Raw genomic sequence first — 72,089 nt, forward strand, 5'->3', positions numbered from 1 at the left:
TACCACCGCTTAGGGACCTGCAGTGTTTCTGCTGCCTGCCAATTTTTATTAATCCATTTTTATTAATCCATTTCACTATGGAGAAGCCCTCTTCCCTTTGTCAGTCCCTTCTGTGTTAGCTACTGAGGAAGTGCAAGAATACCACAGGGCTGTCCCTGGTTTGCATATGCCTTGCAGCTAAGGCGATCTACTACTACAGATGTATGTGCAGGCAAAATACCCCTACACAAAAAAAATTTTAAATTTTTTTTAAAAATAAATTTTTAAAAAAAGAACAGTCTCCTTTTTATAAGTCAGGAGACATGTTTAAAGAAGGAGCTTAAAATTCTGCTTCCTGGGTGAGACCCTGTCAGGGGAGAGAGCAGAAGCTCGCTCAGTGGGATCTTTAAGCAGAGAAAGGGCCTAAGAGGACACTCCTAGGGATTTCAGGGATTCTGAGCGGTGTGAAGCACACACAGACGCCCAAGCATCTCTCTTCCTGTAACTCAGAAGGAAGGTGAAGGTGATATGCCTCCCATGGGACCACCTCCAGGGATGTCACACTGAGAGTTGAGAATGGGATGAGAGGTTACCTTCCTGGCGGGCTAATAGGTTATGTTGTTCCTGTTTCACAGAGAGTGGAAGCAAATGCCAGTCTCCCAGGACAGACATGAAGTGCAGCCTGTGAGTCACAGCGACAGCAGAAGCCTACATATCAGCGTGCCTTGTGCTGCCAACATCCCACAGGGAAACACAAAGAGTATTGGTTGATGACTGCAGTCCCCTAGCCAAGCCAACATTTTTATAAGGGACAGAAAACATGCCTCCCTCTTTACTCCACAGGGAGACAATCCCTATTTTGCAAGCCTGCTTCGTTGCAAACTACCTTCCGGCATTAGTCCAGAACAGATGGCCCTTGGCACCTAGCTCAGAAAACATGCAGAAATGCCAGAGTCCCGTGGAGAATTATTTCTCCTGACAGAGTGAAATGAGATGTCAGCCGAGTGAGGCAGGGACGGTCACTCAGATTAGGGGTCACAATCTAATACAGGACACATATTAATTCCTTCATGCAGTCATTTACGGGAATCCACAGATTTGCTAAAAGCAGGCAGAGGGACCTGGTTTAAGTCCTTGAAGCAATCACTGCCTATGCCCTGATGCGATTGAGGTCAGAGGCCTCTCTGCACAAGGGTAAGCCGGATGAGATATGCCACTTGGGTAGAACGTGTATCCCCATAAATGCCTTGGAGAGAGTTGTGATCTCCCTGAACCTGAGTGTCATCTGGATGAGGGGGAAGGAAACAATAGCACTGCTGCACAGGAGAAGATGTATCTGGCAGGAATTCATCCCCAAACTGCATAGTTAGTACCACTGCCTCAAGTGTCGCTGGCTACTTGGAGACAGAATGTCTCACATGGGAGGCAAGTCAGATTCCCTCTAAACAGGAAGTCTAATGCCACTGCTGGACAGCTCTGCTAGTGCTTCAGTAGGAATTCAGATCATGGAACGACATAAGATACGTGATAGGAGAACATGACCACTGTATGACAGACTGTAGTGTGTAAAATGTGACCCAACACCTACATGTTCAGTTTTCGCTTCACTATCTAGCCTTCCACAGTGACAGGATGTCTTTATATAATCATTAGGTCTTAGAATGGTATTTTGGGGTGCAGTGAAAGGGCTTGGCAGTAAAGGCACTTGACACCCAACCTGACCATCTAAATTCCAGTCTTAGAATCAACATAGCAGAAATAAAGAGCCAGCTCCCATGGGTTGCCCTCTAACTCCTACACACACTGGCGTGCACATGTACACCAACATTTGAAAACCAGGGTCTTCTGAGATATTGAACACTATCACAGGTTCTCAATTTTTTTTCCTTATGAGCTGCTGAAGTCCAGGAAAGGAATGCAAATGACTAACATTCATTCCCTGGGTTTCTGTTCCTTTTACAGAGTAACCTGCTGAGAGGCAGTAAGGGAGCTGAGCCTCCTGGACATGGGATACATTCAATGCCTGAGAGGATGGGCAGCTGAGCAGGAGCTCTGATGATCATGCTGATGAGTCTTTGGGTTATTTTTGCCTGGCTGTTGCTATGGTTACTAAGGAAGAGCAAGTCAGCTATAAAATCATAGATGCTTCCCTGTAAAGACTTTCTGAAACTTTCTATTCATGATCATAGATACCCAGTTTACCTACAGAACTTTTTCCAGCTGTCTATCTCTCTTGGGATTAGGATTTTATGATTCCTCCTTCAGATTTCTGAGAACATATCACCTATAAAAAACAAAATTGTTTTTATGATTCCAGGAACCTAGTGTACTCAAACATCTTTAAAAATATATTACTACACAGACAAGGGCATAAAAAGAAAGGAGGAAAATGTGACACATTCCAGAACATGACGTTCTACTTAGATTCCATACTGGACAAATGTGTAACATTTTAAATAAAGCATGGGTGGTACTCACCCTTCTGGACCAGAAAGAATATTAGGTGAAATCTGGAAACAAAGATGTGTCTTTCCCCACATACATGATTCTGCCTGTGCTGTGCCCACTGGAAAATCTGTGTTGATCCAGTGATCCCACAAATTGCAACTTTTTCTTTATATCACTAAGTGATGAGGATAGTTAATCATATTTATATATTCAAAGTGTTTATTAATAAAGGAAGAGAAAAGGCTCAAGGTAGCATATATTAAATGTCTGATGTTTTATTTTTAGCTAAAGAGATAAAGATAGGAGTTTTAAGCTCCTACACTAAGGCTACCCACCCAGAGCAGTGAGTGCCTGCCTACTGGGCAGGCCTCAAGGTCCCCCGCGAGGGAGCCTGGACACCTTCAGCTTGTGCTCCAGGGTCTCCTGTGCTCTACTGGACCCCGCCCTGCCTGCCGCATTCTTCCTTTTGTCCCCAGCTCATTGGACTAGCAGGTGTCCCTGTTTTGGTGCTGAGGAGTTCCATCTGGACTGGTGAGTGTGTGCTATCCAGGGGCGGATTGTCCCTGAAGAGAGCACAACCCTCCCTCCCCCAGCTTCTTCTGCAGGGCTGTCTTTCTTACACATGACCCCCCCCCCAAGCCTGCATTGTCTGCAAGGTCCTTTGCTCAGGAACAGTTTTCTGCTCCTACACTAAGGCTACCCACCCAGAGTGGTGAGTGCCTGCCTATCGGGCAGGCCTCAAGGACCCGGAAAGGGAGCACGCGCACCTCCAGCTTGACCAGCAGGGTCTCCTGTGTTCTACTCATCCCCGCCCTGCCCCCCAAGTTCCCCCTTTTGTCCGCGGGTCATTGGACTACCAGGCATCCATGTTTCAGTGCTGAGGAGTTCCATTTGGACAGGATGGTTTCTGCTTCTACACTGAAGAGATACACCCAGAGAGTCAGTCACAGCAAAGACTGGACCAAGACACCAGGCCTCTCCTGGCTCCATTTGAAGGAAGAGATGGGAAGGCACCAATGAAAGAATTCCTCCAACAACCTGAAAGGCAACATGACACCACCAGAAACCAGGGATCCTGAAATAAGAATTGTACACCCTACTCCAGAAGAATTAGAAGAAATCGACTCAAAAGTGAATTATATGAAAATAATAGAGGACCTTAAACAGGAGGTGAAAAACTGCCATAAACAATTAGACATTACAAACAAAAAGGTAGAGGAAATGAATAAATCGCTCAAAGATACCCAAGAAAACCAAGAGAAACAAGACAAAGCAATCAAACAGGTAAGGGAAGCGGTTCAAGACTTGAAGAATGAAATGGAAGTAATGAAGAAAACACAAACCGAGGGAAAGATGGAGATGGAAAATCTGGGTAAATGAACAAGGACTACAGAGACAAGTACTACCAACAGATTACAAGAGATAGAAGAAAGAATGTCAGACACTGAAGATACCATAGAGAAAATAAACACACTAATCAAAAAAAAACAGCAAAACCAACAAATTCCCATCACAAAACATTCAGGAAATCTGGGACACAATAAAAAGACCAAACCTAAGAATAATTGGGATAGAAGAAGGAGAAGAAGTACAGCTCAATGGTCCAGAAAATATATTTAATAAAATTATAGAAGAAAACTTTCCCAACCTAAAGAAAGATATTCCTTTGAAGGTTCAGGAAGCATACAGAACACCGAATAGACTGGACCAAAAAAAAAAATCTCCTCGCCATATAATAATCAAAACACAAAACATACAGAATAAAGAAAGAATATTAAGAGCTGCAAAGGAAAAAGGTCAAGTTACTTATAAAGGTAAACCTATCAGACTTACACCTGACTTCTCTATGGAAACCATGAAAGCCAGAAGGTCCTGGATAGATATACTGCAAAAACTAAGAGACCATGGATGCAAGTCCAGACTACTATACCCAGCCAAGCTTTCATTCACTATAAATGGAGAAAACAAAATTTTCCAGGATAAAAATAAATTTAAACAATACATAGCCACAAATCCAGCCTTACAGAAAGTAATAGAAGGAAAATCACTAACCAAGGAGTCCAACAATGAACACAATAACTCAGACATCTAGAGACCCTTCACCAGCACAACTCAAAGAAGGGAAACATACAAACTCGTCTACTAAAAAAAGTGACCGGAGTTAACAACCACTGGTCATTAATATCACTTAATGTCAATGGACTCAACTCACCTATAAAAAGCCACAGGCTAAGAGATTAGATACGAAAACAGGATCCAACATTCTGCTGTTTACAAGAAACACACCTCAACCACAAAGACAGGCACTTACTCAGATATAAAAAGGCACAGGCTAAGAGATTGGATACAAAAACAGGATCCAACATTCTGCTGTTTACAAGAAACACACCTCAACCACAAAGACAGGCACCTACTCAGAGTAAAGGGATGGGAAAAGGCTTATCAAGCAAATGGACCTAAGAAACAAGCAGGTGTGGCCATACTAATTTCTAACAAACTGGACTTCAAACTTAAATCAATCAGAAGAGATGGAGAGGGACATTTTATACTCATAACAGGAACAATTCATCAGATGAAGTCTCAATCCTAAATATCTATGCCCCTAATATAAAAGCACACAAGTATGTAAAAGAAACATTACTAAAACTCAAGGCAGCCATCAAACCACACACACTAATAGTAAAAGACTTGAACACTCCTCTCTCACCAATGGACAGGTCAATCAGACAGAAACATAACAGAGAAATAAGAGAATTAATGGAGGTAATGAATCAAATGGACTTAACAGACATCTATAGAGCATTCCACCCAAATAGGAAAGAATATACCTTCTTGTCTGCAGCTCATGGAACCTTCTCAAAAATTGACCACATACTCGGTAACAAAGCAAACTTCCACAGTTACAAAAAAATATTAGTAACCACCTGTGCCTTATCAGATCACCATGGATTAAAGTTAGAATTCAGGGAAGGCAGCTGGAACACTGGGCAGCGGAAGGCGGCCGGAACACTGGGCGGCGGAAGGCGGCCAGGGGATGCCCAGCGCAGCCGGCGGGGACCTACTGGGACTGGCTGGGACCGGCTGGGACTGGCTGGGACCAGCTGGGACCGGCTGGGACCGGAGCGGCAGCAGAGGACACAGGCTGCTGGCGGCGGGAACCGTCCCAGCAGCAGAAGCAGGCTGCAGGGACCATGCGCAACACTGAGAACAGATCGCCCCACTACAATTAAACTAAAGAGGTAGGCCTTCGGTTGGGGAGGTCCCTGGCAAAGGAGGAGCCAGGTCCTATTCCTGAAGACCCTTCTGAGGGGTGAGAGGGATCTTAGCCCCCGGCAGGAACCAGGAAACAGAGCAAGGGCATTTTGTAAGAGGAGCCCATGGCCAGCAGGGAAACCTGAACCAGTTTTAACAGACCCCTTAGATAGCATCGATAGGAGGAGATGGGCAGGCGCCAAGGAAAGAATTCACCCAATAATCTGAAAAACAACATGAAAACACCAGAACCCAATGATTTTACAACAGAAGGTCTCCAACACCCTAACACAGAAGAAGTGGAAAAAATTGACTTTATGAAATCAGTAGAGTCCCTTAAACAACATGTGAAAAATGCCCTTATAGAAATGGATGAGAAGTATAACCAAAAATTTAAAGAAATGAGTAAATATGTACATAATACCCTGGGAAACCAAGAAAGAACAATCAAACAGATAATGGAAACAGTTCAAGAATTGAAAACTGAAATGGAAGCAAGGAAGAAAACACAAAGTGAGGACCAGCTGGATATGGAAAATCTAGGTCAACAAGCAGAGCCTACAGAAACAAGCATAATCAATAGAATACAAGAAATAGAAGAAAGAATCTCAGATTTTGAGAACACCATAGAGAAAATAAATGCTCTGATCAAAGAAAACTGCAAAGCCAACAAATTCTCATCACAAAACATTCAGAAATTATGGGACACAATAAAAAGACCAAAACTAAGAATAATAGGAATAGAAGAAGGAGAAGAGTCACAGCTCAAAGGCCCAGAAAATATTTTCAACAAAATTATGGAAGAAAACTTTCCCAACATAAAGAAAGATATTCCTTTGAATATTCAAGAAGCATACAGAACACCAAACAGACTGGATCAAAGGAAAACATCCCCTCGCCATATAATAATCAAAACACAAAATATACAGGTTAAAGAAAGAATACTAAGAGCTGCAAAGTAAAAAGGCCAAGTAACTTATAAAGGTAAACCAATCAGACTTACACCTGATTTCTCTATGGAAACAATGAAAGCCAGAAGGTCCTAGATAGAAGTACTGCAGAAGCTAAGAGACCATGGATGCAAGCCCAGACTACTATACCCAGCCAAGCTTTCGTTCACTATAAATGGAGAAATCAAGACATTCCAGGATAAGAACAAATTTAAACAATACGTAGCCATGAATCCAGCCCTACAGAAAGTAATAGAAGGAAAACTGCAACCCAAGGAATCCAGCATTGCCAACACTGCCTACAATAACTAAGGCATCTAGCGACCCTTCACTAGCACAACTCAAAGAAGGGAGACACACAAATTCTACTTCCAAAAAAAAAAAAGAATTTCCGGCATAAACAACCACTGGTCATTAATATCACTTAATATTAATGGTCTCAATTCACCTATAAAAAGGCACAGACTAAGAGATTGGATACGAAAACAGGATCCAACATTCTGCTGTTTGCAAGGAACACACCTCAACCACAAAGACAGGCATCTACTCAGAGTAAAGGGCTGGGAAAAGGTCTTTCAAGCAAATGGTCCTAAGAAAAAAGCAGGTGTGGCCATATTAATTTCTAACAAAACTGACTTCAAACTAAAATCAATCAGAAGAGATCGAGATGGACACTTTATACTCATAACAGGAACAATTTGTCAGGATGACGTCTCAATCCTGAATATTTACACCCCTAATATAAAAGCACCCACGTATGTAAAAGAAATGTTACTAAAACTCAAGGCAGACATCAAACCACACACACTAGTAGTAGGAGACTTCAATACACCTCTCTCAGCAATGGACAGGTCAATCAGACAGAAACCTAATAGAGAAGTAAGAGAACTACTGGAGGTAATGAAGCAAATGGACTTAACAGACATCTATAGAACATTCCACCCAAATAGGAAAGAATATACCTTCTTCTCTGCAGCCCATGGAACCTTCTCGAAAATTGACCACATACTCAGAAACAAAGGAAACCTCCACAGATACAAAAAAATATCAGTGTCCACCTGTGTCTTATCAGATCACCACGGATTAAAGTTAGAACTCAACAACAATCCTACCTCCAGAAAGCCGACAAACTCATGGAAACTGAACAGTCAACTACTGAACCACACCTGGGTCAAGGAAGAAATCAAGAAAGAAATTAAAGTCTTCCTTGAATTTAATGAAAATAAAGGGACAACATTCTCAAACCTATGGGACACTATGAAAGCAGTGCTAAGAGGAAAGTTCATAGCACTAAGTGCCCACTTAAAGAAAACAGAGAAAGCATACATCGGAGACTTAACAGCACACCTGAAAGCTTTAGAAAAAAAAAGAAGCAGACACACCCAGGAGGAGTAGAAGACTGGAAATAATCAAACTGAGGGCTGAAATCAACAAAATAGAAACACAGAAAACAGTCCAAAGAATCAATGAAACAAAAAGTTGGTTCTTGGAGAAAATCAACAAGATTGACAAACCCCTATCCAAACTAATTAAATGACAGAGAGAGAACACGCAAATAAATAAGATCAGAAATGAAAAGGGGGACATAACCACAGACACAGAGGAAATTCAGAGACTCATTAGATCTTACTACAAAAGCCTGTATGCCACAAAACTAGAAAATGCAAAAGAAATGGACATTTTTTTAGATAAGTGCCACATACCAAAGCTAAACCAAAACCAGGTGAATGATCTAAATAGACCTGTTAGTTGCAAAGAACTAGAAACCGTTATCAAAAATCTACCTTCCAAAAAAAGCCCAGGACCAGATGGTTTCAATACAGAATTCTACCAGAACTTCCAAGAAGAGCTAATACCTATCCTCCTTAATGTATTTCACAATATAGAAACAGAAGAGTCATTGCCAAATTCCTTTTATGAAGCTACAGTTACCCTGATACCAAAACCACACAAAGACCCAACCAAGAAAGAAAATTACAGGCCTATCTCACTCATGAATATCGATGCAAAAATTCTCAATAAAATACTGGCAAACCGAATCCAAGAACACATTAGAAAAATTATCCATTACGATCAAGTAGGCTTCATCCCAGAGATGCAGGGCTGGTTCAACATACGCAAATATATCAATGTAATCCACCATATAAATAAACTGAAAGGAAAAACCATATGATCATTTCATTAGATGCTGAAAAAGCATTTGACAAAATTCAACACCCCTTTATGATAAAAGTCTTGGAGAGATTAGGGATACAAGGGTCATACCTAAATATAATAAAAGCTATTTACAGCAAGCCGTCAGCTAACATTAAATTAAATGGAGAAAAACTCAAAGCCATCCCACTAAAATCAGGAACACGACAAGGATGTCCACTCTCTCCATACCTCTTCAATATAGTGCTTGAAGTTCTAGCAATAGCAATAAGACAACATAAAGGGCTCAAGGGGATTCGTATCGCAAAAGAAGAAGTTAAGCTCTCGTTATTTGCAGATGATATGATAGTATACATAAGCAACCGCAAAAACTCTACCAAAGAGCTCCTACAGCTGATAAACACCTTTAGTAATGTGGCAGGATACAAGATCAACTCCAAAAAAATCAGTGGCCTTCCTATACACTAAGGATAAGGAAACAGAGAGGGAAATTAGAGAAGCATCACCTTTCACGATAGCCACAAATAGCATAAAATATCTTGGGGTAACTCTGACCAAGGATGTGAAAGATCTATTTGAGAAGAACTTTAAGTCTTTGAAGAAAGAAATTGAAGAGGACACCAGAAAATGGAAAGATCTTCCTTGCTCCTGGATTGGGAGGATCAACATAGTAAAAATGGCAATTCTACCAAAAGCAATCTATAGATTCAATGCAATCCCCATCAAAATCCCATCAAAATTCTTCACAGATCTGGAGAAGACAATAATCAACTTTATATGGAAAAACAAAAACCCAGGATAGCCAAAACAATCTTATACAACAAAGGAGTGTCTGGAGGCATTATCATCCCTGACTTCAAACTCTACTACAGAGCTACAGTATTGAAAACAGCTTGGTATTGGCATAAAAACAGAGAAGTCGACCAATGGAATTGAATAGAAGACCCTGACATTAACCCACAAACCTATGAACACCTGATTTTCGATAAAGGAGCTAAAAGTATACAATGGAAAAAAGAGAGCATCTTCAACAAATTGTGCTGGCAAAACTGGATGTCAACCTGTAGAAGAATGAAAATAGATCCATATCTATCACCATGCACAAAACTCAAGTCCAAATGGATTAAAGACCTCGATATCAGTCCGAACACACTGAACCTGATAGAAGAGAAAGTGGGAAGTACTCTACAACACATGGGCACAGGAGACCACTTCTTACGTATAACCCCAGCAGCACAGACATTAAGGACCTCATTGAATAAATGGGACCTCCTGAGACTGAGAAGCTTCTGTAAAGCAAAGGACACTGTCGCTAAGACACAAAGGCAACCTACTGACTGGGAGAAGATCTTCACCAACCCCGCAACTGACAAAGGTCTGATCTCCAAAATATATAAAGATCTCAAGAAACTAGACCGTAAAAGGCTAATCAACCCAATTATAAAATGGGGCATTGAGCTGAACAGAGAATTCTCAACAGAAGAACTTCAAATGGCCAAAAGACCCTTAAGGTCATGCTCAATTTCCTTAGCGATCAGGGAAATGCAAATCAAGATAACTTTAAGATACCATCTTACACCTGTCAGAATGGTTAAAATAAAACACACCAATGATAGCCTTTGTTGGAGAGGTTGTGGAGAAAGGGGTACACTCATCCATTGCTGGTGGGAATGCAAACTTGTGCAACCACTTTGGAAAGCATTATGGCAGTTTCTCAGGAAATTCGGGATCAACTTACCCCTGGACCCAGCAATAACACTCTTGGGAATACACCCAAGAGAGGCCTTATCATACAACAAAAGTATATGCTCTACGATGTTCATAGCAGCATTGTTTGTGATAGCCAGAACCTGGAAACAACCTAGATGCCCTTCAACGGAAGAATGGATGAAGAAAGTATGGAATATATACATATTAGAGTATTACTCAGCAATAAAAAACAAGGACTTCTTGAATTTTGCATGCAAATGGATGGAAATAGAAAACACTATCCTGAGTGAGGTAAGCCAGACCCAAAAAGAGGAACATGGGATGTACTCACTCATATTTGGTTTCTAGCCATAAACCAAGGACATTGAGCCTATAATTAGTGATCCTAGAGAAGCTAAATAAGAAGATGAACCCAAAGAAAAGCATATAAGCATCCTCCTGAATATTAACCTCCCTCAGGCAATGAAAGGAGACAGAGACCCACATTGGAGCACAGGACTGAAATCTCAAGGTCCAAATCAGGAGCAGAAGGAGAGAGAGCATGAGCAAGGAACTCAGGACCGCGAGGGGTGCACCCACACACAGAGACAATGGGGATGTTCTATCGGGAACTCACCAAGGCCAGATGGACTGGGTCTGAAAAAGCCTGGGATAAAACCGGACTTGCTGAACATAGCGGACAATGAGGACTACTGAGAACTCAAGAACAATCGCAGTGGGTTTTTGATCCTACTGCACATACTGGCTTTGTGGGAGCCTAGGCAGTTTGGATGCTCACCTTACTAGACCTGGATGGAGGTGGAGGTCCTTGGACTTCCCACAGGGCAGGGAACCCTGATTGCTTTTCGGGCTGGGGAGGGAGGGGGACTTGATTGGGGGAGGGGGAGGGAAATGGGAGGAGGTGGCGGGGAGGAGGCAGAAATCTTTACTAAATAAATAAATTAAAAAAAATAAAGTTAGAATTCAACAACAATGCTACCCCCAGAAAGCCTATAAATTCATGGAAACTGAACAGTCAACTACTGATACATACCTGGAACATCTGGAAACGAACATCTGGACCAAACATCTGGAAATAAACATGTGGAGCACACACATCTGGATTGCACATCTGGAAATGAACATCTGGATTGCACATCTGGAAATGAACATCTGGATCGACATCTGGAAACGACCGTCTGGATTGCACATCTGGAAATGAGCATCTGGATCAAAATCTGGAAATGAACATCTGGATCAAACATCTGGAAATGAACACCTGGATCGAACATCTGGATTGAACATCTGGAAATGAACATCTTGATCGCACATCTGGAAATGAACATCTGGATTGAACATCTGGAAATGAACATCTGGATTGCATATCTGGATCGAACATCTGGAAATGAACATCTAGATTGAACATCTGGAAATGAACATCTGGATCGAACATCTGGATTGAATATCTGGATTGAACATCTGGATTGAACACCAGGATCGCACATCTGGAAATGAACATCTGGATCAAACATCTGGAAAGGAACATCTGGATTGAACATCTGGAAAAGAACATCTGGATTGAACATCTGGAAATGAACATCTGGATCAAACATTTGGAAATGAACACCTGGATCAAACATCTGGAAATGAACATCTGGGTTGCACATCCAGAAAGGAACATCTGGATTGCACATGTGGATCGCACATCTGGAAATGAACATCTGGATTGAACATCTGGAAATGAACATCTGGATCGAACATCTGGAAATGAACATCTGGATCGCACATCTGGAAATGAACATCTGGATTGAACATCTGGAAATGCACATCTGGATTGAAAATCTGGAAATGCACATCTGGATTGAACATCTGGATCGCACATCTGGAAATGAACATCTGGATTGAACATCTGGATTGAATATCTGGATTGAACATCTGGATTGAACATCTGGATCGCACATCTGGAAATGAACATCTGGATTGAACATCTGGAAATGAACATCTGGATTGAACATCTGGATTGAACATCTTGAAATGAACATCTTGATCGCACATCTGGAAATGAACATCTGGATTGAACATCTGGAAATGAACATCTGGATTGCATATCTGGATCGAACATCTGGAAATGAACATCTGGATTGAACATCTGGATTGAACATCTGGAAATGAACATCTGGATTGCACATCTGGAAATGAACATCTGGATCGAACATCTGGATTGAACATCTGGATTGAACATCTGGATTGAACATCTGGAAATGAACATCTGGATTGAACATCTGGATTGAACATCCGGAAACGAACATCTGGATTGAACATCTGGATCGCACATCTGGAAATGAACATCTGGATTGCACATCTGGATTGAACATCTGGAAATGAACATATGGATTGAACATCTGGATCGCACATCTGGAAATGAACATCTGGATTGCACATCTGGATCGAACAACTGGAAATGAACATCTGGATTGCACATCTGGAAATGAACATCTGGATTGAACATCTGGATTGAATATCTGGATTGAACATCTGGATTGAACACCAGGATCGCACATCTGGAAATGAACATCTGGATCAAACATCTGGAAAGGAACATCTGGATTGAACATCTGGAAAAGAACATCTGGATTGAACATCTGGAAATGAACATCTGGATCAAACATTTGGAAATGAACACCTGGATCAAACATCTGGAAATGAACATCTGGGTTGCACATCCAGAAAGGAACATCTGGATTGCACATCTGGAAAAGAACATCTGGATCAAACATCTGGAGATGAACATCTGGATCAAACATCTGGAGATGAACATCTGGATCACACATCTGGAAACATCGATGATCTTTAATTTTCAGATGTGCGTTTCAGTTGGAATCAGAAGTTTGAGTATGAGAAAGCATAGCGGAGACTTCTCTAATGGTACAATTTCCAGTCTCTTCTCTAAGTAGACAGAGAACGACTTCACCATCCACTGTAATGGCAATCCCAGGGACCAGTCGTGTCCACTGTGACTAGAGTTACTGATACACGAGGAGAAGGCAATAATGACTCTGTCTCACAAACCTAAATCCTCAGAACAGGTGTGGATTGAAGGCTGGAGGCTCCCTGAAAGATTATTTGTATGATTCTTGCATGGTCAGTCAGAGTTTGTGAAAAGTCTGTTGGTTTTAGATTATTCCCCCATGATATGAAAACCAAGTAACCCAAGAGTCTAATAAAATATAGTTCATATTAATTCTCTCAAAAAAAAGAGATAAAGATAGGTAGGTTCTACTTCTTATATAAAAAAGATATTTGAAACTTCAAAAGATCTTATATTTTTTAACTGAAAAAATTTTCCATTGACTAATTTTGTTGATAGTCTCATGCATGTATGTAATATGTTCTGGTGTGTTCTGATTACTCTGCCCCTAATCTCTCTTACCTCCTTGCCATCCCTATCAACCCTCTCAGCCCTGTTCAATCTACCGGTCCCTTTCCCAGATTGATGACTTGGGGTTTTATCTTGTGACCCATTTAGTTTAACCAAGGCCATGATTATGAGCATTGGATTGAAAATATCCATGGGAGCCTGGAGGGGTCACCAGTAGGTGCACAACTGAAGGCGGTGACACCTTCTTTCCATGAATCTATCAGTAGCCAATAGTTCCAAGTGACATGTGGGACCCCTGAGCCCTCATCCCTCCACAGCTCACTGCTGACAGGTCAGCTAATTCTTCACTATGACATTAACATGTGTCAGTATATCCTAAGTGATATGCATATTAATTCATTTAATACTTGAAACAAGGAAGAGATTCTAGAAAATAAAAAACATTTCATCTCCTATATACCAGAGTATCAGTTTAAAAAGTTCGAGGTGAGCAATACAAGGTTCTCAAGTAATATGCTATGTTTCACAAATGAGAAAACTAAGGCAAATGAAGTTGAACTAACAAGATGTTTCAATCAGTGTAACAGCCGACGCTATGTAAAACTGATTGCAAAAACTGCACAGGTTCAGATAATAAATTTTTATTTCTTATGCAAAATAAGTTCAAGACAGGTGTTTGGGTTGGTGGGCAGCTCTGTCCCAAGAGTGTCACAGAAAGCCAGACTCATCCCAGCTGGTAGTTCTAGCAGTTTTAGACATATAAATTCAAAGCTGAAGTGCTCATTAATTTTATGATACTGCTGTAACAAACTGCCATTGAAGCCACATGAATATATTATCCACAGATCTGTAGCTCAGACTCATCATTCTGGTCAGTGATCAGGGTGAGGCAGGTCTGTGTTTTGTGGTGCAGGCTCTGGGGAGGAGTCTGTTTCTTCTCCTCGTGCATATTGTGAAGTCCTCCTGCTATCTTAGGTTCATGGCCATCCTACAACTTAAGTTTAGCACTTCAGGATAGCTTCCCTCATGCTGTCATCTCTCTGGTTCTTTCTTGTTGGGAATCAGTCTCGACTAAAATACCACTTGCCTTGGTAGGGGCGTGGGGATTAGAAATACGAGTAAAGAGTACAAAGACATGAAAATAATAAAACAGAAAACATAGAATAGTACTGGGAGGGAGTTTCAGTGAATATTGAAATTGCCCACATTTAATTTCCAATTGCTTAAAATACTCCAACCCTAAGAGGTAGAAGTAAGATTTAAAAAGCTGCATTAACATGATACAAGGTAATGAATAGACCAGTTGAAAGTCAGGGGCTACCTCCATAGTTAAATATTCTGTTGTTAGGACACCCTAAACCAAAACTTTCTGTAGGCAAACCATTTCCTGGGTGGAATCCAATGTTATCTCCTTAAGGTAACTGGAACCTTAGTTGGATCCTTAGACTTTTGTTTGAGGTAGAAACTAATCTACTTTTCTATTCCTGAAATGCAAGGTCTGGATATTAGCCACACCTGTTGACACCTCTCTCTTGAGAGAACCGAACTCTCTGATCTGAACCTAGGTGGGACCTCGATTTGAGGTGGAAACACAATAACCTTGAAGGAATAGAGGTAGGTTCCAACTCTCTGACCTTTGGTCAAGGTGGAAATAGGCTCACATTTTTGGGCCTCCACACTTTCCTTTGGCTCTGTCTTCCACACGGAAGGACTGTGGTGACACTGCCCCACCAAGGTGGTTCAGAACACTCTCCCTAGCTCAGTATATTTTATCTACGTATGACATAATATACCCAAGATTCTGAGGATTAAGATACAAATCCTGTTTAAGGGCTCAGACCCACCTACTATAACTGATAGGTGGAGAATGGGCGATGAGAGTCGGCTATATTTGGCTTTTTTGAGTCAGTTCTGCCTGGCGTGCTCATCTCTCCTCTTCAGATCCTACTAGTAGAACTAGGTTATACAGCCACATTAGAACAGTCTGCCTGGACCCAGGAAGGGGAAATAGGTCAGAGCAAGAATAATTTGGGCTCTGGAGTTCCACTTCCCACTTTGAGCACTTTACGCTTCCTCACCTGCATGCTCTTAGCTTTTCTTCCTTTGGAAAGCCTGGTTATCTCCTCAGGTGTACATAATTTCTACCCAGCAATTATAGCGCTTTCATGTGCTTTCTAAGCCAGGAGAGCATGAATGCTTGCGTGCTCGTCTTCCAAGTCACCCACGACATCTGTCTGCCCTACTAGAAGCATCTTTGCCAGCTCCTGACCCTCATTCTAACACAGGCCATTTCCTCTCTTTCCAAACCCCAAGGAACTCCTCTGTACTCTATCCCAAATGCAGAACAATGTCTTCCTGGAGTTTCCTTCCCATTGCTCTACCACAATGCCTAGCGATTCTGCCTTTGCTCTAAATTTACTTCTTATAACTAACTCTCTGAAAAACATGACATGTAAGTGAATAGGTATGCTTAGGTAGCTTTTCATCCCTCGTGGCGGTTATGAACTATAAAGTGAATACAGGGAGGGAGTCCTACAGCCTCTCTAGATATAATATTTTAACATATCATTACACAGCTTTCCAAGAGAGAGGTAAAATGAACACCTGCCTCCAACTAAGAAGGCACTGATGGCCCAGAAGAATGATTTACGCGAGATCATTTTGGTGAACCTGTCAGGTTATTTATGGATTGATGGACTACAGAACAACTGAATGTTCCCAAAGTCGCCAACTGTCCAACTGTGGGTCTTGTTTTTACATGCCTCTATATGTATAATTAATTGTTGGGGGCTACAGACCCCCGGCCCCTTGACTTTCTTTGCCTGCCTCAGACCCTTTTGCCTGCTGCAGTGAACAGAGTAAACAACTTGTTTTCCTGTGCCTGCAGCTGCTCTGAGCACGAGACCCTCATGAGTTCCTGATGGCAGCGGAGTGGTGGGTTTTACAGCTGAAAATCCCAAGAGCTGGGGCATGGCTATCAGTTAAAGATCCCTATATAAGCTTCCCTGGAGCACAAGAAAGTTGGCATTCTTATTTCAAGGATGACCTGAGTCTCTGTCTGTTTGTGTATGTGTTTCAATCTCCAGCCCCTTGCCCGGAGCACAAACCGTCCTGTAGTGCAGGCACTACAACTAATGTAAACCTGGACTTGGAGTACTACCTAATGTCAAGGTCACAACAGACTCATATAATATACAACATAAACAAAACCAGTGGTGGAGTTATATATTCACACATATTGCACACTTGTCCTTATTGGGTTGTGCTGATTTTGCAAAAACAAAACAAAAAAAAAACAAAAAACTATCCAACCATGAGAAGAATGGTTTGTTGTGCTTCAGTTTGGGACATAAAATAGGTAAGTAGCAGCTCTCTGTAGTCTACAGTTGTTCTGGGTGGAAATCAGGACTCGTCTCACGGAAATAGCTGATACACAGCTCTGTGTCTGTGTTTAAAGACACTTTGTTTAATAGGTAGTGTTGCTTCATTAGCAATGAACTCATTCCCTGCAGGAAGTCAGACGAGAGGACGGCCCTGTGTGACACGGTGCTCTTGTTTGCCTTCTGCTGCTAAGAGAAGCATCATGACCAAGAACAATTGGGAGAGAAAAGAGTTTTGTTTAGTTCATCACGGAGAGAAGCCACAGCAGAAATGCAAAACTGGGACCTGGAGGGAGGAACTGAAGCCATGGCCATGAAGGAGCACTGCTTACTGCCTTGTTATCATGGCCTGCTCAGCTTGCTTTCTTATGTAGCCCAGGACCACCTACCCAGATAGGTCGTGGTGGTCTGGCATCTCCCATGGAAATTATTTAATAAAGAAAATGCCCATGGGACAATCTGATGAAGGCATTTTCTCCTCTGAGAGTCCCTCTTCCTAGATATGTGTAGATTTGCATGAAGTAGAGAAAGACCAACTGGCACGCACAAGCAGGTAGGATAAAGCTCAGGAGCATGAAGAATCAACTCTCCTCCAGAGGAGGAATAAAGAAGACCTTTGGGACTTTGCAACAGCTACGACAGGACAGCTACAGAGTGCTGAGGCAGAGCAGGCCATCCCCCAAACAGTCCCAAATACTGGGCTCCAGGTGCAGAAAAAGTTAAGCCAGATGACTGTGATGAAGAGAGCAATAGGGACACACTCAGGACAAGCCCACAACTCCCAGGGATAATAATAATAACAATGCAATATTCCATTCAGATGGCAATAAAAGAAAAGAAGTAAATAAGTAAGAAGGAACACAATCTCCAAGAACTTTGAAATCTAATAAAGAAACTAAACTTAAGAATCCATGAGAAAGAAAAAAGAGCTGAGACAAAAAACTTAAGGTATAGAAAATATTTGATGAGATTTTTGCAGAAAATCTCCCAAATCTATGTGAAGAAATGGATATCCAATATAAGATGCAGCAAGAAACACATACAGTGGTGTCCAAAAAGAATAATTTCCATGACACATTGTAGTAAATATGTCAAACATACAAAACAAAGAAATAATGTTAAAAGCTGTAAGGGAAAAGCCCCAACTCACATGGGAAAGTAAACACAGTCTGCCATCAGTCCTAAAAGCCAGGAGAGTGTGGAACAGTGTATTCCAAACCCTGAAAGTGAGTAATTGTCATCCGAGACTGATGTGTCCAGAAAAGCTGCCTTTTAAAACTGATGGAGAAGGAAGGACATTTCAACACAACTTCAAACTGTGGCAGTTCGTGACCACCAAGGCAGCACTGCAGAACACTCTACATGGAGGGTGAAGAAAGAGTCTGGATGAGAGCCCAGAACAGAATACATGACAGAGAAGAATTAACAAAGAGAGTTAGAAAAGAATCCAGCATGGCTGGCATTCACAAACTCCTAATACTGATAGGAGAGAGAGGAAAGAACCAAAGCATCAGGCTCTAAGGATGACGCAATGGGGACAAGCCGCATTCTACTGCATCCCCACGAGTCAGGGAGAAAAGTTTTGATCTGTGGCTTGGTTGTCCAATGCAGAGTAGTCAGCCTTGAAATCATTCACACATAAACAACAAAAAATGGACCCAGCAGGTTCTGTTTGTATATATTTGTATCTGTGTATATATACTTGTGCATATTCATATATGTGTAATAAATATCATGCAAGTAAAAGAGGCTATGAAGTTGAGTGTGTGAGGCATGGGAGAGTTTCAAGGAAGGGCAACTGGGAGTTGCTAGGGGGAGGAAAGAGAGAGGAGAAAGAGATGTAATTCTATTTAAATTAAAACATTGTTTAAAAGGAAGTGATGAACATGGAAAAGCAAGGGAAATATCAGTTAACAACAGGCTATAAGTAGAAACAGAAATGTTGAGGGTGAGGTTAATAAAGACAATAACCTACAGTGTATCCATAAACAAAACAAAAAAGAAAAATTTCCAGGCACTAAAGAGAAGGCATGGTCATTAGTAACAATTTGGCTTCTCCCCATGATAGACACTTTGAAGCCAAATAAACCCTTCCCTCACCACATTTATCCTGGTGTTTATCACCACAGGAAGCAAATTAGAAGAAAGAATTAGGATGGCTGTAGAGGTGAAAATAAAATAATAAAATGCTGGGGATCCCTGAGTAGCTACAGGGGCAGAAACGCTTCAGACTCAGGCTGCAAGCAGGAAGGAAGATCTGCCTGCCTCAGCAGATGGGGGGCATGGCTTGTCTCTTAAAGGGACAAGACATCATTACATTGGAAATCCCCTCACTTTTTTATTGTGGTTTTTTGTTCATTTGTTTTATTTGGAGGATGGTTGTTTTGTTTTTCATCTTTTCAGTGTTGATTAATTTTTTAGAAATACCCAAAAACTATTTGGAACCAGCTCCTGTGAATAAAGTGGTGACCAAAATGGTTAAGTACTTTTTCTTTTATCAAACATAAATTGTTTAATATATAAAATCAATCCAAGCTTTGTGCCATTCACAAACTGCTTCTGAAAGGTAATTTCTAAGTAAGTAGTTCTTCAATGTTCTGAGGACTGACTGCTTTGATAGTAAATAGGGAACATTCACTCAGAGAGATGTTCAGCTTGCATGCTTGAACTTTGGTACACATGCCATATTTTCATATGCATCAGTTTTATTTACATAGAGAGAAGTGTCTATAGGTCACATGGGTTAGGTCTTTTGTGCTTGCTCCTTACATCTTTCTTCCCCAACCCTTATTTTCTGTTCCCTTTTTACTCCTAACTTGCACCTGTCTGCATCGTTATTTTATTTCTATATACATCCTAAACTTGTCTACTTGGATAAGCTTCAATCAGCCACCTTCTCTTATTTGTTCATTTGATCTTCCATAACTACCAGTTTCATTATTCTTAAATAAGTTTCGGTGTTAGGTAGTACCAAAGTCCAAGAGGTACCAGAGCTAGGTGCACTGTCTACCACTGACATAGCCCAGCTCTCTTATTTTCTTATTCTATTCTTCACAGACAAAGCAAAACCTTCTCATCTGTTTGTTGTTGGGCTCTTTTTGTTTACTCCTTTATTGTTTATTTACCCTGGAATATATAAAAATGTGGTGATTTCTCAGAAAATTAGGAAACAACCTTTCTCAAGACCCAGTAATACCACTTTGGGATATATATCCAAAGGATGCTCAATTGTGCCACAAGGACATGTGCTCAGCTATGTTCATAGCAGCATTGTTTGTCATAGACAGAACCTGGAAACAACCTAAATGCCCCTCAATTGAAGAATGGATGAGGAAAATGTGTTACATTTACACAATGGAGTACTACACAGTATAAAAAAATATGACATCTTGAATTTTACAGGCAAATGGATGGAGCTAGAAAACATCATATTGAGTGAGGTAACTCAGACCCAGAAAGACAATTATCACATGTACTCACTCCTAAGTGGTTTTTAAACATAAAGCAAAGAAAACCAGCCTACAAATCACAATCCCAGAGAACCTAGACAACAGTCTCTCTAGCCTGTTATAAATAGAAAGTTTATATTTCTTTCTGACCCACTTATTCTTTCTCATTATAGTTCTGCATACAGTCATTAATAACTGTATTCATAACCATGCTACAGATTCAATATTATGCTGCACTGAAATTTCTACTGCCCCCCCTCCAAATTATTCCATTACTTTGTAATTTGTCTTTAGTCAAGTTTTTAGGACAAGGGCAGAAAGAAACCAAATTCTTTGCCAAAATATCATCGGAATGGCATCTAGTCAAGTTGATAATTCTGTTTCTCTCAAAACCTCCTGAGCTGGGACTCTGCTGTCTACACGGCTCTCAACACTACTGTCATCAAAGCTCCTACTAGAATGGCACATTAAGCTCTGCTTATAGCATTCTAGTGCTGTTCTAGCCAAAGCTCCAAAGTTCTTCACATTACCCCTCAAACAACATGGTCAGGTACTAAGTTCTGTATTGGTTACTTTTCTAATGGTGGTAAAAAAAAATCATGACCACAACTCATTAAAAAAAGCTTTTATTGGAGCTCATGGTTCTCGATGTTTATGGCAGGGAAGCAGGCAAAGAAACAAGAAGGGAAGGTGAAAGCTCACATCCTGAAGCAGATGCACAAAGCAGAGAAAGTGAGCGAGAAGTGCCAGAGGCTTTTTAGTCTCAAGTGACGTACCCTGCCCCACCCCCAGTGACATACTTCCTCTAACAAGGACATACCTCCTCCTAAACACTCCCAAACAGTGACTTGAACCAGAGATCAGGTGTTTAAAGTCGTAAGACTGTTGAGAACATTCTCATTCAAACCTTCACACCTTATCTGGGCAGCAAACAGTGTATCTCTTTTATTCTCAAGTAGAGCAATGAAAAATCAGGCTTTATACACACACCACAGCCCTTCTCTCGGGCTTGAAGATCTGATGGGTAAGGAAAGGAATCCTTAACAAGCTTTCTATAACTTAAGGATCAAAAACTTCACAAAATAATACATTCATTATCAATACACTGATTATGACATGGAAAAAGAGACGCTAGAATACACATTTAAAATCTCCAGCAAGACCTATTGTAGCAGCCATAAGGTTAGAATTTGTTTTTTCCTTCATTGTCCTTTCATTAAGATGGCAACTTAGGATTTAATGTCCTCCTCTAACTGATCCCCCTGCACATAACAGTCTGTATCATTTAGATAAGTGAATTTTGCCTATAATGAGTATTTCAATTGTTTGACTTTTCCTTTGATCTGAAGATTTTCAAAAAAGATCCATGTTTAGTAATAACACCTACATGTATTAAGCTAAAAATGCAAGAGAGCCTGATACCCCTTGTTTTGTATGTTTGCTCTGACAGTCATGCCTGTTTGGTTAAACTCTCCTACACTGCAGTTCTTTGAGCCTGGAAGCACTGCTCACTCCCCACTTGCTGAACTTTGACTGTGAAAGAATTGCTCACTTCGTGCCTGCTGAACTTCAGAGAACAAGTTTAAGTGTTGGATAAATTCCTTCCATCCACCTTTCCTAACCTTTCCATTTGTCCAGGAAATTCTTTTTCAAAAACAATCAATGTCTTCACTGTAGGTATCTCAGGCATTGACCTGAAACAGCAAATGATTGGTCGATAGAAATCAAAGCTGTAAAAGCCATTTAGTTGGTTTGTCTTTGAGAATAGCCTTAAAATCCTTGAAAAAAATATTTTTATTAAAACTTCCAAATAACTATTAGAATATATGTGGAGGCCCAAAAATGTGAGCCTATTTTTACCTTGTCTGATGGTCAGAGAGTTTGGAGGTTGCTCAATATTTAACAACAATCAGGGCTACACATCCTGACTTGATATGGTTACTTGGTTCTTTTGACATTAAGATGGCACAAACAGGTAGATCCACTTCATCTTAACAGAAGATGATCAGTATATACAAGCGTATTCTGCTCCTTCTTTCGAAATAGGAGGTTTGACCTTTGGAGTGGCTGCCTTCAGGATACTTGGTCTAGGGTGGGTTCACTGCCTAAACAACAGAATACTAATTTGTGGGTTGATGGTTTAGTGACTCAAAGTACTGAAACAACTGCTTGAGTTGCCTTTTATATCATGTTAAAAAAGTCTTTTGTTGCCTTCTTCCCCCTTTTGTATTGGTGTATAAAAGTGTGTGAAAAATTAAATGCAGGATATTTCAGTATTCGCTGGAATTCCCTTCTGATACTATCCTATGTTTTCTGTTTTATTATTTTATTCACATCTTCATATTCTTTACTTATTTTTCTGAATCCCTCGCCCCTTTCCAGACAAGCGGTATTTTTTTTTTTTGAGACTGGCTCCTGACAAGTACATCTTGAAAAATGAACACTTATTTATGGTGTAGCATTTATGTTACCCCTAATAAGAATGCGACTTTGATCATGCATGGTTAGTCAAACTCTAATCTTATTGGTATACTTGTTGGTAATTTTCTTCATATTATACTTTCTTGATGTTTACTGTGCCTTCAGCAAAATACTGGTTGGAAGATGTTTACAAAAGCCTATCAAACACTCAACCTACAAAGGAACATGGCAATGGAGTTCTAGTGAGCCTGAGTATGTAGTAAGAATTAGACTGTCTAATATACGGCTGGCTCAAGCCTGGTCACAAAAGAACACGCTTTCATATGTTTCCTATTCAAACCATCTGACCTCAGATGACTTTTCTGTCTTCTTTTTACATGATCTCCATCACTTACCATCATTGATGGTTAGATAGGATAGAGTTTTCTTCTTGGCCTGGAGACATAGCTGATAAAACACTCACCAACGATGTGAGAGGCCTTGGGTTCAACCTCAAAGATGGGGAGAAAAAAAAAAGGTTTTCTTCTTGATAGCTGCTTTTCTATACTCTGTATTGGCCTGAACGTTTTATGGTTTCATGTATTTAAAAAACAAATGAAGCTTTTATTCTTTAATTCTTGCCACTTAAATAAACCAAATGAAGCTTCTTTGTCATCCTTTCTAACTATGAAACACAAAGGAGCAATTGTGATGACTGTACTTCAACTCCAGAATGCTGTCGCTGCAACAATTTCTAATGGCAACTCGTGTTTTTTTTCTTCTTTTCATGCTGTCTCATAGTTCTAAGCAGATAGAATAGCTCACTGTTGTTCATTTTACTGACACGTAGCCTGCAGAAATTTCCACTGAACAAGCAAAGAAAATGTGAACATTTGGTGTACTGACTCATTCCTGAGTTTTCTCTTGTATCCATATAACTTTTAAAGGCATCTGTAGGGCTCTACGGATATGAGTCCCCAGCTTCATCCCCAGCCCTGGTGTAGAACATCTGTGGTAGCCTTCCTTGCTCCCTAGTCCCATCCCCTGTGGATCCCACAGATCTTTTAATCTCCTTACCCCCACTTGTTGCTTTTTCCCAGTCCCCAACTGCAACAAGCACACCCAGCTAATCCAAGGGCCACTTCTTCCAGGGGAGCAAATAGGCTGACAGTAGATGCACACCTGTCCTCCTGCTCCTCCAGATCCATCTCCCAGTCTCGCCCCCAGCTCTGTAGCAGACTGCCTGCTGCAGTCCCCCTTTCCTCTCTGACCCCAGCATCCCCACCAGATCACAAAGGCCTCCTACTCCAGTCTTCCTTCCCCCAGCTCATCCAACATTAGCAGCCACTCTCTGGGAATATACCTGCCCACCTGCCAAGCAGGACAGAGAAACAGGAGTATGTGTTTTGACCAAGTCAATTGGAGTGGGTAAAAAAATAGATAGGTAAACTTACAAGGAAGGATAATTCAGAAACTTGTAGCCATATATTCAGAAAGTTATAGCCAATGATTCAGAAATTTAGAGAAAAGGAAACAGACACATGACATGAAGTGAAGGGCATGAGTGTGGTCATTACATGTAGTCAGAAACCCAGTTTCTGGGAGGTAGTCATCAATATTTGAATTGAGTGTCAAGAAGGCACTCAAAGATTTGGGAGTAGGATTCCAAGAAACAGACAACACAGACAAAAGTCTGTGATGAACATGAAAAAGGAGGAGAGATGTGGGACACCTGCTGGTGTAGCTGAACAGAATGAAACTCATAAATTCAAGTAGTTGGAAAAGACAGTGGTATTCGTGGGATGGTCATGGATTCTTCTCAAGCATCTCCCCAAGTCTTTTAGACTCCTCCCTATGGAGATCTAAGGAACCCTGAGTAAATTAAGTCCTAGATCAGTGTATGTCATTGACATGGACACAACCATATCTAGGAATGGCAAGCCTTCCTCTGGTCCATGTGTAGATGTTGACCCTGTGAGTCTAAGCTGTCTACTATAGCTTTCTCCCTCCACCTCTAATCCCAGATGTTTACAGCCAGAAGACTTTGCCTCTACAGAGACTATTCCTACTGTGAGTAACTAAACTTGCCTCCTTCATTCAACTGTATTCCATAAACCTTACATCCTTGTTAGGCTGTGTGCAATAATCCCATCTCCCTACCCAACTATATATAACAAACACACTGAGTTTTCTGGGTTCTGTGGCTTGTCCGTCAGAGAGTTCTGCTCATTCCCAGTGATTTTTGTCTGTGTGTTATGTGTTTATCTTCTCTTCATTCCACTGATGCCCAGTCAGGTCATTCCCTGAAGTGCTAATAGATAAAGCCTCTCCCATCTTGGGTACTTCTCCTTTATGGGCATGCTTTTTCCTTTTAAACATTTTTTAACCTATATCCTGGTACTGTTTAACTATTCTAATTTTTCTTTTGATATCCTAGACTTTGCAAATTAAATTTAATGACACTGTATAGCCCCAACATATTCAATAGACATCTTTGATGTATTCAACTATAATCTCAAATACATAACATAGTCATGCAGTAGTGTAATAAATTATAACATTTTTTTTTAAAAATCCCACAGACAGAAGAACACTTAAACACTTTTTAAAATTCATATAGTCAAAGTTACTTTGGTAAACTCTTTTCACTATTTAGTCAGATAGTTAAATCCTCAAGAATTTGGTAGAAAGTTACATGACTTTATTCTCCCTGGTGGTGCTTCTGCCTTAAATCTCTAGCTACCCGTGTGTGACACCAAATCTCCTTCCTTTCAGCGGTTCAAAGAAGCACCTGGTACAAACCATCTCTAGTTGTGGGGTCCAGGGATTATATTTTTGTTGATCCTCAGCTTTGTAGTTTGCATTTAAATATGCTGTCCCTACAAAGTACTTTGTCTATTGTGAGTGAGTCTTGAAGGGTTATGAGTTAGGGTGACGTAGTAAAAGGCTTGTTTGTTTGTTTGTTTTTTAATTTTGATTCTGTACACCTGTGTAAAATTAACCAGGCTAGCTAAGGATAAAACAATTATGTTTTTATTTATTATAAGGGAAAAACTCACAAAACAGGAAACAAGAAAATCCAAGCACAGCAATGTGCCACGGGAAAAGGTGCAGAGAGACTGAGCACTTGGAGGTACACACATTTTACCTTGGGTCCAAGCGAAGTCATGCTTTAACTAAGACCCACCTCTTAAAGATGATTGGTTAACAAGGTTCCCCATCACATCTGCCATACTCTCCCTTCACAACTGGCTCTGTTATAGAGCTAACAGGTACTTAAGCTAAAGGAAAGATCTTTGCATGACTCCTAAATGGAGCAGGGAAAGGCGCCCCCTATTGGAGGGCTAAAGCCACATGGATGATGATGATGAGCAGAGCAAAGGAAGAAGGTGATTAGTGAAAAGGGCTTAAACATGAAGTCACTTGCAACTCGAGGAAACTACACTCTATCAGACGATGGAGGGTGACAGAAAGGGAATACAGAAATCATGAAAATTAGCTTTGCACATGGAAAATAAGACTTTATTGGTAAGTCAAATACTTTATTTCAAGATCAAAGCTGAAATTTACGACTGGTCTACTGATCTGAATAGGCATTTTTCAGAAGACATATAAAGAGACAATGGCTATGTGAAAAAGTCCTGAAAACCATGAAATATCTGAGAAACAGAGATAACAAATGCTAGTATGGGTGTGACAAAAGGAAGTGTGTGTGTCTGTGTGTGTGTGTGTGTGTGTGTGTTATGGTGCTGTGTGTGCATGTGTGGCTGTGTGTTTATTTGTGGTGTGTGGATATGTGTGTGTGGTGTATGTGATGTACATGTGTTATGCATTTGTTTTTATATGTGCATTCACCTATGTGTGCTCACGTGGAGAACAGGGGTTCAAATCAGGACTTATTTTCTATCACTCTCCACATGATTTCTTTCTTTTTTTTTATTTACAGGGTCTCTCACTGCACCTGAAGCTCGCATTTCTTTTAGAATGGCTAGCCAGTGAGCCCCTGGATCTGCCTGTTTCCCACACCAACACTGAAGTTACAGACATATGCCACCACCCCTGCCTTCTCCATTGGTGTGTCCGATCCAAATTCAGGTCCTCATGCTTAGGCAACAAGTACTTTACCCACTGAGCCATTTCCTTAGCCCCAGAGAAGGGAAAGTCTTACATATTGTTAATGACAGTGTAAGTTATTACAGCCATTACAGAAAACTGTATGCAGGTTTTTCAAAAGTCTAAACAGAACAGTTATATGAGCGGGCAACCCCACTCTGGGCATGTATATCCAAAAGAAGTAAAGTCACTGGGCAGAAAAAAAAACACCACCTGTGTCTTTATGATTCATAATAGTCAGGATATGGACTCAACCTTATGTCAATATAAATATCAACAAGATGATAAAGAAAATAGGGTACATGTTCACATACTATTCAACCATCGAAATGCATAAAACTCTAACATTTGGGGTAACATGAGTAGACTTAGAGGTCATATGTGGCCAGGCATCCAAAGACAAACACTGCATGATTACATAATCTCATTCATGTGTGTGGGATCTAAAAGAGCTGATCTTGCAGAACTCTCTAATAGAGTACTGGTTAACAGAGACTAGGGAGAGACGGGGAGAGGCAAATTGCCCCAATGTGTGCAGTGGAAAGAAATCAGCCATAGTGTTCTAAGGCTCCGTAGAGCAAGCATTCTGTACCACATGATGATAGTTCCAAAGAGTTTAGGATGTTCTCACGTAAAAAAAATAAAATCAATGTTTAAGATGTCATACAGGCTAATTGCTATGAGATGAACATTGAGCTACATATGTATGTGGACCAAAACATTGCTTTGTACATCATAAATAAGCATAAAGATGATCGTGTCCATCAAAAAAGTAAAATCAAGCATGATAGCACATGTCTGTAATGTCAGAACTTGGGAGGCTGAGGGAGAAGGATTACCATGAATTCAAGGCCAGCCTGAACTACAGAGAAAGACCTTTTTCAAAATAAGAGAGAAAGAAAAAAAGAAAGAAAAAGAAAAAGGAAGTAAGTAAAATATCCAATAGCAAGTCACCAAAATGAGGGATACTATATACCCTCTATAACTAGAAAAATATACACAAAAATAGAGAGAGGCGGGAATGTCTGTGGTATAGACCTTGGTCCAGGAAGGGTTGGAGGAACTCGGGGATATTGGAGGACAACTAGATGGAGGAGGTGGGCAGGACAGAGAGACATGGGATGACCTTTGTTGTCAGGGTCAGGCAGCTGGCTGGGAACCTTTCTGAATAAAAGCCTTTAAGATTTCAGAGGCTTTTCTGTTCAAAGGCAGAACACAGAGAGAGGTTCAGTGCTTCCCGGGCTTCTGAAATGACAGCGTCTGGATCCATGACTGAGACCTATGTCAAGAACTACTTCATAATGGCTTGGAATTTGAAGTGCCAATAATAAGATGAAACATTTTTTTCATATCTGACAAGCGTATGTCAGAACAATAGTCCTGAGGGGAAGCTGGCGAGAGTTGACGGCTAATCTCTCACAGGCTCGTTACAGCCATGCAAGTTTTTCCATAGCATTCCCTCGCCATGTGCCGTACCTGTTTCACGGTAGTGGCACTTAGATGATTACATCGACTTGCCTCTTCCCTGCAAGAAGGTGTTGTGTCTGCCATCTGCATTCCCTATAGATGCACAGGCAGCAAATGCCTGTAGTGTTGTTGGGGATGATGGATTATTTCCGAGGGTGTTTACATTACAGAGAAGTTTAAGGGCTGCTCTAGAAAACGAAGAAAATGGATTCCCATTGTCTGGTTTTGATATTTTAAGCAGTTCACAAAGTGAAATGGTCAGGAAGTGTCAGACTTTCAAAACTATTTTCTTGACTATTTCTAAATTACCTTTGATGAGGCCCAAGACAATTTCCCATAAAATACTCCATAACCCTCAAGCATATTTCATTGTGCTTTAAGAATTTGGTTCACTTAATAGCTATAACACAAAAGACTCGTGGTGGGCATTATTTGAAAGAAAGAATGATATCACAGAAAGGAAGATTCAGGACCTGTGTGTCAGAGGTTCAACTGTGACATCCTCAAAATAAAGACTTCCATCTAAAATATCACTCATCGTTGGTGAGGGATGAAGAAATACATTATTGTAACTGGTGAAATGATAATAAACTATTTCATCCATGGAGTTACTGGGGAAAATGAAGAAGTAATGTATCTGTCAATAGAACAATTCCTAACACAATTAGGGGTGTGGGGTTCTCTGCAGACTCCCCAGGGTGATGGTTCCTGCAATGATTTTAGGAGGAAATTCTCCTGACAGATCCCCCTTTCTTTTATAAAGACAGGCAGCTATTAAGTGGAGGGCACCAGGTCAGAGTCAACCATGGTGTCAGATCTAAAGGAGAAGGGACTGGGACAAGGAGAGACCCTCCTCTCGAATGGTGACAGAGCCTACCCCACACCCAAATTGGCTGTTAACGGAGAGCTATCTGTTAGTGGAACCCACCCCACATTCCAAACTATCTAGAGAACTAGGTGTGTCAACTCGTGACTTCCTGGCCTACAGTGACCTGACCGAGGGTAACCTCCTGGCTACGTGACCAACTCGGACCATGTGACCAACGTGAACCACACGGCAAGAGCCCAGGCCCCTGTGCCCATCCCCCAACTCTTTACCCTATATAAGCTGTACCCCATCTCTAATAAACGGAGGCTCTGACAAACAAACAAAAAAAAAAGAAGTAATGTATCTGAATGAGTTTGAAAGCTGAGAAAATTATGACATTTTAGATGATAAATTTATATAAAGGGTGTGATTTATATATACCTGATTATGGCGGCCAAGAGTACTTAAGACAATCCTTCAGCTGTCTCTGAGCTAATCCTGGTTCCTGGAATACTTACTAGCTTAAATGGAAGATGTGAGTTATTGGTTACAAAGAAATTGCTTTAGCCAAATAAAATACATCCTAGGCTAAAAGTTTCTGTCTCCTGTCTTTTTTTTTTAATTACATTTATTTGTATGTGTATGCCCAGGTACCTGTGTCATGGCATACACGAAGAAGTCAGAGGACAGCTTTGTCCGAGCTGGTCTCCTTTCATTATGTAAGGCTGTGGGTGAAACTTGGACGGCCAGCCTCGATCATCAGTCTGGCAGCAAACACCTTTACTGAACACTGAGACGTCTCACTGGCCCCAGGGCTCTTTCCTATAATACAGCTGGCTTGACTCCCAAAGGCTAATTGCAACCACTGGGAGGGAGGAGAAAAGATGGGATCCCTACATTCGCATGGGTCAGAACTGGGACAAAGGAGGAGGAGATATGAAATCTGAACACTTTCCACAGAGCTATGAGATCACCCAGCAACAGTAACGATGAGGACAATATTCTAAGCTTTCGCAAGAAACACTAATCTGGCTTTGAGCCCCTACATCTCACTCTGGCCTCTGAGCCTTTGATCCCCATTTTCATTCATCTGGTACTGATGAAGTGTTTCCAACTCCCTGGAAACTGAACAGCCCCAGATGCTTCTCTCTGACTGTCCCGGAGTCACAGCAGAATCGCCAGCCTGCCTCTCTGTGTGGTTTCCAGCCCGCAGGTTTCCTCTAGCTTGGTGATAGACATCTCCAAACCAAGGATTAACTCAGCTTGTTTTTGTTTCCAATTCGAGATTTGATCCTCTAATTTTAACACTTCAAAATTGTCTCGGGAAGCTCAATTAGCATTCCTGTCTTAAAGCTCTGCGATGAAGGACACGGCCCATTATGCCCAACAGGTGCTCCGTGATGGCAGGGCAGAGATTGCTGTCCTACTTGAAATAGAAAGACAAAAGACGCTAAACACCAGGCTGTGTGCATGACGCCTTCTCCATCTGGAAAAGTTTATTTAAAAGGAAGAACTCAGTCACAACTGCATGTCAGTGGAGGATCATCTAGCTGAAAACTTTCTTCATAAAAGAAAACTGTAAAACTGTTCATGGGAGATAAAAGAGTTACTGAAATCATTTGCATAAAGAACACTCTACCTTCCTCCTTTATATTTCAACAGCCTCTAGGCAAAAGCTGTTGCCTCCTTAAATCTATAATGCAGGCTACACAGCCTACCCACAATGATTTAAGGCAGCAATCACGTATCTGTAGACTCTCCCTCACACACACAAGTATATACACTTGTGCGTGTGTGCACATGCACACACACATATATGTGAACAGTAGACCCACAAATATTTACATTAAAACATTTTAAATGGCAGAAGTGTGGTTAAGAGTTCACAAACTACCTCAATGTGCAGTGCTTACTAAATACATTGGCTTTCTCTCCTCTCCTTCCAGAGAGTTGACTTTAAAACATAAGATACCCACTGGAATTAACATTTCTGTTGAGCAGCTCACAATCTTTTGTAAGAGAGTACCAAGCATTTTATGGATTCACATTTGATAAGTCAGATGGCACTGTCTTCCAATAACCAGAATCCAAAAACCTGCATCGCAGCATGAAAGGAACACCAGCTACCCCAGCACTCAAACCCCAGGGTCTACAAATCCACTGTGCCTCAGTTTACCTTACTATCTGTGAACTGAAATGATTGATCACTATACCTAAGATCATACAAATATGTGCAAAATACTGAGTATCAGTAGGTCATCTCTTGTTCTGGAATTACAAAAATAAATACTTAAATATTCAATCTTAAAGCAAGTCTCAAGAGGTCCTTTTATTGTTAGGTTATGAGACTTCCATGGTTGTGAGTGAGAACGGGAACTGAGATACAGAACAAATATGCTCAGTGCTCCAGCCAGTGGGCAGACCAGCGCGTGATGAAGCATCCTTGGGAAGACTGCCACATGGTTGCTTCCAGACCCCGCACTGGCACAGTGAGTGTGTTTCGTTGTCAGTTTAGCACAGGCAGGTCACAGGCTAATTTCAACACATATCCATGTGTTTGCACTTAGCATCTGACGACCAGCCTTCTTACACACACACACACACACACACACACACACACACACACAGTACCCCCTTGAGTAGATTGCTGGAAGGGAAAATTATGTTGATGATATATTCTGTAAAAAAAGAAAAGATAGAATAAAAATTAGCTGCTCCTGAATTTTTGGCGAGGTCTTTGCATTCTGGCACACATTTGAGTGTGAATTTCACCATTTGGTCTATTATGGATTGGCCAATTGGCCAATGAGGATGGCACGGCAATCTGCTTGGCCTTCCGAAGGTTTTGGCTCAGGGCTTCCCATGGGGCTTACAAAAGAGTGGAAAATCCAGAGGGAAACAGGTGGAAGCAGGTCCAGAAAAGCTCGAAGATAAGATCAATAGCCGAGGAAGTGAGCCAAAAATATCAGGATGAAACAAAGCTAAAATAAGGTTCAGAAGAAATGTGGAAGGAGTGCACAGGCTTTAAAATAAAAACACAAGTCAGCCATCTAAGATGAGGGACCAAGGGCCTTTGCCTCACACCTCAATGGGCAAAACAATGGCAGAGCAAAAGCTCGAGATCATTAATTTCTTTTATATGTATGTGTGTGACCCTACATATATTTTAGGCACCACATGAGATCCAGTGCCTTCAATGGACAGAAGAAAGAATCGGATCCACCAGAACTGGAGTTACAGGTGGTTGTGAACACTGTGTTGGTGCTGAGAACAGAGCCACTGGTCTTCCCCAAGAACAGCAAATGCTTTTAACTACCGAGCCACCTCTCCAGGGACCTGATTCATAACCATGTCAAAAAGAAACATAATTTCTACTCCCATCACGTCTCCATGCACAGCGGTCATATAAATACTCAAACAGCAATACAAAGATAAATGTAGTTCTGTGTGCAATGAAAAAATGGTCCAGTGGTGGAGACACTCTATATGTACATGATGGTGTTAGCATGGAGGAAGGGAGTTGAGAGCAGCGGAAATGGAGGACTTCCGGAGACCTGAGGGGTCAGAGAGGTCATCGCAGATATGAGAGCACATCCAGAGAAGCTAATGCAATAGCAGGCAGTGCTTTCACGTGGAAGAGAGCGCACAGGCAACAAGTATTGCAGAAGAAAAGAACATCGTGTGAAAGTGTGATATCCTGAAATATAGGTGAGTTTGGAGCATCCAAGTAGGGGTGCTCTACCTCCGGCCAGGACATTCCAAAGGAGAGATGGAAGCAGAGCAAAAAGGATGCATCATAGGGGGATTGCGTGGCCAGTCCAGGGATTCAGTTATTACCCTAAAGGGGATTCAGAGGCATCCATGGCTTTAAGATTGTGTGCTACCTTTAGAAAACACTTGGCAGATAATATAATGTTTTAAACAACACAATGTTGCAAGTGGAGCTGAAAAAGTATTCCTATCACCTGTGCAAAAGAAGGGAAGAAAGATGAGAGCAGATGCATCCCTGTCTGAGACTAAGTCACCTCTGTTTAGGGATTTTTCAATCCAAGGAATGTTGATCCTGTTGGTGACAACATAGGGTTTTTTATCTTTGTTTTATTCTGTTATATTTTATTTAGTTTTTCTGTTTTCGGTTTTTGTTGGCTAATCTTGGCTGATTGTCAGTTTAACACAGCTGGGAAGAGAAACTTTCAGCTGAAGAATTGACTCTCCCAGACTGGCCTGTGGGCATGTCTATGGGGCGTTATTGCTAACTGAAGGAGGAGGGCCCATCTGACTGTGTTGCCATCCTTGGACAAATAGGCCCCGGCTGTCCATGTAGCTGAACGTGAGCCTGGAAGCAAGGCTGTAGGCAATGCTCCTTTGTGGTTTCTGCTTCAAGGTCTGGCTTTGAATTCCTGCCTTGGCTTCCCTGAGTGATGGACTGTAACCTGTAACATGAAATAAACCCTTTCCTCTTCATTTTGCATTTATTCATGGTGTATATGACAGCAACAGAAAAGCAAACAAGAATGACCATAAATATATATAACATAGACATACACAAAGGAAGTAAAAGACTCTTTATGCTCTCCTCAGTGTATTTTTAGTACTTCCAAGTTTTGTTCATTTAATTAGTTGGGTTTTTACTATAATGAATTCTATAGCATAAAGTATACTCATGAGAACATATATTATATAACTTCTGCTTCTTGTTACCTAGCTGGAAAATAATATTTGCTATATATTTTGATTTCTCCTACAAGATTGTCTTTCAAGGTGGGTGGAGTAGTATAAGTTTCATCAACATGTGGGGATGGTACCTGTTCCCCATGTCTTAAATAACACTGTCAACTTAAATTCACAAAGACATGTTCCTCCTCCCTTGTGAGGCCAGCCACACAGATATATGTTGAATGATTGTTGGTTTTACCTAAAAATTTCAATATATGTAAATATGAGTTAGTTATGGCTCCCAGCTGGGAATGTGGTTAGTCTAGAGAGACAACATGAAAAACAAAATATCTTAAATGCAATCTGAGACTAGAAAGGTCATGGGCATAGGGGAAAACCTGATACTATTATACCACTAAAGGAACATAGCAATAAAATGACTCCGAATGACATACTGCTTCATCCACAGGTCAATGCGCCACTCAATCCACATCAGAAAGGTTCTTCTTGCAGTAAATGGAAACTAACCCAGAGACCCACCTCTGAATCATGAAAGAGTGAAAGCACCCAGTCCAAACGGGATGTTTTCATCAAAGCCTAGCTCAAAGCTCAGGGACGTGTGCAGAAAAAAAGGCAGGGAGATTGAAAGACCAAGAGCTGGTAGATGACTCCGGGGAGACGACGTCTTCCAGACACAGCAGGGCTGATGTTCATATTAACTCACAGACTGTGACAGCAGGCATAGGGTCGCCCCCCCTCCACTAAAGCCAGAAAGGGCCCCAGCACTGAGAAGGGGAAGTGGACATGGGTATACACCCCTAAGCAAGAAGCTATTTGCAACTGAGACCTCCTGGAAAGGGAAAATCAATTTTCTTCAATGCAATGCCAACTGTGTGCATCAACCACACTCCACGGTGGTCTCCATTCCCGAAAGTAATTGGCCAACACAAAACAAATTCATGTTTTCTTTTTTGTAGGTTTTTGTTTGTTTGGGCTTTTGTTGTTGTTTGATTGATTTTGTTTGTTTGATTGATTTTCATTCTGGGGTTTGCTTGAGAGAGAGAGGAAAATAGAACATGACTTGGGAAAGGAGGTGGGGAGGATCTTGGAGGTGTTGTAAGAAGGGAAAATGTATGACCAAAACATATCATTTGAAAAAATTGAATTAAAAAAAGATTCAACTACTATGAAAAATACATCTTCAGTACAAAATACAGTGTAGTGAATGATCTAGTCCTGTAGAAGCCAAATTCATGAAAGGAGAAACACTTCCTTCTCAATGAGGCTCTCAGGGGATGCCTTGTGGGAGAGCAGGTCTTTTATCTCCGTCTTTTGTGCCAGCCAAGGTGGGAACTATGTGTCCGGAACTCATCCAGACACAGAGAACATCGTGAACCACAAGTGCCGGGCAGGTGAGCTTCAGCAGCCGTGGACAGCTGTTAGGTGTTTCCTGGGACCGGGAAGCAATAAAATCTGACCTGCAGCTTCATGTTGCCAAGGAAACACTGAAAAGTCAACCCGCATGTCTGACTTCCTGTCTGTGCACTGAGAACTCAGTCAGAGAGGGGTCTTGCCCTGAAATGCATCTCTTGTTCCTCTTTATTACCTAAAATCTACAGACACTTTGGAGGTGGCATAGCTCTTGCAAGAGTCAAAGAAGAGCCCTTGTCTCTCTATTACCATGATTTCTAGGTTGAAATAGTAGATAAGATAGTCTAGTGCAGGTAAATAAGGAAGAGTTGGGACTTTATTCTCTCAATAAGCACATTCTAAGTATATTCAACCTATCTCTCGCTATATTGAATGCATTCTATGTAGATATTGATCCCAGTGTGAGAGTCAACTGATATGCTCAGTGTCATAGCAACTACAGACCTGTGTTTCCTTTGTCTAGGTCTTTCTTATTTCCTTTGAATTTTTGTTGGGTTTAAAAGGAGTGTGTGGAGAGATGGCTCAGCAGCTAAGAGCCCTCACTGTGCAATCATAAGGACCCGAATTTAGACTCCAACATCTGGGTAACAGGCGTCCCCCCACCAACATCTGTAAGCCCAAGTCCAAAGGATCTGATGCCCTCCTCTGGCCTCCATTCAGACAAAGGCTCACACATTCAGATATAGACACACACACAAACATACACTAGAAATAGACTTTATTTCCTTAAAGAATGATGTTTTCTACTTGAAGATTAGCCAGAGAGCCAAAGCATTTTTCTTTTTAAGAGGTCAATATTAAGCTTTGATTATTCTTACACTGGCCCACAGTGCTACCACCATCAAATGGGTTCTACCCCGCCTGAACCACACTTTGCAATGAACTGTTTCCTTTGCTGGATTTTCCCTTACTTAGTGCTTCATAACAGTCGAGGAAAAAATAATCCTAAGAAAATATTAACTCTGGAAGAAACTAAGTTTTCTAAATGTATTTGGGAAATTATTTCCTGTCTCAGCTAAGAAACTATGGCAACTTGAGAAATCATAACTGAGACACAGGATGGCTTTATCAAATTTACCCTGCAGAAGAGTGATCCCATTGGCTAGAGGTCCCATGAGTGCCTATGAGAGCAAACAGCTCCACAAATTCACTCAATACTTCTGAGAAATGTAGGCAAACAGTTGTGCCCCCTAAATTATAGGGAGCTGGGCTTACCTGGGCCTTGGAGTTTACATCAACTACCCAACAGGTAGGTAGCTGAGATCCCAGGACAGAGTTCTTACACACAGGTCCTCTCCGTTCTTGCTCATGTCATTATGCACTCTGGCAATCTCCCTGTCTTAACAGGATCTTTCTTCTCTAATCACTTATTAAAACAGACTTTTTTTATTCTCATGAGAGAAGAGAGTGGCAAGCAATGCAGTCACCAGAAATGAAGAGTCAGAGCTCGGGAGGCCAGCCCTGAGGAGCTCAGGAGCTGCTGGTGGGGAATGTGATGGAGTCAGACCTCCACAAGAAGCGGGAGCCGTGTGTTAGGGTCTGAGTGAAGGCCCCAAAGAAGACCAACAGCCACACATGCAATAACAAGAGTGCTTTATTAATTCCAACGTTGGGATGGCCCTTGGCGACCCCCAGAGAAGGTCACAAGCTCCTTTTAAGCAGAGTTAGGGGAATTCCAGAGAGGAGGGATTAATCCTGGGCTGATTGGTGGAGGAAGGATAGTATGGAGGCTGATTTGTGGAAGGTCCTAGGGTAGGGAAAGCTATCTTTAGTTATCAGGAGTCTGGGGGTGCCTGCTGAGCCAGCAAAGGTGCTTTAGGGGGCAGCTGAGCTAGCGGAAGGCTATGGTTTTTCTGAGGACTGTTGTTTAGCTCTATCCCATTATAGTGAACTGAAACTAAGGCTTGGATTTCTGTCAGGCTAATAGAAAAGCCTGATCTACACCCCCTCCCCCAGCTCTCTCATTTGCACTGTGAACGAGGTGGTAAATCCACGTACTGGTGATAAATCCACATACTGGTGGTAAATCCACGTACTGGTTTTGGATTAGGAGTTGTTTCCTCATTCACCTTCTTCAAAAGGAGAATGTGACCATTGGCCTTTGGTTCTGACGTGTTGGTGTGGGTGGCTGATTCCAACTGCCAGTCTGATGTCCAAGCTCCATGACTTCTCCCGGGAAAAGCAAGACTTATGCTGAAAACACCACACTGGGAGGAGAGAAGTCACGCTTCTTTCTCAGGAATCCTGAAGTGCCCCGGAGTGTTCTGGCATCCAAGGCCATCAGACACACTTTAAGCTCCAGCAGCTGTCTGTGTTTGAAAGCAAACCTGTTTCTTTTGTGTTTTCTCTCTAGAAATTGGAAGGAGGTGACCTTAAGATAAATATGTGAGTCTCAGCCAGATGGTGATGGCACAGACCTTTAGTCCCAGCAGAGGCAGAGGTAGGCAGACCGTTCCATTTGAGGCCATCCTGATCTACAGATCAAGTTCCACTAAGTTCCAAGGCAGCCAGAACGACACAGAGAAATCCTGTCTTGAAAAAAAAAAAATGAGGGGAGGGGATCCCAGTACCAGGTCTTCAGTAAAAGAAAGAAAAGAAAAGACATCCAATAACATACAGAATGAGAAGAAACTCTCACACCGTCGCAGTGACTCCAGGCCGTGACAGTTCTTCCCAGGCTCCCAAATCTCAGCAAAGCCAGAGCAGGATCTCTCCACCTGAACAAAGCTAATTCCCAAGAAGCTCCCAGTACTTCAGTTTGGGTCTGATCAAAGGTGTATGTGTAGGGCTGTAGACCTTCAGTGAGCCAGGGTTGGCGGTGGTGTGGGACTTTTAAGAGGTGAACCCAAGCCATTGCAGGTGTTACCTTCAAAGGCATTTGGGGTAGTTCTTACAGAGCTCTGGCTGATTCTTATGAAAAGGTTGTTGTGAACACGCCTACTCACAGAATTCAAGGTGGAGGTTTTTCGTGAGTCCAGAGGCATGTGAAGACCATGTGTTTGTGGTACTATTCACAGTAGCCAAATCATGAAATTAGTCTACAGACCTGTCAATGGGTAAACGGTTAAGGAAACGTGGCATGTGGATGCCACGGAGGATTTCTCAGCTGCGAAGAAGAATAAAATCATGTCATTTGTCGATTAATATTTGGAACTGGAAATCATAAGCCAGACTCAGAAAGGCAAATATGACCTACTTTCTCTCACATACAGAATCCAGGGTAGGGGAGGAGCATGGTAGAAGGGGGTGTGGGAAAAGAAAGGGGAGTCAACAAGATGGCTCAGGGGTGGAAGCACTTGCCATGCAAGCCTCACACCTTGAGTTTAGTTCCCTGGAACTGACAGCTGAAGGAGAGAACTGGCTCCTGAAAGTTGTCTTCTGACCTTTGTACACATGCAGTGATACTGCGCATGCTCTCTCCCCCTCTCCCTACCCATCTCCCTCTCTCACACATACACACTAACAATGTGTGCAAAAGTAATGTTTAAGGCAAAGAGGAAGGATGCCAGGGGAGGGGAGTATGTGAGAATGTAGTGGTGTGAAAATATCAATGCACATTATATACGTGCATGAAACTATCATTAAAACTATTCTCCTGCACAACTGTTGTCTTCTAATAAAAACAGGAGAAGGACAGAGAGCAGGCCTGGCCTCCCGGCACCTGTCTCAGCATCTGATTTCTGCCTCCTGTACCGGCTCCTACCACTGTGATGACCTCACCATCACCTGATCCTAGTTGCCTACCCATCAGCCCCCAAACTGAGAGCTAGATAATACCCTCTGCCTTGCAGATTGCCCATCCTTGGGCATTTTGTCAGAGCTGTGGAATAGGGACTCTCACACTGGCATATTCAACGTCTGTCTTAAACTCCTCAGCCAACTCCCAAGGATCATAAACCCACCCAGCGGCCACCTGATGGTGCTTCCTGCTGAACCTGTGCAGGCGGCATCAGAAAATGTGAAGATGCTGTTTGAAAGGGGGTAATGGATATTGCGAAACAAAAACAACCTCTTTCTCCAATAGCTCTTAATCGCTGTTCTGTTCTTTCTCCCTGCTTCCCGGAACCTGTAAGAGGCCCCAGAGATGATGAATAAATAAAACTGTTTTTCTAGCAATAGTAACAAAGTATGGAGCACAGGAAGCTAGAAAGTCATTGCACAGGCACAAAAATTATGTCGGAGATAGGTGACAGAGTTGAAATTAAGCTGAGGAGAATTTAAACGTTTCCCCAAACCTTTAGTTTGTTGTAAGTTGGGAAGAATACTCAGTTTATTGGCTTGGGATGTTGTTTTGGGTTTTTGTTTATTTGTTTTTTGATGGACTGTCTTCAGTGAAAGAATGTGATATAATAATCTCAATAAAACAAAAAAAGCAAGTTCAGTATTGAAGGTGACCATCCCAGGGCTGCTTTGTATCTTTCAGTGTTTGGGTTTCTGAGTCTCATCCAATGTCTGTTTCATTAGGTGAGTGGTATATACAAATGCCACTCCGGGAAAGTCCCTAACAGTATCTAGAAGGTTGCCCACCCAAGTCACAGCCAGCAGTACGAACATGCCATTGGCTTTGTGGTGATTTCTCTTGAGCAAAGGGAGTCATTATGCTGACCTGGAAGGGTGGGTAGGGCACCAGCCTTCAGGTTGGTAAGGGATGTTCTGAGACTATGATTTCTTGGCTGTAAAGGTCTCTGGTTGGGAGGCTCAAGAAACCGCAACAGGAGCCTGCTGCTAAGTAAGGGTACGCTGGCTGGAACTGGAGGAATCAAGAAGGGGAAGATAACGAATGTTTTTATTTTCAACTTCTTTATATAGAAAAATAAATAATAATAACAAAAGACAGAGAGAAAGAATGTTTATCTATTAGCCTCGCTTTAAAATGCATGGGTTGTTTCCTCTCTGTGACCCTGAGATGCATGTTGATTGGTTTGGTTTGGTTTTTTAAGGATAAAGTGTTAATATCTTTATCATGGCATAGTGTGGCACTTTGTACAGTAACTCATTTTAATGTAAGAGCATTTTATGTACAAGTGCAGAGAAACAATACACAGACAGCTTGAACACAAAAATGGGTTGTAATTCAAAAGTTCAGAGTTATTTGATAAACAGGAAACTATTCTTCTCTGTAGAAAATAGCAAAAATGCTAACATTTCCCAATAAGCCCATTTAAACCAAATAACAGCTCAATTATGCATATAAGTATTGCTTAGATTCTGGGATTCAGAAGAAACCTTACCGTTATTGTTCAAAGAACCACTTTACATCAATTAAATTGTGTAAATGAGATTCCTATTAAACTTTCCCCTCACTGATTTATGGCAGATCATTTTTCTTTTTTTTCTTTTTCTTTTCTCTTTTTAAATAGTTTTTTAAGTCAGGGTTTCTCGTATAACCTCTCTGACTATCCTGGAACTCACTCTGTAGACCAGGCTGGCCTCGAACTCACAGAGATCCACCTGCCTCTACCTCAAGAGTGCTGGCATCAAAGGCATGCGCCACCATGCCCAGCAGCAGATCATTTTCCTGTAAATTAACCTATAACCCAACTTCAGGGGACAGGGGCTTCCTGGACGAAATAGAAACTTCAGAGGACAGCAACATGGAGGTAGAAACAAAAATAACAGATCCCCAAGCAAAGGCGAGAGCAGAGTTTTAGCAAAGTGTTTGGTCGATGAATATAGGCAAGACAGGACACACAGGAGAGCCCAGTGCCCTTCCCACTGCCAAACCCCCAGTGCTTCCTTTTGATCATCAGCTCAGCTCCCATTTCTTGCAGAGAACTGGTCCATCTAACCATCATCACCTGTCTTTATCTGGAAAGGGGATAGGAGTTCATTGCATCTGTATTCCAGCATACTGCCTAGATTTACAAAGAGATGCATGGTGGTGTGTGTGTGTGTTGTTGTTGTTGTTGTTGTTGTTGCTGCTGCTGCTGCTGCTGTTGCTGTTGTTTTATTTTGTTTGTTTTTCAAGACAGGGTTTCTCTGTGTAGCCCTGGCTGTCCTGGAACTCACTCTGTAGACCAGGCTGGCCTTGGTCTTAAAGGTGTGTGCCACCACACCCAGCTGAGATGCATGTTTTTAAGTAGGATAGAGTCATTGCTTTCAGTAGCACGTATTTATAAGTAAAACAAAAAAAATGGCATTTTAAGGGTGTGTGTTTTCTAATGATCAAATCAGGATCGATTTACATATTTTTTCAAGGCCCTTTACTAACTAGATCCTTTACACCGAGGCTTCTGAATAAGACTGCAGAAGTATTTATATCACCATTCACAAGTCAGCCCCCGATCACCAAGAAATCAAACAAGAATGCCATAAGTATGTGATTGCAAGATCCTTGCCTCAGGTGGGGAAGTGCCCTGCAGCAGCTTGTTGTCTTCTGGGCCCACTTTACTCTCTCCTCCCTACAGTATATGATTAGAAAGCTTGTTGCAATTTTACTTTATTGAACACTTTCAGAAGACTCAACCTTGGAACAGCTGGATTCCAATCTTTAAAAACAGCCCAAAATCCTCTCAGCCAGTTACTTCATATTCAAAACATCTAGCAAAATTTTAATAAGGACAAAAAACAGAGGTGATTATAGATACATGCATATATATAGAGAGAAAGAACAGATTTCATTGGTTACTATAGAAAAGAAATTCTTTTATATCAAGAGAAATATTAAAATCAAACTCAACTTTTTTTCCTATTCACTTACACTAAAATGAATGTTTTTCCTTTAATGCACGCGGGTTGGATGTAAACCTTAAGAGTGTCAATATAGGGAACATTTGTACAACCACGTGGCAAATTTCAGCCTCCTGTTAGAACCGGCTAAGACACGGCCAAACGGCACTGCCTCCACACCCCGCCCCCCCGAGAACTATGGTGGAAGCTCTGGTTACCTCCCCAACACTCTTCCCCTCTTTTACTCGCCCTTCCTGTCTTCTTTAGAGAGATGGGAAAAAATTACTTTACATCCTTAGGACAGGACAGCCTGGTCATCAAGTTCTAGCGAAAACACAAGGAAGTAACTATGCTTGTCAAACTCCACTGTGTCTGAGTATCCTGGGAGCTTGTTAAGCGTGGACCCCTAAGTAGAACAGGGCCTGGGATTTGCATTTTAACCAGTTTAAAGAAGCAGAAGGTGCTGTGATCTGAGGACCATCATTTGAGTAGCAAACCCTTAAAGGATCTCTGGGATTTCTCTCCTTGGTTCTCATGGGGGAAGGCAAGCACAAGGGGAAAGCTCCTTGCTCTTCTGCCTTTAGGGTAGCATTAAATACATGAAAAAAAAAGCATGAGGGTTTGTCAGCCATCTTGTATCCAGAGGAATTGGTGATCAGCATGTTGAAAACAGCTGAACAGAAGATCAGAAAGTGATGGTGTCACTGTGTTGCTGATGTGAACTCATTTTTGGAACCTCCTACTTCTACACTTCTTTTAATGGGATAACAAACAGTCTGATTATGGCCTAATAAAAAATTAAGAATAAAGAGATGACATTGGGGCAGGAGGAGTAGTTCAGTCAGTAGAGTCCTTCTCTTAAAAGCATAAGGACATGAGGATAGGAGGGGATTGGGTTGGTTTTTGTTGTTTTTTTAAGTTGGCCAAGGTGGCAAGGGTTTGTAATGCAAGCCCTGGGAAGGAGGAGAAATGTAGATCTCTGGGGCTTGTTGGCCAGTCAGTCTAGCCTATGTGGTGAGTCTTGGGTCAATGAGAAACTTCATCTCCCACAAAAAAGATGAACAAGTCCAGAAAAATAGCCAAAATCGTACTCTAGTCTTCACATGTATAACGATACATGTGCGTGCACACACACACAGAGAAATGATTTTAATTCCCTCATTATAATGAATGAACTGTATTTTAAGTATTTTTTTTCAGAGAGTTCACTTCTATAAAATTTTAACACTTCTCTAAGCTGAAGAAAATAGAAAAAAAATGAGTAAAAATTACATCACATAATTTTTGAAACAGGCTGAGAGAACCCATGCACTTCACAAGGAAAGTGCTGTGGTCTCAGCATCAAGCTGACCTGAAAGCGATGTCAAGAGATTGTATCATCACAGGACAATGTCAAGGAGTATACTGCCTGTACCCGAGGCCCTGTGGGCACTGTTTTACTCGGCCTAGAGACTTGCTGAGAGCCATCATCCCCATTAGACAGAGTCGTCCTGATAGGTGGTAAGGAGTAGGAACAAGCATCTGTAAGTTTGGGCAGAGATTTGTTGGTTTCTATGATTGGTCACAGGACACACAGGCAGTGTGGAGCTCAGCAGGCCCAGAGCAAGAAAACCTGTGGCACACAGGATAGCTTGCTGTGCAGGAGCCCCCCACATCCAAGTAACCTGGGAGCAGGAGAAGCCACAAAGTAGCCAGGGTGATGGAGCCAGAAAGAAAGACAGTTGAGACCCTGGCCTGCATAGCCAGTGGCTCTGAACCATCCTCTGTGTGCAACTCAGCCCTAACTGAGTGTGGCCTCGGAGAGGAGCTGGAGTAGATAGAGAAAGAGCAGGTCAGTGGGGCTCCATCTGTATGACGTGGGAAAGCCATCGTCCCATCAGTGAAGACGGTGCAGTGTGTCCTTTCAAGAAGAAATATTCATATTCCTGTAAGTGACCCCTCACCTCTGGAAGGAAGCCCAGCAAACTCATGGATTTCCCAGAACAAACCGTGGTGGACTCACACCTCAGTCTGTTATTGGGGCCTTAGGAAAAAAGGATAGGTAAGCTTTGGTATTTCTTTCCCTGGGAAAGAATATTCTAGCAACACAGTATTTTCTGCATCTTTTCTACATAGAATTTCACACCTCGCCAATCAACACGTTTCATTTAATCTTCTTTGTCTTAAACATCACACCCAGGTGGCAAACTTTGCTCTTTGGTACTCAACATAGTTTAGGGGACTTGTCCACTGGTCTTGCTTTTTTTTAAAATGACGTAATGGAATATTCTCACATATCACATTGACCATGTGAAACACATCTCTGAATATATTTCTCAATTGTACTGATCTAGTAAGTGACCCAGGAATGACTTAAGAAAACCTCTGAGTTGCATTGGTGGGACTCACTAGACAAGCAAAGATGCATTAAGATGTCAACACAGCTGTTTCTCTACTGTGATGGGGCTGGACCAGATGATTCCCTCTCATAGATTCCCTTTGGCAATTTATTTCTGAACAAATGAAAGAGCATCTGGGATTCACAATGTAGTAAAAACAAAAGCTGTATTGCATAAGTCTAAAAGTGAGGCATTATGTGGTAATACCTTCTTTATTTAGAATTTCTCGGTATTCAGAAGAATGAAAAAAAGATAAAATAGTTCTGGGAACCACAGACTCGCTTGTGCTTATTATCTTAGTTAGGGTTTCAAATGCTGTGAAGAGACACCTTGACCATAACAACTTTTCTAAAGGAAAACATTTAATTTGGTGGCTCACAGCTTCCGATGTCTAGTCCATTATCACTAAGGTGTGACTTGCAGGGAGACATGGTGCTGGAGAAGTAGCTGAGTATTCCTGCATCTTGACCATAGGCAACAGGAAATGATCTGAAGTAGGCAGAGCAATGAAACCCTAAGTAAGATACATAAGTAATGAATTATTTAGCTATTAAATTGCACCAGGCTTTTTCTTTGGGGCCATTAACCGGTTCCAAGTCATGACACACAGATTTATTGTTAGTTTTGAATGCCTGGCCACATCGTGTCTGGCTACCTATTAACCTAAACTAACCAGTTTCTCTTTATCTACCTTTTGCCTCAGGCTTATTACCTTTCTTCTGTATATCTTACTTCTGCTGCTTCTCTGTGTCTAGCTGGCTGAGGACTGCCTGACTTCCGGCCTTGGGCATCTCCCTCATTCTCTCCTCTTCCTTCTCTAATTTCTCTTTTTCTGCCTAAGTCTAGATTTCTCCTCCTATTTATTCTTTCTGCCTGGCAGCCCTGCGTATCCCTCTCCTGTCTAGCTATTGGACATTCAACTTTTTAATTAGACCAGTCAGATGCCTTAGGCAGGCAAGGTGAAACATATGTAACAAACACATCTTTACGTAATTCAACGCACACCCTTACATTATTAAACAAATGCAGCATAAATAAAAGTAACACACCTTCGCAAAGTTAAAGTAATATTCTACACAGAAACAAATGTAACACATCTTTGCCTAGTTGAAATAATATTCTACAACACTAAGTTGGTTTTTGTTTTATCCCTCCACCAAGAGGTCTATGTGAAAGAGGGGTTAGGAAGATTATAAGAGCAAGGGGAAGTGGGTGACTCCAAGGAAACAGCAGACACAACAGGGCAGATGCACATGGGAACTCAGAAACTGTGGCAGCCCACACGAGACCTGCATAACTACAAACCAGACAAAACCCCAGCACAAAAGAGGGGGTGAAGGCCCAAAGTCCCATCCGTAGCTGTAGCTGAGACGCTATTAAAAATGATAACTATTGAGAGAGGAAAAATCAGCTTTCTCCAATGGAGTGACACTGGGTCTATTAACCACACTCCAGGGCAGACCCCACCAACGCAAAACTGACTCCATGTTTTTAGAGGCTTTTTTTCTTTTGTTTTTTTGTTTGTTTTGTTTTGTTTCTGATAGAGAGAGGGAACATGAAGTGGAGTTTTTAGGGAGTGAGAGAGGATCTGGGAGAAGTTGAGGGATGGGAAAGAATATAATAAAAATATGTGCTATATGAAATTCTCAAATAATAGATGTTTTTAACACTCATAAATCTGCCCTCTACCCCACAAGCCTGTATAAATATTACATATCAATTAAAAATAAGAGTAGTCAATAATAAAATTAAAAATAAGAGTAGGTTATAATTTCATTATAATGTTTTTATAATATTTAGATGTAGCTATTGTATTTTATGTGTATCAGTGTTTTGTCTGTCTGTCTGTGTGTGCACCACAGGTATACTGGCTGCCTGTGGAGATCAGAAGAGGGCATCAGATCCCCTGGAACTAGAGTTACAAATGGCTGTGAACCACCATGTAGGTTCTAGGAACTGAACCCAGGTCCTCTGTAAGAAGGGAACTGCTGGGCCATCGCTCTAGGTCCTCGCTGTAATGTTTTAATCATGGCTACTTTATTTTGTTGCTGTGATAAAATACCATGACCAAAAGCACCTTAACAAAGAAAGAGTATATTTGGCTTGTGGTTGCAGAGGAATAGCATCCATCAAGGGGGTGGGGAGCAAAAATAGATAAATAAGTAAAGGAAGGAAGGAAGGAAGCATGACTCAGGAGCAGGGAACTGAAAGGTGATACCTCAACTACATGTAGCAAGCAGAGAAAGCAAGCAGAAAATGAAGTAAGGGGATGAGCCCTCAAAAACAGCCCAGTTATGTGTTTCTTCTAGCCAGACTGCACCTTCAAAAGGTCCCATAGCCTCCGCAGACAGCACCGAAAACTGGGGACCCAGCTCAAATACATGAGCCTGCGGGGGACGTTTCTCATTTAACCCAGACAACACATTCCTTGAAGAACACTGGAAAACGGAAACAGGGTCAAAGGCACTAGAGATCGGAAGCCTGGGGACAGGGCAGTTGACTCTCAGTGAGGAAACAGCCATCGTGGCACTTTCTGGAGGAAATCACTGGGAAATCTACAGCCCGGTCAAAGAAGGGTCGACCCACAGGAGCCTGTGACTCTGGGGAAGAAATGAATGTGCTGAAGGATGGTGTTTCTGGGGGAAGGACTATGAAGGATGCGGGAAGTGCAGGAAGAGACCTCTGCAAGAACATTCAGAGTTCAGACCAAGTCTTTCTCCTTCAAGGTTATATGACAGAAGGGTTTTTTGTCCTTCTTTTTTTTTTCTTATTTTGTTTTTTTTCGAGACAGGGTCTCTATCGCTTTGGAGCCTGTCCTGGATCTAGCTCTTGTAGACCAGGCTAGCCTCAAACTCACAGAAATCTGCCTGCCTCTGCCTCCTGAGTGCTGGAATTAAAGGCATGTGCCATCACCACCCTGGTTATGACAGAAATTGACCCAATGTGTGGCTAGTAACAGGATGTTTTGACCTGGGGTATGGTACTTGATGTCTTGGGTATTGAAAAGCAATTACTTTGTTCATTCTTTGTTTTTTGGTGAGGAAGCCTTTGCCTTTGAATTAGGGCATTTAAAGGCTATGAGAACTAGCAGGCGGCGAATCTCAGTATCTACTGCATGCCCTCTTGACTCTATCAGCTGTCTCTTATCTATTTCTTTCTTAATCCTCATGTTTCCCTCCAAACACGGTCAAATAAACCAGGCAGGACTCAGATGCACTCAGATGCAGGACACAACACAAAGACAAAATCCGCTGGGAAGATTTTGAACTGATATTAATGGGGCTCTCCTTCTCTCATTGCTTCTCTCAAAGGCAATAACCAGGAAACTGAACATGTTTAGAAATCACAAGAGCAGAAGCAACGCCTTAACTTAGAATATTTTCATCAGTCTCTGCCTTTGTTTCAACAGTGAAATACAGACCTGCAGAAAGCTGGGAAAGGGCAAGAAAAACGAGCTAATATGTTTCCACAACAGCAAGAGATTCTCGGTGGTCTGGAATTACTCAGAGTCAGGGGCTTAACAATTATACAGGCAGTTCACACACAATGGTGTGTGCAAGACTGAAAGAAGAATCACAATAGTCCACTTAGATGGTCAGTAAAGGCGGATGGCTAGGCTACAAAAGGGTAAGATAGAAACTCAGGAGTAGGAAGAGGCAAGTACCCCAAGACTCTTCAGACTGCTGTCCTAATGAGTCTTTGAAGAAGGAACTTGAGACTGAAGTGACACAATTATAATGCTGGCCACAAGTCCTTGGAGCAGCTTCAAAAGTCTAGTTTAAAGGATAACATCATCAATCACTTGCTTTGGAGCATCTGTTCCTAAATTATATGTATCCAGCTTTTGGCTCTTTAGCGGTAATGGTAAATTTTTCAGCACTGTCAAATGAGGTTTTTTTTCTCAGAACTTCCTAATTTCTCTATAATAATATTATATATTAATGGACATTCATTTTGGCATGCTGGGGCAAATAAGGAACCATTGGGGCAGAAGAGTAGACCTACTGTTTTACACCAAAAAGCCAAGATAAAAAGAAAGATCCCAAGAGCAGGCAGGGTGAAGAAGCCGAACATCCCAGACAGAGTAAATGGCAGAGTGTAAGGAAAAGCAAGAGAAGAAACCTTACAAAGAACACAGATGGTAAAGAATATGAAGACCCAGCCCCACCTTTGAGAGTCTGCATCTCCTGAAGACAATACAGGGTTCAGAAATTACATTCCAATTTAAGAAGAAATTGGTAAGAAAATCAAGGCAAGGGTCATGTTGCAAGAGGTAAGCCAGACACTATTGATGGAAGAGCAGCTTCATTCAAGAATCAAACCAAGAGTTCGGGGTCTAACTGAAGAAGGAAAAGGAGAAGACAAAGGTCAAAACCGTCATGCTAAAAATGATATTCAAGAGACTGGAGAGACAGCTCTGCAGTTAAGCACACTGGCTGTTCTTCCAGAGATCCTGAGTTCAATTTCCAGCAACCACATGGTGGTTCACAACCATCTGATATGAGATCTGGTACCCTCTTCTGGTCTGCAGGCATACATGCAGGCAGAACACTGTATACACAATAAATAAATTTTTAAAAAAATGCTGACAATGAGGGCTGATGAGAAGCCAAGGACAATGGCACTGGGTTTTGATTTTACTGCATGTAATGACTTTGTCGGAGGCTAGTCTGTTTGGATGCTCACCTTCTTAGTCCTCGATGGAGGGGGGAGGACCTTTGACTTCCCACAGGGCAGGGAACCCCGACTGCTCTTTGGACTGGAGAGGGAGGGGAAGGGGGATGAGGGGAGCGAGAGGGAAATGGGAGGAGGGGAGGATGTGGAAATTTTTAATTAAATAATAAAAAAAAATTTAAATGACATTCAGAGTCCCTTGTGTAAAATAATTATTGAGTGGAGTTTTTCCTGCTAGATATTTATCAGAGACCAAGGATTAGCTTAGTTCATCCTGCCGGTACAGACAGTTATATCGTGTTTTAGACCCAAGGTTAGAAGCTTACGGCACCAGGCCGTCTCTTGCTTTTAGCTGGTCAGATTGGTAAGGCATCTCTTCACAGTAGCCTTCAGCTTGGAGGTTGGGGAGAACTACAGGTCCACCCTGGGTAGTGCTTCAGGTACCCATCCTCTAAAGATGCAGTCAGCTCCAGGTGAGAACCTGCTGCTCTGCACAGCACCCACCCAGCGGTGCTTTCCTCAAAGGCCTTGTCATTCTAGGCCCTCACAGCGAGAGCACGGCTTACTGGCTTAAATGGTGCATTAAGAATGTTCAGTTAGATTTTCTGAACTATGAACTCCTACTTTAGGATAACATCTGCATTGTTCTTCACCTTGTCTAGCAACGCTATGTATCGAAGCTCACAGCCATCTCCTTGGAGAGATGGCGTGGGTTGGGTTATGATATCCACAAAAGACAAATCCCTGAGGATGTGGTTGTATAGATTATTTTTTTTCTTATTGTTGTGGCCAAAGAGCTGGCAGAAGCAACTTATGGAAGGAAGTGTTCTTTTGGGCTCAGAGTTTGAGGGTAGAGTCCAGGAAAGGTGGGGAAGTCAAGGCAGCAGGTCACATTTGAATCTACAGTCACTGAGCAGAAACTCACAAATGCCTTCTTACTCAACCTCAGACCTCAGGTCATGGAATGGCACCTCCCACATTTAGGGTGGGTCTTCCGGCTCATTTAAGCTGATCTAGATATTCCTCCATGGTAATGCGCACAGGTCTGATGTCACGTTGATTCTAAATCATACTAAGGCTAACCATCACAATGGTTATATTAGACACAGGGTCTTTTCAGTGGCCAGAGTTTTAGGTCTCTTTCTACCACTTCCTGTCTGCCATATAGCCTAGCTTCTATGCAAGATGATATTTAAAATAACTACACCATCTTCACTTATCAGAACGAATTAGTAAGGCTCAAATAAAATAATGCATATAAAGAAGTTAAGAACAATATAATGCCAGGTGGTAGGGGCCCAAGTCTTTAATTCCAGCACTCGGGAGACAGAGGCAGGCAGATCTGGGAGTTCGAGGCCAGCCTGGTCAGCCAGGGTTATACAAAGAATTCCTATCTCAAAGCAAAACAAAAAGCACTATAACTTTCACTGAACCATACAGGCTCATATTTGTCTCAGCTACTTTACTGTATGTGGAGAAATCTATTCGCCTTAGTGACCAAATTGTCTTCCAGGCACCTGCTCTCTTTCCTTGCCCTCTGAGACTTTATAGTAAGCCTTCAAAATGATAATTGATCAAAGAATGGTTATCTCCATTCTCCTCTGTAACTTTAGAAATCTTTAAAAAGGAATAAACATTGAATGCTCATGCAACTGTAACTTTAAGGAAGTTTACATTTGAACTTTAATGAAGCAAAGATGCAAAAATCCAAATAGCAAATGAACACATTGAAACGGATAATGGAGCAGAGATGATGTCTTGCCTCATGCCTAGTCTTGATGTCCCATCCACTTTGTGTTAAAGGAACAACAACAAAAGTGTGGCAAAATGAATGAATAGGTACAAAGTTACTTTCATAATGATTTTGGGGGCATAAATGTAGCTGGTGGCACACTGATAAGACTTGTCACTTGGAGAAAGTAAGTAAAATATACTTTAATTAAATGATCTTAGAAACTAAAATGGGGGAAGGAAGTCCTTTTTGAAAGCTCCAGGATCGCCTAAAAGCTTTGTCTAAACTTGAATTGATTATTTCCACGCAGCAGGAAGCCAGGACTGTGGAAAAGGATTTCCACCCCGTGGGCCTTCGCTAAGGATTTCAACACTGTGGGACTTCGCCACACATGGGCAGGATGATGCTTCCTGTGTTTTAGACTGCCTAGTCTCTTCAAATTACAGCCTGGCTCGGGAGAATGGGACTGCCTGGAGTGACTGATGGCATGAACGTTGCCTCCTGGCTGCAACCTCACCTCAGGTTTCTAGAAAATTAGCCATTACCTTCTGTTCCTTTAAAGAAGCAACCGTCCGAGGACAGTTTTAATGAGCTTACGAGCAAAAATATTCAACATTTTCAGGCTCCACTAATATTTATAACAGCCAAGCCCCCAAAAGCAAGGGACTGTGGGGAGAAATAACCCAAAGAGGAATAATATTATGTAATGAGAAAAAATAAGTACTGTCCCAGAGATATGTAAGAAGCTCTCATAGCGTAGTCTCATAGTGTAGTCAGTGAATCCAGCAGTATATTTTTAACCAGTCATGAAAAGATTTCATGTTCTGTCAAAATGACAGGGTCCAATCACTACTGATTTTCTACAGCTTCTTTGCCTTATATGCATTTCCAAGAATTGCTTCGGATTACTGTGTAGAAACAGACGAAGATTTTTATGTCTCAATAAAGGTATGTGCTTCGCATTATGGAAATCGTTAATACTTTTTTATTTTCTTCTTCTATGGATTTTTGTCATTTCTTACTTTTTTGTAATCCTTAGGCCACTAGGTCCTGATTTTCACTTCAAAGAATAAAAATAACTGTGTGAAATGATTGTATATTTACTATTATTCTTTACCCAAATACATAAAGTACTTACTGTTTCAAACTAACTTACTTATCCAACATATGTTTATTAAGCATCATTATATACCAAGTGCTAGTCCACATTCTTAAGATTAAAAATGAATAAAAGATAAAATCCTTGACCATAAGGAACATATATTTTAGGAAGGTAGACTGTAGACAAGTGTGTGTTTATTTCTAAAACTTAGAGCAGATAAAGAAGTAAGAGCTGTGATTTGCTCAATGGGATGTTTGCACTCCTAGAGAAGATGCTAGTCAAAGGAAGATCTGACTTAAGGGAAATAAAAGCCAAAGAGATATCAAGAAGTTGTCCTCCCTCGGAATGAAGGGAAGGGAAGGGAGGGCCATAAGAGCAAAGGCCTATACAGAAGAGCACCAATAGCTGGGCGGTGGTGGCGCACGCCTTTAATCCCAGCACTAGGGAGGCAGAGGCAGGCGGATCTCTGTGAGTTTGAGGCCAGCCTGGTCTACAAGAGCTAGTTCCAGGACAGGCTCCAAAGCTACATCCTGTCTTGAAAAACAAACAAACAAACAAAAAACAAAAACAACAACAAAAAACAGCACCCATTTGGGCCCAGCAGGGAGATGGGCATGGTTGGGATGTGGAAGGTCAGAAAGAGGAGGTGTGTGGTGAAAATGAAGAGGCAACCAGAGACTGGAACCCAAACAGGGCCTTCTGAGTGAGATGGAAGGCACCCTGCTCACCAACAAGGGTGGGAAAGAGTATGCATGGAGCGACTGCTTTCTCTTGCACATGCGCAGTCTGCTGCACTGAGGAGGAGATTGCTAGGGACAACTGAAGGTTAGTGCTAACATGTGTGACAGACAGTGGCATTGGCAGGAGAGAAGGAAACCAATCCTGACAAATGGAGTAAGAAAAGTCTGTGGGGCTAGTGATGGATTAGACAGGGGCTAGAAGAGGAGTCAAAGATGCGGTCCAAGTTAACCAGCTGAATTATCAAACGTTTAGTTCATATATCCCATTGACCTTTGGGTCTGCATCTGAGAAATAAAATTATTAACTCGTCCAACAGTCTTGGAGTTCATCTGAAATATAAAATTCAACCATAAAGAATTCCTTCTAGATAAGCCTGGTAGCGCACACCTATGATCCCAGCACTTGGGAGGCAGAGACAGAAGTTTCAGCAGTTCAAGGTTATCTGATGCTACAAAATGAGCTCAAGACCAGCCTAGGCTATATGAGAACCTGTAATTTGCCATTTTCACTTCAACAACTTCCTCTACGTGACCAAACTGCATTACTGCTTGAGAAATTCTATGATCTATCATCCAGAAATTACTACGTGTCAGTTTGTTTTGGGACTACATTTACTTAGAAGTGAAACACACGTATGAGATGTGTCGGGCTATTGATCATCAGTACTCTTTGGGAGCTATCACCAAAAGCTTATTTTCTTCCTAACTCCAATCTATCTCTAGGTTGATGCTAAAGGGAGTGGTGACCCTGACGCAATAGGTTACAAAAGGTATCTGGGAACAGATGGCACTTAACTTGTAAGTAGATTAAAGTAGTGAAATGAAATGTCCCACTTTGGAAAACTAGAGCGATTCATGAGGCCACCGAACTTCTGAAAGGGTTATGGCAGTACAGGTGACAGAAAACAGAAACACGATCAAAATGCTCATCCATTTTACCAACAAGCTGTGCACTTCTGCTGCCAAGAAAAGGGAAGAAAGGGAAGCATCCATAGCAACAGACATTAGTGTAAGTTCAGTACATTTCTCAAAAGTTTATTTGATGTAAAAAGCCTTTGGGATTTCTTTGACAATTTATGCTGTGTAAAACCCTGCAATAATTTTATAGAATAGCCATCACGTGCAGATCTACTGATCAACAAAGGAACATAACAGTAAAATGACTCCTAACGATATCCAGCTATACTCATAGAGATCTTAGCTCAGCCATCATCGGAATAGCTTCTTCCTGCTTCAGATGGGAATAAATACAGAGACCCGCAACCAGACAATGTGTAGGGAATAAGGGACCTTGAACACCCTGAAAGGGATGTCTCCAACAAATCCCTCCTCTCAGGTCTCAGGAAACCTTGCAGAAGAGGAGGCAGAAAGAGTCTGAGAGCCAGATGGGATGGAGGACACCAAGGAAACAGTGACTTCCAGACACAGCAGGACCAATGCATATATGAACTCACAGAGACTGTGGCCGCATGCACAGGGCCTGCATGGACCTGTGCCAGATGGGGTCCCAGCACTGGGAGGGAAAGTGGTCACATGTCCTATCTGTAGTCCAGAAGCTGTCTCCAGCTGATAACTGCTCTTCAAAGAGAAATTAATTTTCTCCAAGAGTCTCACTGGGGATACAAATCACTCTTAAGAACAGGCCCCATCCCCGGCAGTAGATTGCCACCACAGAAAGATCTCAACAGCATCTTTGGAGGTTCTGTGTCTCATAACGTTTTATCAGGATGTTCTTTTTAATCTTACAGGTCTCTAAAGTATATACTATGGTTTCCAGTTGTGTGCTTTTATGGGATTTCTATATGTGCAAACATGTGTATTTCTGCATCTCTATGTGTTTCATGTACTTTTTCTGTGGCTCTTTGTCTTCTGTTTGTTTGTTTTTTCCTGTTTGGTTTTATTTTAACTTATTTTTAAAATATTTTATAATTGCTTATTCATATGTATGTGTGTCTATGTGTGTTTTGGCTCTTTGTCTTCTGTTTGTTTGTTTTTTCCTGTTTGGTTTTATTTTAACTTATTTTTAAAATATTTTATAATTGCTTATTCATATGTATGTGTGTCTATGTGTGTTTGACACAAAACTACAGCTCTCATCTTAAAGGGAGTAAGAAGTAGACAGTTTATTCTGGAGTCATTTTGAGGGACCATGACCCAAGAACACAGGTTTAGGTTACCCCAAATTCCATGTCCCAACATGGAAACAGTTTCACGACATTTTTATAGCTTTACAGAACAGAGAAAGTCATAAATCAAGGCAGCTGTAAAACATATTGGTGGGTACACCAATGGAGATGCATTGAGATGCGAATGGCAATCCTATAGGCTTAGGATGCTATTTCAATGACATTTTTAGGTCTTGAATTAGCAGCAGTTAGTGGTCTACTAAGTCCGTAGCTTCTAAGAGATTTTTATCTATTTCCACAAGATGTCAGTTCCAACACAGATTAGGCCAAGGAATGGCTGTCCCAGAAAGCTAAAACTAGCCCAAGATAAGGAGATCAGCCTCTGAACCTACAAAATTCCAATCTCTCTAGAGCATTGAAATTCCAATCAGTCCATCCGTCTCTGCAGGCATAGATTCCTTGGGGGAATTTTTTTGTTCACAGCCAGACATAGCTTCTCTTTAGGCATCGCCCTTCTCGCAGAGTATGTGTGTATGCTTGAGGAGGTCACAGGCTCTATGTGCTAGAGCTACAGGGAGTTGTGAGCTGCCTGGGGTGGGTGCTGGGAATAGGACTCCAGTCCTCAGAAAAAACAATACATGTTCTCAACCACTGAGCTATCTCTCTAGCCACGTTTATTGTTATTATCATCATTATTATTATCGTCATCATCATGATCGTTATTGTGACATCTTTTGTTTTCGAATGAGAAAGAGGAAGAAATGGTGTGGATTTGTATGGGAGGGGAAGTGTGGAGGATTGAAGGAGGGAAAATTGAAATCAAAATGTATTGTATGAAAAACATCTATTTTCAGTAAATAATAATAATAAATAAACAGAACATTAGACTGTGCTGGTTAAACAGTCAATTGTCAATTTGATAGGATCTAGAATCACCAAGGAAAAAGGCCTCTGCTCGAACCTGTGAGGGATTGCCTAGATTAAACTAGCCTCTGGGCACACCTGCAAGGCAGTGGTTCTCAACCTGTGGCTTGTGACTCATTTGAAGGTTGCATGTCAGATATTTACATTACAATTCATAACAGCAGCAAAATAATTTTATGGTTGGGGGTCACTACAGCATGTGGAACTTTATTAAAGGGCCGCAGCGTTTGGCAGGTTGAGAGCCACCTCTGTAAGGGATTGTGTAGATGAGGTAAACCGAGAAAGAACCATCTTAACTGTGGGCAGCGCCGTCGCCTCGGCTGGGATCCTGGAGTGCAGAAGGAAGAGAAAGGGAGCTGAACGCGAGCATCCGTCACTCTCTGCTTCTTGGCCGTGGGTACAACGTGACCAGCTGCTTGATGATCCTGCCAGCAAGTACCTCTTCATCACTTTTGCGTCATTTCCCCGTCCTGTAGAGCTGTGCCTCCGACTGTGAGCCAAAATAAGCCTTTCTTCTCTGAAGCTGGTTCTGTCAGGATATTTCATTACAGCAATGGGCAGCTTTCTAATTCCATAAATCCAGCCCCACCTGATTCCCTGACATACAGCATGAACGTGACTCACCCTCAAGCTCAGAGCATCACCCAGGCAACAATCTGTGAGGGGTTCTCTAGGTTAGGTTACACACACACACACACACACACACACACACACACACACAGCCCTAGGAACCCTGATTCTCCACCTCTCCTTCTCTCCTGCCTCCAATCCCTAAGTAAATGAAGTAAATGTCATATCAGGTCACTGTTCTATCAGGAATGTGACATATTACCAATCGGGCACAATGATAACAATTATTACATGTTGAGATGCTTTGAAATTTTTTTCTGTGAATTTATTGGCAATCTATTCAAAGAACAGAGGCGAACATGTTCTTTTTGAAAATGAACTAAATTAGTGTCCTGCATCCCATGAAGAGCATGTAACAGGAATGTCCGGGTGTGGCTTTCAAGGTAAGATGTCATTATGGCTTCCACCTCACCCTCTTCTATCACTCACATATTATTCTGTCAATATAATTCCTACCTGAAAACCATTTTCCTCATCCCCAAAAACATCCTACTGAGCTGCTGCTATAGGGGGTGCTGGTTTAAGGCAGAAACTTCCCATCATTTGAATAATACCAGCAATTATATTGTAATACCACGGCTTTCATTTTCCTAAAATCTTGTTTTTACAGCCACTGGATTTTCACAGTTTTCATTTTAAAAAGGACCAACTCAGCCCCTGTAAGAAACTTTTGCTTCACCCACAGTTTCACGCTTTTAACAATTAGCCGATACTTGCATATTTCCAGGCATAATTAATGTATTGTCATTGCACCTTTTTAAATTTTTCATAAGGCTGACATTTTCCAAACAAGCTGCTATGTGCAAAATCAATTTTTCTTACACTTTCAGCGTCTATTCTTACTTCTTAGAAACAAAGAAGTAAACACGTTGACCTTTATGCTTTAAATAAATGCTTTGTCCCATGCAATATTTCCTGATGTCAATTCCACCTTCTGCCAACACTCTGTATATTGTTTTCCAGATTCTAGTGCATAACATATCACCTAATTTAGGCCAAAACTATACCCTACAACAACAATGGAAAATGGCAACTAGCATTTCCATATTAGGTCAAAGTGACGGATATTATGCTATATGCTGTACATTTTTTTTCTTTCATTTAACCTTAATCATAGTCCAGTGAGGCACGAACTGTTGTCAACATCTGCATTTTGAAGCCTAGGAGATAGTTTAAAGAAATGAGGTCAAAAGTCTTCTACTGAACTAGAACTCAAGCCCAGCCATCCCCAGCTCCTAATCACTCCACTGCAAATGTCTTTGCCTTCCATATCAATATCAGTGCGGCTTGAACTGTTTGCCATGGCCCCAAATCCATAGTTTAAGTCCTGAATAGTGAATGTGATTGCTTGGAAACAGGACCTGTAAGGAGGTGATAAAATTAGGCTAAGAGTAAAGTTAGAGTTGGATCTAATGGGATGAGTTCTCTCCAAAAAAGAAGGGAGGTCTGCATCCTCCCGCCCCAGCACGTAAGGACACCCAGAGAAAGCATCTTTCTACAATAAAGGGAGAGATGTTTCACTAGAAACCGACCCTAGAGGCATCATGATGTTGGCCTTCTGCCCAACATAATTATGAGAAAATGAATTTCTGGTGATTTAGCCGCCTACTCAGTGGGATTTTATTGAGGCGCTGAGCTGAGTCAGTGAATCCGCCTAAATAACACATCGTACTTCCTCCCTGTTCATCCTTCAGATACTCTTGGATGAGTCTCCAGCAGTTTACTGTGCTCTGGCTACTAATGCAGTCGCTGCTAATAAAAAGTTGATGATATTTAATTGCATATACTGCCTTATTTCAGTCCTCCTTGTTCTTTGATGCATTAATAGTCACTACTCTTACTCTGAGATTTAATACTGCAATAATTATTTAGCACATATTAGTGTTATTAATCATGTCAGCCATACAAGTAAAATTAAAATGTCAAGTACAGCCTTCCTTCTCAGGTATAGAACACAGTTCAATATGATATCATGTTTGATAAAATTGTGTATTAGTGTCCTTAGTACTTACTTAATTTTGGAATTAATTTGTCATGGTTCAATGAGATCATATATGTATGAAGGTCTCTATTCTCAAGAGTGCCAATGTGTCACATGACTTGACTTCCCTCTGATGGACTTCCGCCTTCACAGAGCTCCTACATTTCTGCGCCAGCCAACGTAAGTGACCTGTGTCACTCTATAGACCTTGGTATCCTGTCTTGCCTTCTCTCAAGGCTTTCTTCTTTGCTGGAGTAGTGCAATCTATGCAAATGTTACTATCTGTATGGCTTAGAGCCAGAATATCCGGATTCTAGCTATTTTCTACCATGTAACGCAAAATGTAGATGTTGTTGAAGTTGCTTAAACTTGATGTGCTGCAGTTTCCTTACTTGAATGATACAGAGATAGCTACACACTTAGTAAGGGGAGTAAAATGGGATTGAAAGCATTGGACCAAGTGTGTGGAATGTCGTAAGCTGGTCAGTCATGATTACCTGCCAGTTAATCTGATTACTCTGTTCTGTATAAGTGGATGCAAGTGGCTCTCACTTTCTGATGTTAAAAGGCTTAAGCCTGTTCTTATTTTAAAAGACCCCCAGCTGCAATGATTGAAACTAAGCAAATGATGGACTCTGGGGGAATTCAGCAGTTGGATAAGCCATAAAAGTAGAATAAATGGTTGGAAGCAAAAAGTCTTTATTGTCTGTAGAAATAACACCAGAAAATTAATACTTGCCTGATACCTTACCTAGATAAGAGCAGTCCAGTGGGATGACCAGAGAGTAAGAATGGGGTTGAGGGGCAGTCTGAGACCAGCTCCACTTGGGATACAATGAAGTGTTCTCCAATTTCCACAATGCTAGAAATATCCAGTAGAAAATAAGTCAAGTAGTTCTTGTCAGAGGGAGGAATTTAAAATGTGAAGAAGATGGAGGAGTTAATGTAAATCCCAACTCCGAATGCATAGAGGAAACAAGAGGGTAGGAATAGGAGAGAGAGAGAGAGAGAGAGAGAGAGAGAGAGAGAGAGAGAGAGAGAGAGAGAACAAGAGGAAGTGGGGCCAGAATCTTGATACATGCCAAATGATGCGAGGAGACTGTACAGAGAAATGAAAAGCTTCTAAGAAATGAAGGAGCTAGGAGAGATGAGAAAGACCAAAAGAAGCTGAGAGGATGAAGAAGGGGACAGTCATCCATGTTAAGTGTTGTCAAGAGCTGCAGTGAGGGAACTGGAAAGAGCTTCTAAAACATTTTGCATTAGGAGGATAAGGAGGGGCTTTGACAGAAGTTTCAGCAAAGAGTAGATGAAAGCCACCTCCCTTTGCCAGTATACCCTGGCCTTCCTTGGTTTCCCTCGGCTTTAGCATAGTTTATAATCCATATGACATTAATCTATCACCATCTTATAGTGACAACTGTAATGGCACTATATCAGTCATGGTTCTGTGAGCATTAATCTTGAATTCCTTGGTGTATATTTCATCATTTGTCATGGGAAATCTTCAGTGTATGCACTGGCTGGCTTTATGTCAACTTGACACAGCTTAGAGTCATCAGATAAGAGAAAGCTTCATCTGAGAAATCACATCTGTAAGAGCCATCTATAAGGCATTTTTTAAATTAGTGATTGACGGCGGAGGGCCCAGCCCACTGTGGATGGAACTATTCCTGGGCCGATGGTGCTGGGCTCTATACGAAATCAGACTAAGGAAGGCACGATGAACAAGCCATTAAGTAGCACCTCTCCATTGTCTCTGCGTCAGCTCCTGCCTCCAGGTTCCTGCCCTGTGTGAGTCCCTGGCCTCGCTGGTTTTAATGGTGAACTGCTGTATGGAACTGTGAGTGAAATAAACCCTTTCCTCCTCAAGTTGCTTTGGTCATGGTATTTCATCACAGCAACAGGGACCCTAACTAGGACAATGTGTCTTGTGGTCTGTCTAAACATAATAAGTAACAATGGAACTCTTGCTAATGGAATAATTCTATTATGAGTGTTTGTGAGTTGTGAGTTGGCAACTCTGAGATCCAGAGACCATCCTGTGGTCCTAAAACCATCCCCTAGCCACTGTGAATAATGTAGCATCCTATTATCTCAGGCCAACCTCTTTATTAGGTCATAGTTGAGGATCAAGATTTAATGCTCTTTCTCCATTGGTTCTTATACCATGAACCCAGAGGTGTCTGTAGCAGTACTAGAATTCACTCTATAGACTAGGCTAACCTCAAACTCACAGAAACCTGCCCACCTCTGTGCCACCAGTGCCCAGCTTCAATAGTTTTTTTTTAATTTGTTTATTTTTGAGACAGAGTTTCCCTGTGTAGCCCTGGCTGTCCTGAAACTAGGTCTGTAGACCAGATTGACCTTTAACTCAGCAGTCTGTCTGCCCCTGCCTCCCTAGCGCTGGTATTAAAGGTGGCCACCACCTTTAATGGTGAACTGTAAACAGAGGTTTCTGTCCTACCCAGTCCCACAGCTGTTCAGTACCAAAGAAACACATAGAAACAACTATAAACTCTTTGGCCTATTAGTCAGGCTTATTATTAACTAGCTCTTATAACTTAAATTAACCTATAATTTTTATCTACGTTTAGCCATGTGCCTTGGTATCTTTTCTCAGTGCAGCATTCTCATCTTGCTTCCTCTGTATCTGGGTGGAGACTGCAGACTGAATCTTTCTTCTTCCCAGAATTCTCCTAGTCTGGTCACCCCACCTATACCTGCCTGACTACTAACCAATCAGAATTTTATTAAACCAATAAGAGTGACAAATCTTTACAGGGTACAAGAGCCTTATTCCACAGCAACGAGTGAACCACCATTTCCAGGTAGATTCAATAACATTTCGGGGCTTCATAGAGATGGTACATCAGATGCCATCTTTCCCTTCTGATTCTCTAACCCCCATTGGAGAAGGGGCTGAAGACTCAGGTCATTTAGAAGGCATGATTGTTGCCCAAGGAAACCCAGGGTACCATGCACAAAAAGATGAAAGAGAAGCGTTTATCAGTGTGTCTCAGAAACATGACCCAAAATGCCACATGTCACCAGGACATCTGCTGAAAAATTGTATCTTCTGCATATGACAGGGAAGCTACACCCATGAAATATCAACAATACGATTGCCTTAAGAAGACCTGAATAATGACAACACTGGTTGACATGCCAATGTGTGCGTAGGGGTGTCCCACAAGTCTTCACCCCTAGAACTAGGCAATTCCTGATGATGGAACCCCTCTCTGGTTATCCAGTTCCACATGGTCAATCTTAAAAATGCATACATACATACAAACAACATTAAATAAACTTATATACTTCCTTGTATGTATATATGTATCAATATAATTGGAAAATAAAGCAATACTAACTCCTCAGAAAAATTTGCTAAATATCTAAAAAATCCCTATGCAAAACCCTCAACACATATCCTTTAGAGAAAGAAGTCTTAATATAGTATCTTTATGAACCCATAAAATGAAGCCAGGCAGTGGTGGCACACACCTTTAATCTCAGCACTTGGGAGGCAGAGACTAGAGGTCAGGGGTTTCTTAGTCAGGGTCCACTAGTCTCAGTAATCAATAAACTGCAGATTCAGTGAGAGATCCTGTTTCAAAATACAAGGTACAGAGTTAATGGGGAAGTTACCCAAGATCACCCTTTGGCTTGCACATGCATGTGTCTCTAGACACATTTGTGCACACACAGTAGCACACACAGTAGCACACACACATATGTACAAATAAATAACTACAACCTGCTGGGTACATTTTTGCTGTCTGTGTGTATATGGTTTCAGAGCAGACCATTTTGCATTGGATAACCAATTAGGAGGCTCATCCTTGGGAGAGACTAATTTCTCTCACACAGCAGCCATTAGTTTCCTGCCATTCTTTGTATGGGTGTGAACCCCATGAGATTTCCGCTCTTCCACATTAGCCTGTCAATTGATAGTAGTGTCATTGTCCGGGTATCTTTTATGCAACCATTTCTAGAAGAGACAGTTTCAAGAAGACTTGCTGGTATTCTGATCCTCACAGTTTTTCTTTCCCCTATTTCACAGTGTTTCCCAAGCAGGTGTTGCACTGCAGGTGTATACGCTGGAAACAAGGGAGAGCTGAGGTGTTGTTTCAAGTCTGAATTCCTGGAGGGGGTAGGGTATCTAAAGGACAAGTAAGATGCCTCATGCTTAAGCTTTAGTCTAAGCACAGAGATCAACACCCTAGCTCAAGGCTATCAGGCATGGAGTTCTCTCTGACTGCAGCTTTTTTGTGTACTTGGGTCTTTAAGATGAGGTGAGGCCCAAACACATCTCAAAAAAGCAATCCTTTCCACCTAGAACCCCACATCTGGATGTCACCCTCATCCAGAAATGCCCTCACAGACACCCAGTACAGTGTTTAACCAAATATCTTGGTGTCCAATGGCTCAGTCAAGTTGGAAAGCACAATTAACCATTACAGGTAGTAAGAGAAAAGTAACATCATGACTATAATTTGACCTTACAAACAATCACTGGGAAATCAAAAGTAGCTTCTTCTTCTTCTTAAAACATCTATTAGTTCTTTTTTAATTTTTTTAGATTTATTTATTTATTTACGCAGTATCCTGCCTATAGACCAGAAGGGGGCACCATATCTCATTATAGGTGGTTGTGAGCCACCACTTGGTTGCTGGGAATTGAACTCAGGACCTCTGGAAGAGCAGTCAGTGCTCTTAACCACTGAGCCATATCTCCAGCCCCATCTATTAGTTCTTATGGTATAGTAGGGAATAAGCATTTGACTCTTCACTGATGTACAAACAATTTCTTTCCCAACTTTAACATTAAAAATTAATGAGCACGATGAAGGTTGGCTTTGACTGTGACAGCAAAGAACACTAGAAGAATGATGAGTGCAGTCACTGTCCCTTATTTGAAATCTTGTGATTGAGTTGGCTGTCAGAGTCAACACCCTAAGGATCAAGTATTGCCAACCAGCTGCCATTATCTTTATCAAGGAAATTCCCCAGTGAAAGTGCAAGGCGAGCCTGCTGGGGAAGAAAATAGAGTGTTTTCGTGTGGGTTGTTTCAAAGTTGAGTTTGTGTAATGGAACCAAACTGTTTCTGAATTTTAAAAAAAAATCATGTTCAGTTATGAAAGCATCAGTGACAGAGTATAATATTCAAAGTCCCCATTGAGCTTTATTGATTTATTATAACCTTTTTATTTATTCTTTGGGAATTTTACATCATGCACCCCAATCCCACTCACTTCCTGGCCCTTCCATATTCATCTTCTGGTGTAGGAGGTCCTTCTGTTTATGTGTTGCTTTCATTGGTTGAATAAAGAAACTGCCTTGGCCTTTTGATAGGGCAGAACTTAGGTAGGCAGAGTAGACAGAATTGAATGCTGGGAAGAAGGGCAGACATAGAAAAGCGATGGATCTCCTGCCTGAGACAGACACTGGTTAGAATCTTGCAGGTAAGCCACAGCCCTGTGGTAATACACATTAATGGAGATGGGTTAAATTAAGATTTAAGAATTAGCCAATAAGTAGTTAGAGCTAATGGGCCAGGAAGTATTTAAATGAATATAGTTTCTGTATGATTATTTCAGGTGTAAGCTAGCTGGGTGGCCAGGAGGAAACAAAGGGCCACCCTCTTCCTGTAACAATCCTCTATCTTTGTAACCTCCCACACAAAGAAAAAAAATAGAACAAAATTTTCAAATAATCACTCTGTCCTCCACCTTTCCTGTTTTTCCATTACTCATTTGTTCTTTATGGTGCATCATGCAGTAGACCCTTTTGCCCAACCATCTTTACTTGTAAAAGTTGTACTGGGTCATTGGTCTGGTTCAAGGACCCTGGCTTCAATACTGGACCCTCACAAGAACTCCTCTGAGACATCCTGCTGTTGCCCAGAGTCATGGAGATCCTGGCAATGGCTCTGCAGGACATATGGCTCCCTTCACTTGCCCCAGCAAATCATAGATGGGGTAGATGTTGGGATGGGGGCCAACTCAAAACTACCTGGATGTATGCTTGTGTTGATAAGCCCAGTCCACCTTCCTCACACCCTCTATGAGGGGCGGGGACAGCTCACTACAGTCCTAAGGTGGTAGCACAGACGATAGTCATATACTTGGGACTTTGGTGGTAACACAGGTCATGGACATCAATATAGACCCTAGCTGTGATAGGGCCATGGATCCAAACATGGCCCTTGGTGGGAAGAAGGCAAAATATGGCTTTAACATGACACAAAGGACAACCAAAACAGTTACTTGCTTCAGTGCTTGAGATTTCAAGCCACTATTTTCTGAGTTAAGCATGCTGATGTTTTGGGCAAAGTATGCAGCAAATACACCTCAGTATCCTGTAGGTCAGCCACCCCCTGGCTCAAAACTCCTGCTTTAAAATGAAGAAGCAGGAATAGGCTTGAATTCTCTGACCTTTGGTCAAGTTGGAATGGACCCACCTCTATGGGCCATCTAAATGTCCAATACACCGAGTAGCCTCACCCTAGGTCAGGATATCTTGTTTGTAGTCACACCTGCTGTCAACAACTTTGAAAGACTGAAAATAAGCTCCAGCTCTCTGAACTTTAGACAAAGTGGAACAGGACTCATGTCTGTGGGCCCCCACAGGTCCTCACTGCCATCTTGGCTCCATTTCCACCTCTTCACAGCACCTGAACTGCTCGGTTTCTTTTTCTCTCCCATCTCTCCACAAGATCCTTGCTCCTCATAGTAAGGCCTGGCAGTGGGCCAGGCCTGTGACCTCTTGAGCCTTATTAATATTTTTAACTTGTTGGAGAAGGGAGGGCGCTTGTTGGATTTTGCCCACCCAGCTAGCTTAGACCCAAAATCATACAGAAACTAATCATACAGAAATTAAATCACTGCTTGGCCCATTAGCTCTAGTTTCTTATTGACTAATCTCTTACATATTTATTTAACCCATTTCTATTCATCTGTGTATCACCACATGACAGTGGCTTACCGGCTAAAGTTCCCAGCATCTGTCTCTGGCAGTTCCATTGCTTTTCTCTGACTCTGCCCTTCTTCCTCCCAGCATTCAGCTTAGTTTTTCCTGACTAGCTAAGTTCTGCCCTGCTATAAGTCCAAAGCAGTCTCTTTATTCATTAATGGTAATTACACCATACAGAGGGAAATCACAGGTAATCACATTAACTTTCATGTATAGTACTTTGTTTGTGGAAAGTCTCTTTTGACCAATTTGTGAAACTAAAATTAAAAGCATTTGATAAACACTTTGTGCTAAGCTATTATAGCAAGCACACTCCTCAGCTTTCACCTTCAGTTTTTATTTTTCATGCACCAGCTCTCTTTACAAAAGTGGGTGTGACTTCCATTTTGTTGCAGATGACAAAAAAAAACCAATCTTCTATCAAGGAAAAGAAAAAACAAAACATGAATAGCAAGAAATTGAGGGTTTGGTAACTAAAATGACAAAAGACAGCCTAGGGAAATATATTTGTCTTTCGGAAATAAACATTATCCTCATATAGGATCTTAGGAATAAAAAAAAATGCTGCTTCGTTCTTACATTTCAGAGAGCACCTGCAAGACAAAAATTGAATGTAGAGTATTTTGTGAAGAATTACAATGGTTATCTTTTTGAAACGTTCTGTATGAGAGACACTGTGCTGCTCTCTCTCAGCAGTCTTGTGATCTCTACAACCACACTGAAAATTATGAGTGTCATTATAGGAAATTAGGAGGAGCTTCTGGAAGGAGCAGACGAAGTGCTGAGTGAGTGTGTGCTACTGACATGAGCATGTTCTTCAGACACATGGAAAAGGCAAAGATTTCCTCAGTGAGACTCAAAGGGATGGCAAAGCCTTCCTCTGGTCCAAGTACGGACATTAGTACTGATGATTGGCCAGTGCGTCCAAACACTGTCATCTACAGCATCCCTTCCCCATGACGGCTCCCCTGCAAAGGCTGGTCACTGAGACTACTGAACCCCTCCTCCTTGTACTGGACATAAATAAACATTTGAGTTGTATAGTAGGGACCCTTCACCCAAGAAAGCACAGCCCATTGAGTGGCCACTTTTCTGTATGTTATCTTTAGTGTCTGCCCTTTCATGTCTTCCCCCTCACGTCACCCACTCATGTTTCCAAGACCAAGCCCTTTAGGACACAGCCAGATTCGGTTCATAAGATTAGGATGTACCAAGATGGAAACTAAACCTGCCCCGTTTGTTTCTGACGGTGGTGTCTATACCACTCTACTGCATGAATGTCTAAGCTATAAATTTATTAAAACTTGGAGGTTCATCCTAAAAATTTGCCTAACCCTTCAAACATTAAATGACAATTTCTTTGTAGAAAAAGCCACTGTGAAGTTTGCTTCAGCAAGTAGGTGACATCCCTTTTGTGAGGTTTAGACTTTCAAAAAACCATAAGAAATATAAAGGATCAACTTGACACAAACCTAGACATATTTGGGAAGAGAGAACCTTAGTTAATCTGTCTCCACCAGACGAGGCTATGGACAAATCTGTGGCAGTATTTTCCTGACTAAAGATTGATGTGGAAGGGCCTGCCCACTGTGGGCAGCGCCACTCCTGAGCAAGGGGTCCTGGGGTGTATAAAAAGCTGCTGAGAGCCAAAAAAAGAAGAAGAAGAAGAAGAAGAAGAAGAAGAAGAAGAAGAAGAAGAAGAAGAAGAAGAAGAAGAAGAAGAAGAAGAAGAAGAAGAAGAAGAAGAAGAAGAAAAAACCAAGGCTTTCTTGCAGGGACAGTTGAAAGGATAAAAGTAACCTTGTCTGTGTCCCTGCCCAGGGTCAGACTTGGCAAGATTGGATCCGGTGCTGGGGCCGGGACGAGGGCCTCAAAGGAGTGAGCATTTCAATTCCTGGAACCGTGGCTTTTGCCCCTGAAGAGACTGAAGTTATCAGTGCCAAGGCCGCAGTGTGTTTAGTCTCTGACACCCTTGAGATTTTCTGTTTCCCTTGTGGCTTGTTTAGCTTTCTGATGACTTTGTCCAGTTTTTTTTCTAGTAGAAGATCCTGTGCTTCTTAACAAACTTGCTTGGTAGAATTCATCAGCTTGTACAAGACCTCCTGATGCCAACTTTCTATATTTATCTTCTCATCTCCTGACCCTCCCACTTAGGACCCTGTCACTGAGGAATAACCTGCTGGTCCAGCTCAGAAAACAGGTTGAGCAAGCCCTGAAGAGAAAACCAGCAGGTGGCTCTCCTCCATGGTCTCTGCTTCAGCTTCTGCCTCTAGGTCCCTGCTATGAGTTGCTATCCTGACTTTTCTTGATGAGAGATTGCAACCTGTAAGGTAAAACAAACCATTTCCTTCCCAACTTATTTTTCTATTTTTATTTTATGTAAATGTTTAGCCTGCATCTATGTCTGTGCACCATGTGTATGCCCCCAAGTTGCTTTGGATCACCGTCTTTATCACAGCAATAGAAAGCAAGTTAAGACCACTCACCTCCTTTTGACTTGGTCACATTTGCAAAGACCCTGTTGTCTAATAGCATCTCATTCACAGGTACTCTGGCGTGCACATATTGAAGGTCGCAAGAACACAATTAAACCTACAGTCACAGGAATAGGCTGAAATACAAACCCTGAAACAGAGAGCAGGATGGTTGCCACCAGGAAAGAATGTGTGGGCCTGAGTGGCAGCAGCGGAGCCTTGCTGCAAGTGGAGGTTCAGAAATGCTCCCTTGCAGGGGGCTTAGAAGAAACTGGACCACTCAGGGGGTGAGACTGTGAGACTACAGTCAGGGTGTGCAAACGTGGGGTCTAATCTCATAACTTCCTCTCTTAAAATCCATCACCTACCAGCCTTTTTTTAAACTCCAACGGCGTATTCCATGCATCTAAATCTCATTTACCTACTTTCCTCATTTACATACTCGTTGCATACTGCCTGCTGTGTTATATTTTTTAGTCATCATATCTCTTCAATGATCCTGCAAGGTGGTGGGTTTAGATGCTACACCTAATAATTCTCTGCTAACCCGCGACAACAAGCTTGCTGCTGTCCATTTAGGGAGTATTTATTCAATATACAATATTTATTAGAGGAAATAACTCTTGTTTTGTCCTGAGAGAGGGCGACAAAGATGTTCCCACATTGCCACTACGTAAGCGGCAGATCACATGGCCTGGAGTTTAATTTGTGTGTCCAAATCCCTGCATTTGGACACTCACATTCTGAATTTAATCTGTGTGTGATATAACCTTCGTCTGACATTTGCCATCTATAAACGTGATTTTTAAGATTTATTTTTATCTTTTTAATTACGTGTATGGGGTGTGAACGAATGCGGAGTCCTGCAGAAGCCTAGGATGCCCCGGACCTGGAGTTACAGACAGTTATGCGCCACCCTATGCCGGTGCTGGGAACTGCATTCAGGTTCCTTACAAGAACAATAGGTGCTCTTAACTGCTGAGGGACTTCTGTCAAGCTCCTGCCAAAAAAAAAAAAAAAAGAAAGAAAGAAAAAAGAAAGAAAGAAAAGATTTTAATTACACACTTTGAGGATTTTATAGCATGTAAAACCAGGAAATGCGAGAGATTAGTGAAAAACCGGCACCCTTGTGGTCCAAGCCCAGCCTGCGACGTTGCTCTCAGCCAGTACCTAGGAGAAGCCCTGTGTGGTGCAAATGTTCCCCTCAAGTGTATAAACATGCTAGTCTTGAAGCCAGGCTCCCTCTGCGAATGAGCAGACCCCCTGACTGCAAAAATCTGGGAAGTCAGACGTGAGTACGGCCCAGCGGGAACAGAGTTCTGCCTAATTTAGAGTCACCACCTGATTCCGTGTCTACGCCTTGCAGCTAACACAGCGTTAGCTCACACTGCTTTTTAGCAGTTAAATTGCTTTTTTAACAGCAATTATAAGAGTGCTAACAAGAAGCTAAAGGTTTGGAGAATCAATGAGCTTCTTTTACTTCCTGCATCGTTGTATAAGATTTCCTTCTTCCATTCTAATTTTCTGCTCTAAGTGAAGAAAATACCTCCTTTCCGGGCACTGGGTTTTAAAAGGCTACATTTTTGTGCATTCTAAGCCTTCTTGAAAAGCAATATTTTCACCTTTCCATGGAATGGGCATAGATAGGAAATTCATATTTTTAGATAATTACAAGGGAAATTTTTCTATAGCTGGTATTTGATGACATACTTATTAGCTATAATTAAGTAAAATATTAAGGGAGACATCATAAAAGGCTCAGTCTACTCAGGCAGAAACCACTTTTCATCACGCAAGCCCCTGGGCAGCTAATTGGAGGCTGCTGGAGAAGGGAAGCAAAAAGATGCACTTTCATCACAGCCAAGTCCTTGGCCCTTTCTGTTCCTAACATACAAACTGCATGTAAAATAGGTCGCTAATTAATCTTGCCTGCAACCATGTCACAGAAATGGCTTGTCAATTACAATCGTCCTTATGCAATAAACTTAAAGATTCCTACTAGAGGTAGGACTTGTCTGCAAATTAAAATGGATCATCCAAATCATGGTTTAAAACACAGTCCAAAACAATGGGCTCTTGGTAATCAACTTAGAAAATCAGCAGGAACCTAGTCTCTGAGGAATCGCTTTGTTGTTTGGTTTTTGTTTCGTTTTGTTGTAGGAAATATGATATTGCTATGTGGCCTGGCTAGTCTTGAAACTCAATGTACAGACTAGGTTGACTTCGAACTTGCCATGTCTTCATGGCTCTACTTTCTGGCTCCTGGGATGACAGGTAGGCACCATCATGCCTGGTCCAGTTCCTTTCTTTTTTTAATACAGCTCCTCTATTATTCAATGAAGAATAAACTGACTCACTTTGAAAGTATAGTCAGAGATAAGCCAGCAGCAAGTTCTAAAGTTATGAAGTTCTAATTTGTTTTGATTTCCATCTTTGTGGGATTTGGGGCGGGGGGAGTTCTTGTTCTTTTTGTACTTGTTTCTTTTTTGCTTTGCTTTTTAAGAGAGAGAATGAAAAAGTGAGAGAAAGGACATAAAGTGGGATGGGTAGGGAGGTGGGAAAGACCTTGAAGCAACTGAGGGAAGGGAAAAATAATCAACATACACTGTGTGAAAAAATAATAAATCAAAAAGAGTTATTTTTAATAATTCACTTTTTTATTTTATGTGCAGTGTTGTTTTGCCTGTATATATGTCTGTATGAGGCTGTCTGATATCCCTGGAACCCAAGTTACAGACAGTTGTGAGCTGCCATGTGGGTGCAGGGATGTGAACCCAGGTCTGGAAAAGCAGCCAGTGCTCTTAACCACTGAATCACCTCTCCAACCCCAAGAGAAGAAAGCTATACATGCCATGACTGACCAGTACTCAAAAGCAACTGCAGGCTCATTTTACTTTATATATATATATCTTGAAATTCAAATAATATTGCACCATTTTCTTCCCTTCCCTCCTTCCAGCTTTTCCCACGGACCCTCCCTTGCGCACTTTCAAATTCATGGCCTCTATTTCTTTAATTACTGCTGCATATGTGTGTGTTCCTAAATATGTAAAGGCCTGGGGTTGAGGTCCCATGAGATTTGCCTCCTACCATGTTAGATTGTCTATTACTCTCATCCTTATTTAGACCTTGTTTAGGTGGCTATGTTAGAGAAACTTCACAGATGCAGCTTCTTTAATATTCCTCAGAGATGAAACCTCACAGAAACTTCTTGTTCCTCTGGCTCATGCAGTCTTCCCAATCCCCTGCTGCTGTTAGCTTTGAGCCCTGGGTGCAGGAGTTTGCATTATAAATGTACTGCTTGAGGCTGAACACCCCATGGTCAGTTGCTCTCTGCATCATTTTACTTTTGTCTCTGAAATATTTTCTAGTGGTTACAAATTCCATCGAAAAGTATTGATTCCATCTGCTCCTGTGGCAGACTGAATAGACTATTGTATATTACTTCTGCCATCTTACCCACACATAGGATGAGCATAGCATGCACTCAAACGTCAGTCAGTCATTTGTGAGGTACACCTGCCTTCCATGGTATGCTGGGACTTGAGCAATACACTTAAATTAAAGTGTATTTAAAGGAGACAGATATGAGAGCCTAAGAAGAGAGAACCCGAAGTGTTTGCGTGAGAATGTCCAGTGTGTGTGTCATCATTAGTACAAACTAGAATCCCCTCAGAGGAATGTGCATTGCTGTTACAAAGCTGCCATATCAAGTAGGGAAAGAGAAGAGTCAAATGTGTGATGAGCCACCTCATATCCACCCCCAGCAAGAAGAGGTCGAGGACAGGTGAGTAACAGTGGTTATGAATATCCAGATTATTATGATTCTCACATCGACGACTCGCATAATTACCATGGTGGAATTGAAGGCCTATGATACAGTTATGAAGTTTCTGAAACTGGAGCAAGGAGATCCTGCGTCAGCAAGAGGTGTGGGAATGGGGGTTCTGTGAGAGGAGGACCCAAAAACAAAGAGGTCACAGGCAAAGCAAAAGGGGACCTATATTAGAGCTTTCTAGAGGAACAAGACCAATAGAATGGATACATGCTAAAAGTGGGCTTCTTAGATTGGCTTACACAATACTGTCCACCTAGTCCAGCAATGGCTGTCTCCCAGTGGAAAGGCTGAGAA

The sequence above is a fragment of the Microtus pennsylvanicus genome, chromosome 4, assembly GCF_037038515.1.
Source record: "Microtus pennsylvanicus isolate mMicPen1 chromosome 4, mMicPen1.hap1, whole genome shotgun sequence".
In the NCBI taxonomy this organism is placed as follows: Eukaryota; Metazoa; Chordata; class Mammalia; order Rodentia; family Cricetidae; genus Microtus; species Microtus pennsylvanicus.